The sequence below is a fragment of the Populus nigra genome, chromosome 3 (genome assembly GCF_951802175.1).
Source record: "Populus nigra chromosome 3, ddPopNigr1.1, whole genome shotgun sequence".
NCBI classification, from domain to species: domain Eukaryota; kingdom Viridiplantae; phylum Streptophyta; class Magnoliopsida; order Malpighiales; family Salicaceae; genus Populus; species Populus nigra.
This window is the reverse complement of record NC_084854.1, coordinates 18,444,351-18,509,264: the sequence shown is the minus strand read 5'-3', so window position 1 is coordinate 18,509,264 and position 64,914 is coordinate 18,444,351. Positions and strand designations below refer to the sequence as shown.

The window sequence follows — 64,914 nt, the reverse complement described above, 5'->3', positions numbered from 1 at the left end:
AGTTAATAAAGAGAGCAAATATCTTATAATGACATTTTACTTATTTTTTAGATTTAATAATAAATATTTTAGAATCAATTTCTACTTATAAAAATTAAGTTAATTCAGTGAATTATCATGCTGAATTAATGTAGTCATAAAAAAAATTTATATATATTTTTGCGTCATAATATTATAAATAATATAGTTTTAGGATTTAAATAAATCTCTAAATCATAATAATATATAGCCTTGTTTTTAATGTTAGATTAACTTTTTAATTAATTACAATGTGTTAGTGGAAGAAGAGGGCATTTGAGGAAATTAGGCTATCTAATAATACGACAACAACTTATTCGTTATGTCTCCTTGGTCTTTGGTTCATGGTGATATAATAGTGCTAAAGTCACTATTATTTTAAGGTATGGATAAGAATGGGTGGGCGGCGATAAAATGCAGTGGATCAGCATCATTTTCGATGAAGGGTACAACATTGTAACCCCACAGAGTAGGAGTTCTTTTTTACCGTTTCTTTTTTTGAGAAATTATTTTTAAAATTTTTTTGTGTTTGTTTACCATTAAAAAAAATAGTCAATAAAAAATACTTTTCAGTTAATGAAAAACACTTTTCAGTTAAAGAAAAATTTGGCTTGGTTTTCAGGAAAGTATTTTTCTTTTTGGCTGTGTTTGTTTTTCGAAAAATAGTTTTCGGGAAATCACTTTCCAAACTTTCCAGTGTTTGTTTGCCATTAGGAAAGTTGGTCAACAGAAAACACTTTACAGTCAAAGAAAAATTTAACTTGGTTTTCAGGAAAGTGTTTTCCTGGAAAATTTGGGCGGAAAACACTTTCCGAAAATTGTGAAAAATTTAGAAATGTCATTATTAACTGATCATATCAAATTTGATCCTTAAACTTTTAATTGTTATATGTATTTTGTTTTGAATACTTATTTTTCAATTTCATCTCTTAAAATTTAATTTTTATATTAACTTTGGTCTTTATTTTTATAATTGTTATTCACTATTTTCTTATCATTTTTTTATTGAAATTTTTTATTTATCAAATTTGGTCCTCATTTTTTTTATTGTTACTTATTTTATTTGAAATAATTTATTAAATGTTGATTATTATTATTTTAATTTCTTCATCTTTCATTTTTTTTAATTTTCTTAGATTTGATCTCTATTATTTTGATTATTATTTATTTTATTTGAGATAATTTATGAAATTATATTTTTTTTAATTTCATTCTCATTCAACTATTTAATTTGTAAGATTTGTTTCTTATTATTTTAATAAACTTGAGAAAAATAAAATATTAATAAGTTATTTTCCATCTCATTTTTCATGATATAACCAAACACTGGAAACTGTTTTTCAACTTATTTTTCATTACACTACCAAACATCAGAAAGTAATTCACTTTTCCAGAATTCACTTTTTAAAAAAAAAACTACTTTCCAGCAAACAAACGGGGCCTTAGATCGTCACAGCGGAAATTTTTTTAACAAACTAGCACAATTAAAAAAAACCAGTAATTAGAAAAATAGAAATCACAACCAAATAATTTATGCAAATAAAAAGTACCAAACAGAAAGAAGAAATGAGGAAAAAAAGAGGGAGAAGCTTTTTTTTTTTTAATAGATTGGTTGCATTACTCAGAATCGTAGAGTATTTAAGGGTGACGTGATTGTTTTTTTTAAGTATTTATTTGCTTGAAAATATATCAAATAATGTTTTTTATTTTTAATATCGGCATATTAAAACGATCTAAAAATATATTAAAAAAATAAAAAAATAAATTCAACTTTTTTAAAAATATTGTTTCAAACGTGTTTCCAAACAGCTACTTCATAACTTAATCTATTAAACAAAATAATAAATATGGGAGTAGCGTAACCAATTCAACAAAATTTTCATAGTATACTTTACTTCTAGTAGTGCAATTACTTATAGTTGTGCAACTTTTTCAGAAAAAATAATTATTTAGATTATGTTACTTTGAAACTTCTCAAAGTATATTATTTTCCTAATTATTTTTATAGTATATAAATATCCTAGTTAAAAAAAACTTTTTTTTAACATTAGCATAGTAAAAATAATTAGAAAAATAACATAATCAATAAAATATTTAGAAAAATAATACAGTTTAACAAGTTATAAACCTCATATGCGATTCACGAGTCACAGGCTTATGAGACATGAGACTCACCAAAATAAATGATTAGGGCAATTTTTTCTAGCCTCCTAACTCCCTGCCACAAAAAACAACCTAAGAATAACCACAATTCAGAAACACAATTTACAATTCATCTCTCCAACAAAATTAAAAAAATCAACACACTTCATAATTCATCAAATTTAACAATTCATAATTAAACACAATAAAACTTCACATAAGATTTTATTAAATTTAATCTGAAATCATAATTCTTAAAATACCAAAACATATAATCTAACTACATTTAAAAATCACCTAACTTGTGGACGGGCCTCCACCACCCCAACTTGTTCAACTCGAGGACAGATCTGTAGCGCTCGTATAGGAATCAACACCAAATTCACCCCAACTCGTAGATAGGCTTAGAATGCGCTTATGGATAAACCTACCTCCCTAACTATATGTCCTATAATTTTTCTAGAACCTTCAAATGGACTTAGTTTGTCAATAATTCTATTGGTATATTATATTTTGTTGATAATATCGTTAGTATAAAACATTTTATCTATTTCCTTGTATTTTTGTGTTTCCTATCCATCCAAACTGCAAATATAGTAAATTCATAACACAGTAACACCATTTTTGTTCAATAACATAATAATAAAATCACAACAATAAATGTTTCATTAGTGCTCATAATAGTTCATTATAAGAAAGAACTATAAAGATTATATTAAATTCAATTTCATTACATGTACAATTTGAAATCTTTTTAATCAGAATTGCCTTCTATTTCATCATCGTTATATTCATCATAATCTTCTTTATTAAATTGAAACTCATTGATATCATCATCTTCACCAACTTCTGTATATCTATTGCTTCTAATATATCAATTAATTTATCAATGTTAACATAAACAAAAATATTCTCAGCAACTTAATATGTATTAACTAACTCATCAAGTTTAAAGACATTGTCTCTAATAGCTACTTCATCTTTACCATCCTAGACAACTTGAACACTACCTCTAGGTTTGGTTTTCACTATAAATAATCAATTAACCTTAAAACAATCCTTCTTAAAGGAAAACGTATATATGTAATAAAGCTATTTTCAACGTTGCAAGGTCTAGCCTTCGTATTAATTTAGATCAAATCATGGTGGGGATCTTTTATGATTTATCTATCGGTGATATAATATCAATAGTATTTGAATAAAAAAGACTATATTATACTCGTTATGATATAATAGTTCAATCATCTCTTCTAACTTCTTGTAATAATCAACTTCAAACTCATTAAAAATTAATCCATTAACACAAACTCTATTATTATAGGTCTTTCTACCCTGACCATACTTTGATAATTTTTTTAATTATTTTTTTCCGATTTCATTCTTCAACATTAATTTGGTTGGGATGAGTTGTGAGTTTTAAGGATTTAGCCAGGTTTAGGAGGTTCACTAGGGTTTGTTTGGCTTTTTTTTTAAAGATCATTTTTTTTTCAGTTTCAGACTTCAACATTTATTCAATTAGAGATTGATCTTTGTTTTATTTATTTATTTTCTATAGAATTTTTTACTAATTTTAAAAATGACCGAGTTATCTCAGTTCTTTTTATTTGTTATTTTTTGTTGAATTTACTTTGGTAAATTTTAAAATTGATACCTTTTATTTTATTCTTTATTGTCAGATTGGTTGGGGATTAATTTTTTTTAGTTTTATCCTTCAAGGTTGGAGTTTTTTATATTGGGCTTCGTGATTTTCTTCAATTTTTTTTATTTATCTTGGTCTCATCGCTTAGACCGTGGGTTTCAAAGATTAGCCTGAGTTGATTCGAGTTTTTTTCATGATCGTTTTTATTTATTTATTTAATTTTTGTTATGTTTTGTTTTTCAACATTATGTTATTTTATAATTAAACTTCATAATTGTTCACCTCGTTAGGATTTAAAAAATATTAAAGAGCCCGTGTATGAGCCCTTTTCAAATGGGTTATACTGTCACATCAGGCTTGTCAAGTCTAGCCATGTTTGGTTTTTTTTTTTTTTTTTAATTATTATTTTCTCTTTATAAATGTAAATGGTAGCTTGGAAACCAAGAAAAGAGGTAAAAGGTAAAACACCATAAGCTCTGATTCACCAAACACATTTTCCTCGAGCAGCAGGGACATGAGAACTGCCAGCATAAATGCATATATTCGATTTTAGACGGAGAGTCTCCAGGTAATTGACAATGGCTCTGGATTATGTAAAACTCCATTAACAGAAATAATATACCAGCATCGTGTTAGCAAAGGTTAAAGCCCTTTGTGGCACATGGTCTAATGATTCAATTGATATTTAGCTACTTGAGTTTTAATTGGAAATATAAATTAATGAAGTTTTTGACATTGTTTCCCGTCTGTCAATGGATGAACTTTAATTCTGAATTTACATCATTTCACTGCATGCGAAAATAAAGTATTTTTAAATTTTAGAATATGATCTCTTTTTATGCACAAGAAATTATCTAACTATCTATACATTAGAGTTATGTACAAGAAATTATAATTTTTTTACTTATTAAGCTTTTTAATGTGACTATTTGCATTCTAAGAAGTCAAAAGTTGTGTTATTTATTATTTATCTATTTTTTATGGAAGTTATTTTGATTGATCCCTAGACTTCTTAAAGGGTCTTTGGGTTAAAATTTTAAATTAAAAAAGTCTTTGATGTGCCCTTTTAACCACCCTACTCAATTTTGGATCTACTTGTGAGAAGTGAGCTTCTATTCTTTTTAACTATATCTCTAAAATAATGAATAAATCTATATCTTTAAAGTGGTGTGTTATTTGCGTTCACAAACTATCATTTGCGAGTAAATTATTGGCACTCTATATCTCTACCATCCCTTTATCACTTTAGGGAAGAGCAAAAGATAGTCTTGTCTTGGCCTCAATGTAAAAAAGGATTGGTCATAATTTTTCAACTGTAAAAGAAATGGATAGAGCAGCAAGGAGAGTTGAAGGAAAACATGGTATCAATTACCTTTTCTCATTCCATTAGGTCAAATGTGCTGAAGAAAATGCCAAGCCTGCCCTTTACATGGAAGATGGAACTGTTATATACATCATTTCTTTCCCTCCCTGCTCTTGTATTGGTCTATATCTCCCTTCTCTTCTTTCGGCCATAGACCCTCATCATTGTGATATCATTTCCAAATTCTGACTCACTCTCGGCAATTTCACTTCTGCTGACACCATTGCTATGAAAATCAACTTAGTTGCCTCAGCTCCATCCTCTAAAGGCCGTTTTCCAACTATTTTCCATCTATCAAATCATGGAAATGTTACTGTTTGTGCCAGCCGATCATAGCAAACCATCCTGCCTTCCCTTTCTATCCATAACATAGTTTTGCTGCTTTGTTGTCCAATGCATGATCAGTTTCCAATGTTGGTGAAAAGAACTTGTGCAACTCATCTGAGGACACAAGAACAGAAGAACATCAAGAAGACAACAAAAACCAACTTACAGAACAAATAAAAAAACATAGGTCAATTACAAAAAAAAAAAAAGCATATTCATTACATGTCTGTTGTAGCATCTCTTATGGATCCCATAATATACAACCTCAACAAAAATCATGACTCACAACAACAGTTTACATCATTTATAACCATAGCAATAACTTGACATAAAAGCATTGCTGTTCTCTTTGGAAAAGAATTAGGGTTTCGATTGGCAAATGGTGAATCGAAGAAGCTAGGGTTTGGCTTATCGATCTATACAGAAACGGATGATTGAGTGAAGAAAAACGTCTGAGTTTTGGGATGCTCTTGAAAGGAGAGTGGTATTTGCAACTGGTTGATCTAGACCTTAAAATCTGTCCTTCCAATAACATTTATAAAGCCTTACAATAACTTCCAAAATTAATAAGTTTTTCAAAGCTCAAAACAACGTGGATTGTGCACTTCTCCCCAAGATTTAGGCCACCAGCACGACACTGATGCCCATGCCATCACCATTTAAAGGGTTATAAAGGGTCGGTGGAACCCGACTTGGAAAGTTCACATCATGTTTTTTCTTCAAAACATTAGAAAACAAACTCCTAATAGTTGTCAGCTTCTTATGCAGGTTACTTGATGGTAAAGCCACTCCAATTCAAACCAGAAATCAACCTAACAACACTTCAAGGCTGGCAAATGTCATAGGGAACCTATCAGATTAATGTCCCTTCAACTTTGATTTGGACATTACCTTTACAAGTAAATGTTTTTGAATGAACACACACCTCATAAGGCGAAGCATGAGATTACTACAACACTCGTTTCCATATCTTCCAAATTTACAAGGCAGCAAGAACTCAACTCCATTCCCACTACATCAACAAGGATGATTTCTGATGTTCCCCAAAGAATTTGTTTTAAGGAAAATCAAAATTAAATTAATGTACCATGAGATCATTTATACCATTTTTACCGCGACTAATTAAATCAAACATACGCTTACCATTGAACTTTACAACTTCCAGCTACGGGAAAGCCAGACAAGGGATAACTTGATGAAAGCTATCTTCAAGTGTGCGTTTCTATGAAGTAATTTACATCTCAGCTGGAACTTCCAACAGGTTTTGATCCCCAATAATCAGGCCCTCTTCCCAGTATCTCAGCTTCTCTTGCTATCTGAATGTCTGAAGGCCAAAAATGATGATGTACAAGCTTCAATAGAAAACGAGGGAGCAATGCACTAACTATTATGAGAAAAATGGTGAGCCAATAGGTAGGCAACTTTGTCAGATGGTAAATGGTCCTGGCAAAGGAAAATGGCATGCATTAGCTTATCTGAATAAAGCCCATATTAAAACACACTAAATATTGTCATGGACACCAATAATACTAACCCATAATTAGGGAAGATAGGTATAGAATCCAATACTACCACACAAGCAAATGCAACGATCACTGATCCCCAAACAGCAAGATGAGTAATAGAAACCCAACGTTGAACATCCATTGCCAAGTGTATATTGACAAGGATAACAACTGCTACTGTCCATAAATTGCCTATGCTCCATATATCAATTGTGCTTTCCTTATAAATGAAGATGGGTATGCCAAAGAGAACAAGACTCTGCCATAGTGTATCAGCCATCATGACCCAGAATAGACGTATATTGTAAGCCTCGTGTCTATACCCCACACCATAAAGTTTTGGATACTGTAACAGTGTCCGATGGCTTAAGTCCTTGTCCAGAATACCAACAACAATGGTAGGCACAGAAGTATAGATAACAGAATAAAGAACACTGCTCCAATCTGTCAATGCTGACGTTGTTGAAAAAGCTGTGAACAATATATACCTACAGATGCCGAAAACAGACAGCGCATAGTGACTCGGGACCAAAACTTCAAGTAAATGTGCATAGTATACAAATCAAAGAAAACAAGAGATGATACTTAGAATTTTAAAGAGAAAGAAAGTTTGTAGTTTAGAATTTAATCCATAACATACATCTTTTCAAAGTAAATTCTACACAAGGACCTGAAAAATAAATGGACATAGCCCAGACAGTAAGTGACTTTCAACATAAACTTTAGAAGTGGTAATGAAAAGCAAAGAAAGCTACACTCCACCCTCACCAAAAATGGAGTTCTAAATTGAACATGGCCCAGCCAATGAACTTAAAGTTGGAGCGAGTGCAGGGAGAAAGTTTTGGATAAACAAAGAATAGAACCCCAACTCAAATTTTTTTCAGACCATGCAAAGTGAACTCAAAAAAATGGCAAGGAAATAACAAACGGCCATGTAAAGTGTCTCGTTGCTCGTAGATTGTAAGTATTTTAGGATTAATTGTTTAATGCATGTCTGACTCTAAGCCATTTCATGATTTAAATCCAGGAACAGAAACCTATCTCATCAACAAACATCAAACCGAAAGAAATCAAAGATATAAAGTGCCAAGGACTCAGGTGTACCAGAATAACATCAATACAAAAACAGCATTGCGGTAGAAGTTGTAGAGAATCAAATAACCAATGCGTTGATAATTCCAGTGTCCATGTACCAAAAGTAGTCTTTTCAGGAACCGAAACTGTCCCATAGCAAAATCTGATGCCATAACTGCTTGACGCCCTTCCTGACCACATATTCCAACACCAACATCCGCCATTTGGATCATTGAAACATCATTAGCTCCTACAAAATGCCAATATTCAGAAAGGGTATAAGGATATTGATTTGCTTTTGCATCCACATTAAAGAGCACAAATAGCTCAGTGACATAAAAACTCAACCATTGATACCAGCTGAAGTAGGAGTGAGTTTTTCGATTTAGCTCTGAATAATTTCATCTTAATTTTTTTTTCAAAAAACAGAATTTTCTAAAATACCAAACAAAACCGAACAGGGACAATCACTAACTGCATTGACAACAAAAATATTAAACTATCTGAGTTCATAGTCAGTTATTTCTGTTTTACATACCTTGTTATCCTATAAAATACACTAAATGTTTTTTAGGCGAAGGCATTTTAACCTAAATATGGCCTCCAACCATACCTGGATGAGAATGGGGAAGAGTGGTGCCCTTAATAGACTCCTTTCATCTCTCTCAATTGTACATTTTCTGTATGAGACAAACAATTGTCTCATGCATATATTAATTGCCATCAAAACTGGAGTTGCATCACAAAGAGGTAGTTTGCCCTAACATGGAAACCTAACTAAGATGACACAAACATTATAACCTAAAGTCACAATATTTTCCTACAAAAATTAATGATGAATATTGTAGATGCAGGCAATGTAGTGACCAAGAGAGGGCCTAAGATCTAACTCAATAAAGGATGGGATTAAGAAACGACCAACATGTGCAGGTAGTCTATTGTTACCATACAAGATATTAAGTGTAGTCATAGCATTCAGGCAAGTGGATTTGACATCAAATATTTGCATGTCTACTTCCTTGGCCTCGTAGTCTAGGGGTTTTTGGTCCAAAAGATCACAGCTAATTAGAACCATCACAAGTACATTTAATACCTCAGAATCTCTTGACTACCTCGAACGACCATTTGGTGATCAAAGCATTAAAATAGTTATGATGAGTAAGGGAAGGCAGTTTTTTTTTAAAAAAAAAAAACCTTACAAAGGCTATGTACTTTATAGTCTGAGTATAATTACATTTATGTCCTTCAGAGCTGATGCCTTTTCTGTTGTTTAATATCAAATACCTAAAAAGTGATTAAATGAGTCTTAGTATATGAAACTAGCAACCAAGCATAGTAGCTTTTGTGACTTTCCAGTCATGCATCCAATTACCCTTTATATTTCCTTATTCCCTCATCAGGCATTAGACTAACTGAAAATTAAGAAGAAAGTTGACTAAAGCACTATTCTTTATGCTTGTCAATAGAAGAATCTACTACTGTCTATCAAAGGGATATAAAAATCTATACAACAATACTTACTATAACACAAGTGTATATACTATTAATCATGTACTATATCAAGTGAAAAAAATGAGACAAACCATATACATATGATATTTCACAATATGGCACAAAAACTGACTAAGGAGTGAGCTTGGTTGCAGTGCAAGGTGACAGGATGTATATAACATTTAATTTAAGCACCACACACTGAATAGGGGAGACAAACCAAGCCAAAGCCAGATGTTAAATGATGGAGCATTACCCTTGGTTGTTATTTTAAAGTTTTGGGCTGCAAATAAAATGGACACTCACTAGATGTAGGTGTTTTTATTTTACTTTATATGACAAGTGTTTGTAGTTAAATAATTGGGGAAAAAAAGAGCTTAAAAAAAAAAACTGATCCAGATCTTAAATGATGGGGCATTTCTCCCATCTGTTATTCTAAGAATTTGGGCTGCACAAAACATGCAGAGCTTCTAGATGTATGTATTTTTTATTTTATTTCAAACAATACATGTTTGTAGATGAAAATAGAAATGCATAAAATAAACCGATCCAAACCATTATAAGAAAAAAATTATATTTCAAAACTAAAAGCTAACAAATAATCTAGTTGACAAAACCAAATAGAGCTTACCCTATAATAGGAGAAGGACAGAAACTACTAAATATTGTTCCTTCCGTGACAAAGGACACCATGCTCAACTTTCCAAGCAAGCCCAAACAATTTTCTTACAAAATAAAAATTCTTGGAAATAACTCACCATCACCAATAGCCAATGTCATATCATCAGATCGGCTCTTGATTAGATCAACAATCCCTGCCTTCTGTAATGGCGCAACACGACAGCAAAGCACAACCTTACAATAAGTTGCGATGTCAAAAAGCTGTAGAGAGATCATAAAAGAACTGATTATTGATAATATATCAAATTTGAACCAACAAGGCTATGTGTGCTCCAAATAAGATGGAACTCAAAGTATCAAATGCCAGAAATTAGAAAGTGCAGTATAAAATCAAATCCATACATTGTGTAAAACATAGGAAAATGATTCTCACCTCTGACTCGAGTTCTTTTTCCAAAATGTATACCAAACTGTTCCCATCAATTATGAGAGCTAGTGGCACTTCCTCCTTCCTTTCTGGCCTCTGAAGGTAGTCCATTTCAGCATTGCATTTCAAATATTGGCTTCCTTTGTTTGATAAATTTAAACCACACTTCGCCTTAGCATCAGACAAAAGTTTTCTGCAGTCATTCTCTGAATTGCCGTTTATAATAATTTGCTCCATATCTGGTGTCAGGAGTTTGCAAGAGAGGCCAATAGACATTGCCGTCTCTTGCTTATCACCAGTCAGAACCCAGACCTTGATCCCTGCTTGCCCTAGGGACTCAATGGTTTCCGGCACACCTTCTTGTAGCTTGTCTTCAATTGCAGTTGCACCAAGTAAATTCAAGTCGCACTCTATGAGAGCTGCTGTTTGGCGTAGCCTTGCTGCTCTATCAGTCAAAGAAGTGCTTGCATCATCAAACCTGCATTGCCACAGCTCAAGTTCTTCCTCTGTAAGATCCCTGGCAGCAATCACAAGTGTGCGTAAACCTTGTGATGAATATTCCATCAAATGACTGTATGTTGCTGAACGTCTTGCATGATCATCCTTCCCTGAGACTTTTGCTAAAATACTCAACACTGAAGAATCAGCACCTTTGACCAGCACTTTTACAGCATCATTAGGATATCTGATTACAACAGACATTCGTTTCCGCACACTATCGAATTCATGCATGCCCATAACACCCAACCTGAATTTCACATAAGATCTATTTATTACCACTTCTTCCATTGATAAGAAATAAAAAGTATCTTCAAATGACATCAAAGAGATGGTTTAAATTTTGAACTTCAGAAAAGCAAATAAAGCATGATAGCTAGAGAATGAAGTGTGGACTGGAGAGATTTGTACCTTAGTTTCTCACCATTAACATCAATTACTATATGTCCAGATGTTCGCTCGAAGAGAGTATAACCATAAGCAGAGGCAGCAGCAACTAAAGCTTGCTCATCAGGAGATTCACCCTGATAATCAATAGTTTCTACATCCTCAAAAATTTGACTGTCTGTGCAACTAGAAAATCCATCATGAGTACAGACTGGGATCACGGTGTTGCATGCAGCTAGTGCAAGGAAAAATTCATGTGCAACAATCCTTTCATCTCCAACTAAGTCTTTGTGCAGCAATTTCAAGAGCTCAGAATCAACAGTAATTGTAGATTTAAGTTTCCATCTCTTTAGTGTAGTTGCAGCTGTAAACAGTCAAGGAAAATGGAATGTCATATATAATGAAATCCTAGCATGCTTTACAATGATGAAATCTATAGTAATCACTCACGAACTGAACAGTACACATTATTTACACAATCATCTTTGACAAGCATGATAAATGCAAATAATGCATAGATCAAAATAAGCAGTAAAAGCTTCAGACTAAGCAGTACATTTACCAACATGTATGTTCTTGTAAATAGTGGAAAAAAGAGGTGAATTTGAAAGACATGACAATAATCCATAAAATAAAACAGAAATATAATACACTGTGAGTGCAATATGTCAATGTTGCAACTGCTGATGAGTGCAATATGTCAATGTTGCAACTGCTGATGAGTGCAACATATCCCAAGGCTTAATACATGATTTAAGAAGCAAGACTACAACAAAATCTATCCTGAATTGAAGCTGATAACCAAGTAGAGCAGGGTTTACTACCTGAAATGTTCTCTTCCAGCAATTGCTCAGCAGTTAGCGAGGAGCCTCCATAATTTTTCCCATTTACACTTGCTCTTCGAAATTCCATTTTGTTCTCAGTAAGTGTCCCTGTCTTGTCTGAAAAAACATAGCGTATCTGACCCAGATCCTCATTTATGTTCAAGGATCTGCACTGAAACCTTGAGCCAGAACTACTATCAAACATGTGCCTGTCTCCAATCATGAAATAGGACTGCCCCAAACGAACCAGCTCCATAGTAATATAAAGAGAAATGGGAATCATTATCTGAAACACTATGATAGAGCTCAAAAATGAGAAAAAAATCTCCATAGGAATCCCATAAAATTTGTATCTTTTCCCATAATCCTTCCCGGGCGTGAAGTATCTCTTTCTGTAATAAGGTAAATAATCAAGCTGGTCCTCATATCGTGCAAGCCAGAGACCCATTCCCCCCGCAACAACCAGACACATTATGAACAGAAAAATAGACAACCATAGTGTCTCCCGATTCATGTAAATTTCCAGTTTGCTTCTTTTGGAAGGAGAAGCTGCACTATTCAACATTGCTTTTGTTTCCTGGCCAGCATACACCACAACACCTATTATCCAACCAGTGTTCTTCAGCTGACATCCACGCAAAACAATGCTAGATTGGCTAAGGGAAAACTTTTGCCCATTGAACTCCATGTTGGCTGTGAACTCGTAAATATTCCTATTGGGTTGCTCGCATCTTATAAGCCCTGAAATTTCACCACCTTCCAATACTGCTAAGGACGTTTCCTGCCTCGCATACCTAGTCTTCAAGTTCGACTCGCCATCTAAATTCATTGTTTGTATGTAAGCAACGCCACTAGGATCACTTGTCCCTAACAAAACCATGTCACAAGGAATTGTCTCATCAGTGCAGATCTTCACAACTTCACCAGCTCGTATCTTTTTCCATTTCTTCGATCTAAACTGACCACATTGCAGAACTAGAGCCTCTCGGTTATTCTCATTGCGATCTGATCTGTGCCTTCTCCAATCCTCGTATCCATCTTTGATCGCCGTGACACAAAGAACAAACAAGAGAGGGAATAGGGACACTGTTCTCCCAAAAACTGCAAGAGGAGGAAGTTGATTGAGAGCAGCAATAGCCAGGAAATACAAATAAGCAACCCGATGGAACTGAATGAAAATATTCTTCGGCAAGAAGGTGATCAAGGTATACTTGCTGGTTCGGATCTCATTGCCTGTGAATTCATACTGGTCATTGGTTCTCCTCGGATCATTAATGTAGATGAACCGAGCATCTTCTTCGCGCAACACATCATCAAATTGCACACTTCTCCTGCGGCTCCTCCCCTTAGGCTTGCCCAAGTTACCACAGTCCCTAGAAATCTCAAAGCCAGTTGAAAAGGTTGTGTTATTGTTGTTATGTAGCATTTCACTAGCAGTTGCACCCCACCATACAAGGTGTTTGCTCCGTTGTTTGGGGCATTCCAATGGAACTTCCTCAAAGAACTCAGACTTGAGAGAATAGAGCCTCTTTGTATTCACAACCAAATCAAAACTTTCTCCAACTGGATTCACACTACGGAATCTAGTATCACCAAAAAAGTGTGCCCTGCCTTCGTCCTTCTCTGAACAATCTACCTCAAATGGCTCTCCTTGAGCAAGATGGAGGATAGAAGTATTGAAAGAACAATCCTGGCGTGACACCCCCAAAGCACTAAAACTACCAGAATGATGAGGCAATGGCTGCTCCGATACAGGAGAATTATCCAAAGATAAAAGCAGTGGCCAGCCAGAAGTCATAAATAATCCTCCAATGACCGCATTGGAGAATCAAATAAAAACTTTGCCCACTTTACCATTAACAACACAAATCCCTTATCGAAACCAATCAAAACAGCCATTTATTTCCAAAATTGGCAAACCCCATTAACACACAAAACAAACAAATTATTCATCTACCTCGAACATCTAAAACCTATTCAAAAGTTTCAATCTTTGTTTACAGCAACAAGCCCTTGTTTCTTTTGTTGTCTCTCTCACCAAGAAATTGAGTTTCAGAGTTGATAAATAGCTCCGAACTGCAAATGGTGTTTTCAAAAAAGAACAATAAAAAAAACAAAAACAAAAACAAAACCTGTGATTTAATTCAATGACGACAAATCCCTGAACGATCCAGATAGTACCAACAAATCTCCAGAGATTTATTTCCCTCTTACATAAGCCAAAACTGAGAACACAAAAGACAAACAAAGGAAACCCCAGTTGTTATCGAAAAAAGAAACTCAATTGTTACAACTAACAAACAACAAAATTTGATTAATAAAAAAAAAAGAGGAAAAAGAGATACCAGAGCGACAGAGCGAGGAAGAGAAAGAGTGGCTTTATCGTCTCGGGATTAGAGAAACGAAGGTGATGAACGCACTGAAAACGAAATGATAGTGAAAATGGACAATCAACAGAGAAGCAGGAACAGGAGGAATACAGAGGTTGTCTTTTATGGAACCGGATCGGATCTATCTTTCTTTTATTACACAATAAACGATTTGTTGTTTGATTTTAAAGAGAGAGAAAGGAAGAAAGAGGAAATTCAAAAAGAAAGAGGAAATTCAAAAGGACAGGGGACAGGGGTGCTCGATGATGATGAAAGGAGGAAAAATGCGAGGGAGAGAAGGGTTTTTTAAAAATAAATTAACACTATAATCTAAAAGTTTTGATAGAATAACTTTATTTAAATAAAAATTAAAATAATATATTTTTATTTTATCATCATAACATTTATTAAATATTTTTATTTTTAAACATAATAATATAATTATTGCATTATAAAATAGTAACAATTAAACATATCACTCTTTTTTAAAAAAAAAATGATAACTTAACATGTTATATTAGAATGTTATGAAGTATAACATGTCATAAAATTTAAACTCAATTTAATTTGGAATTTTTTTTTGTTGTTGGATATCTAAGTTTGGGTTAAGAGGGTGATGGTTATGTTTTTTTTTAATTTAATAGAAAAATTATAATATTTAATATAGATGCTTTTTAGTTATTAATGAGAATATAAAAACAATCTTGTAAATAATTCGATTTTTTTTTACTTTTTTGGCATATGTTAATATGTAATGTGTTATTAATTTATAAATTTTAATTTATAAAAAATTAAAATTTAAAAAATATCATCCACTAACTAAAATAAAAACTCAGAGCATAGGCAATGAAACTTGTTTTATACTAAATATTCAATATTTCCTTATTATAAGTTTAATTACTTTTAATTTCTTTGCAATAATATATCATTCTAATGTATGTTAGCATTTCAACTAATATAAATGCTTTCATATGGCATGTCTATATCCAATATTATTGATTGAAAAAATATAATTTTTTCATATTTATTTATTTAAAACTAAATTATGTTGTATCTAATTTTATTGTGAGGAGTTTTTTGTTAGTTTGTATAGAAATAAATGACAAAGTGATACATTGAAAAATGATTATTTATCATATATTTAGGGATAAATCACAAGCAGTTAAACTCATAGAAACAAATTGGAAAATGAGCCTAAAATTTAAAATTTTAAAACAAGTAGAGCTAATTTTTCTACTTAACTTGCCAATTACTTAATTGACTTAATATATTTTTCTAAAACATTGTTATTCTTGAGATCCAATAACTTTTTAAATACTAATACTAATCCATTTATAAGAAATTTATTTCATGCAGTCTTCTATTAAAAAATAACTAAAAGGCATCAAATAATCATTAAGGACTATGAGGAAAAACATTTTGAATTAGCATAGTGTTGTGCTTTTTTTAGTCTTTTTTTTTTAAATTTTATTTTTTTTAGTAATTTATTTTGATGTGCTTCTTATATACTAAGTGCGGTGTTAAAAAAATATTATAACATCAGGTTGATGCTCAATTTTAAAAACAAAATTTTAATTTTATTGTCGGCAAGAGATTGAAGAAATGGGACCAAAGTCAAAACAAACAAAAAATGGTGGGCTTTTTTTTTAAAAAAAAATTGATGTCAACTTTGATCCTCTTTCTTTTCTTTCTTTTTTTCCTTTGGTCATCAAATTTTTTATTTTTTTAATTTGATCCTTCAATGTTATGTTTATTAGGATTCGAGGTTGATAATTTGTTTCAATCTTTTTTTTTTTGTGATTATCTCAATCTAAAAAAATATCATGTCATTAAGTTGTTGCTTGATTTCATGAAAAAGGATGTGATTTTATTGTTTGATAAAAATTAAAAATTAGGGGATCAAAATTAAAAAACAAAAAGGAAAAAAAACAGGAGGCCTTTTAAAAAAATTATGTCGGTGCCTTTGTTCCTTGGGATTTTGTCAAATTTATTTTTTGATCATTTTAGTTTCGCAATTAAATGATTTGGTCCCAAACTTTATTTTTCTTGGATTTTAGTATCCAAGTATGAGATAGGAGAGAGAGTCGTTAGAAGACAACAAATAAAAGAGAAAGTTGGAGAATTGCTATTTTTCAACAACAAAATAAGTCGTTCTTGGTGTTAATGAGTTTTATTTCATAAAAAGTGTTTCATTTAGATCTTTTTTTCTCTTTATCTTACTGGAAAAAAAATTATAAATAAAGAATTTTTTTGTAGGTTCAGATTGATTTTTCATTTTTTAACCTATTAAATGTTAGTTAAAGATCAAAAATGAATTTATTAAGCTTCTTATAGTGTTTATTAGATATTTTAGTTGAAAAAAATGAATTTGTTTGGACCTAAAAGGTGGAAGATCGATTTTTGATAAACAGAAACTTGAACAATAGAAGACGCATCTTTTATTATAGTGAAAAATATGTCATTAGACCTTAAAAAAACAAAAATGAATAAAGGCCTAGGCAGGTCAGCCTTTCATACGCCCACATTTATGGGTTTTTTTTTTAAGACGTATACATGTTGGGTTTGTGCACTTGATTTGTTTTTTTTTTATTTGATTTTTTTTTCAACTTCATCCTTCAATATTGAGTTTTTATTGATTTTTTTTACTCTTGTTTTTTTCAATTTTATTCTTTAATATTTTGTTAATTTTGTATTAGCCTTTTATAATTTATTTCAGTTTGTTTTGTAGGTTTATCACGATCTCAACACAAATGTCCTAACATTTGATTGGTGTTTAATTTTGTGAGCATTTATTTTTTTTATAAAATTAAATATAAAAATAGTTTCAAAAAAAATAAAATTATTAAATCTAATGGAGTTCATAACCTAGATATATAATAGTTTGGCAACTCAATTTGGGTTGATTGAAAACTGAACTTCATAATTTGTTTATGCTTGTTTTCTATGGGGTTATGATGATCTCAAACAAATATCTCGACATTGGGTTAGTGCTTGATTTTATGAATATTTATTTTTGTTAACATAAAATTAATTAAATAAAAATTATTTTAAAAAATTATTAAACTTAATGAAGTCCACGACTTAAGTTGCAAGCTTGGCAAGTTAAGTTGTGAAACTCAAGTCTATCTAATATGTTGTCGTTTTAATATTTAAAATAAAAAATGTCATCTTGAAATTTTTTAAAGTTCAACCATATTTTTACTGATTTGTTCAGGTTTATTTTTGGACATGTCAAGTCAACGTGTTCATACTAGACAACTCTCACATAGTTTAATTTGAAACTTTCAAAACTTAGCTTAGACAAAGAGTTGAGTGCGGAGATTTCAAGATTGACTCAATAAATCAGATTTAATAACATTATATAAAAAAAATTCTCCACAACATGAATATTTTTTTATATTCATTTTATTTTTTTGTGGGATAACTATCTATTTTCAACTAAATGTAAAATGATAACGAGAAAAGGTTTGATAAACCCTTTTTATAAGTCTATATTAAATAATGAAATTAGATGCGAGAAGTTAATTAAGAAAAACAACCCGACTCAATCGAGTTAACCAATCAACATTTAAAGTACGTCATAAGAATTAGACAACTCAGCCTAACCCAATAAAAAATAAATTTAATCTCGAATGATGAATCTAAAAAAACAAAGCATTGATTGAAAAAAAACATTCAAAAGATAAAAAATTATTATTTTAATAAATAAAGTTTTACGAGGAGGGGTACATTAAACCCCTTCCCTTCCTTTAGTTTTTTTGGTTAATTTATGTTAGTCATTCCTCACATTATTAGCATAATATAATAAATAAATAAGAATTTAAATTTGATTTGTTTATAAATTTATTAAAATTTTTGAATGAGTCACGCTTAAAACAAGTTAGTGGTGGCTTAGCATAGGAGTTTCTATTTTTCAAAAGTAATTAAATTTTTTTTTAATTACTATTATTAAAAAAACTATAAAACATTATTTTAAATTTAAAAACACTTTTAAAAAATACCTTTTAAATATTACCAAATTATAAATTCTCAAACGCAATGCACTTAGGTATCGTTTGGTTACTGTCTTGGGATGGAATGGATAAAGATAATGAAAACAAAAATATATTTAGTTAAAAAGACAAAGATAAAAACATGAAAATAGATATTTTTCTAGGATAATTTTGGAGTGGTGTTTATGCTTTTAAAATAGGAGGTATAAAAGAGACATATCTCTAAAAACAATATTTTTTATTTTTTATTCCTAAAATATCTTTATAAAAATCTCTAAATTTCAAAATCATCTAATTAAGATATGTAAGGATAAAAATGATTATTGTCATACTTTTAAAACTTAATTCAGGAGTCGATTGAAGGCAAAACTCAACTCACTAATTGAGGCCTGGGTAGGGGGTCGAGTTGATCCAGGTTAGCGTAAAAATAAAATGGTTATTATCATAATTTAAAATCCAATTTAGGGGTTTATCTAGGGCAAGACCTAAGTCATGGATGAGGTTGACTGTTGTATCGGGTCAACGTAAGAAAAAAATAATAATTATTATAGTTTTATAACCTAACTCAGGAGTCGGCCCGAGACAAGGTCCCAATCACATGTTAGGAGGGTCAATATAAAAATAAAAATGGTTATTATCATAATTTTAAAACTCGATTCAGAAATCAATTCGAGGCATGACCCGAGTCATGAATCAAGAGGGTCAACCCTGATTAATGCAAGGATAATGTTTTTTATTATCATAATTTTAAAATTCAATTTGAGGGTTGACCAAGGCAAGATGCAAGTCACGAGTTAGAAGGGTCAATACGGATTGACCCAAGTCAACATATGAATAAAAATGATTATTATCATAGTTTTGAAGCCTGATTCGGGAGTTGACCTGAGGCGGTTCAAGTCATAGGGTGGGAGGATCAACTTGGTTGACCTATTTTTTTTTAAATAATCAAAGTAACCTTGTTCTAACCATTTTTTTTATAATAAGTTAATGGATTTTTAACTTGTGTTTCATCTCAGGTTGACCTAAGTTTTTTATCGGGTCTAGTCAAATTAATTCTTTCTCTATTTTTTCTTAAACTAGAACTAGTCTAGGTCCCAGGTCAATCCGGTTCTGGATCAACCCGTCAAGTCAGTCATAATTTTATAACTAGAGTTATTATAATATTATTAATTTCAATACTTAATATAAATTAAATGAAAATAAAAAAATTTAATTATTTTTTAAAATATATAAATTTGACAATAGTATATATTAAAAGAATAATAAACTTTTTATATTATATTTTATTTTATATACCATAATCAATAACAATTCTATTCCTATTTTTTTTCCATTCTGTCTCTATCATCTCTATTTTTCTATCGCCCGTATTTGAAATTGAAGTACGATGAGGTAAAGTTTAATATAATTTTTTTTTTTGGTAATTACAATAACCTTAAACCACAAACCACACACCACTGTAAACTGAAAATACATACTCTTTTTTTTTTCTTTTTTTTTTCCACAAAAAAAAACGTAACAACAGCTCACATTGCCCCAAAACACACACTTGGCAAAATAACCTTAGCAAAGGAACACGGAAATCTTCAAACCCCAAAACCAAGGCTTCCGGAGACAGGCAAGGGAGGGCTTCTCTAAACTACACCTGCCGGCAATACTATCAAAAACCTACCTTTCTAGATCCGTTTATTCTGTTATTGTGCAAAGATCTATTTTTTTCCTCTTCAGATCTCTCCAATTTTTTTTTCTTGGGTTGCAATCTCACCTACCTGTCAATTTTATACAATATAAAAGAAATCGTAAAGCTCGAGTCTTTTTTTAATTATTTTTTTGTGTGTTTTTAGGGAATCAATCAATAATGGAGATGGAGTTTGTGGAGTTATTTGATGAAGCAAAGAAAGCTGCAGATGCTTCTCTCAATGATGACGCATCGTCTAGTGGACCGGAGGTGACTCGGTGTGTTGATTCGCTGAAACAGCTCAGGAAGTTTAAAGTTACTAGCGAACTTCTTGTTTCTACTCAGGTAATTTTATTAAGGGTTTCTTCTATTTTTCATTTGTTTGTTTTTAAATTTTAGTTTTTTGTGTTTATTTTGTTAAATTTTTGTTTTTGTGGGCTCCAAATGATGTTAAATTGTGATTGCTTCATTAAGTAATTAAGCATTGAGTTGATTGAATTGGATAGAGTTTGATTATAGTTGCAAAATTGTTCTGGAGGTGTTTTATATTTTGTGATAAGATTAGTGAAAGAGAAGAAAGTTGTAAGCTTTTATTTCAAGCAAGGAATTAGTTCTTTCAATTTTTTTTCCTTTCTGCTTATTGTTATAAATTGGATTACAATGAATAGGTTGAAATATGAAAAGTCTTACAAGGGTCATTGATTGAAATCCGATGGTTTAACATAACTTTTTAATAGGTTGATAGTTGTTGATTCAATAATATGAAAAAAAGCTTAGCTATGTTGTGCTTGATGTTCTCTCTGGAATCATAAATTTCATGAATTGCTGAATTATTTTGACTTGCATAATACTTGTTTTCATTACCCTTGATTTTCAGTTCATTGGTTCGTGGTTGGTAGCCAAGAGTTGAGCTGCTTTTGCTAGATAGAGATTATGTGGTTGTTTTGATGGACAAAAAATTGTGTTGTATTATGAAGTCTAATATCACTTGTTATAAGGATTTTATATGAAGTATGTTTATGTCTTGTGTGAATATCAAGTTTGCTGCAATGTTATCTTTTGCTTGCCTTGTTGTGGTGTTCCAATGATTTTACTTTGGCAAAGTAGGCATCTGCGTTGGTGTCGAATGGTTGTGGATCTTTGTTGTAGATAATCCATGAGAAATCTTCCCTAGAAGCAATAGCAATAGAAACTAGATGTCATTTTATTTGGCTTCTTAATATAGTTTGATTTTTTTTTCTCTACAATCATGATTGTTAAAGTTCAGTCAGTTTTTGGTTCTTTCCCAATTCAATCATTCTTGCAACCTTCATGGACTGTAATTGCTTAACTTTCAAGTTTTGTTAGACTCTACTCGGATGATTTTTTTTTTCTCTCCCCTGTTTTTGTTTATTTGTGGCTTTACATTTTAAATGCTTTTTTTTTTTCATTTTGTAAAAAGGAGTTCAGTTTCTGTACCTTTTGGGTCCAATTGATATTAGTCTGCCATGCTAATTGCCAAGTTGTTAATTAAGTATGAGAAGAAGTGAGCTGGGTCCTGTGGGTTTCATCTAGAACTTTTTCGGTGGAGATGCTTAGTCAGATGTTTTAGCTAGTTGTCCTTTAACCATACATACTCAACTCAAGCAATATTGTTTGAAACTTGTATTTGTTGTTGCAATGCAAGAAAAGAGTGCAGGTGCCCATTAATGGTCTATCTATAGCAATCAATTTCAGGAATTGCCAAAGTATCCCCCAACCTGAATTATGCATTCTTTCTCAACTCTGTCCCCTACCCCACGTTAAATTGAAGCAGTTCCTGCAGTTATTACATGGCTGTTTTGATGGATGGAGAAGTTTTTGTGGTATCTCAAGTGTAATATGATTGTTCAGGGATTGGATATTGAAATTGTTGCATAGCTTGTTTGATGCGTTCCCTTCACATCAAATCATGTTGAAATGTCATCTCTTTTGGGCCTACTTGGGTTGTTCGCTAATTTTATTTTGGCAAAGTAGACATCAGGTTCGGAGTTTATTAGAAGTGGATCTTGTTTGTATAACAGTCCATGTAGATCTACCCCAGAAAACAATGGCAATGAATACCAGATGCCACTGTATTTAAACTCGTAATATAGGTTGGATTTTTTGTGTATTGTTATGATTGCCAAAGTTCATTCTGTTTTTAGTTCTTTTCCAACTCACTTATACTTGCTACTTTCTTGCACTTTAATTGGTTAAATTTTCAAGTTTTGTTATTCTTAACCTTGAACTTATGATTGAAATGGTTATGTTGGGAACTTATGATTGAAATGGTTATGTTGGTATGCTTGGTGGATTGCCTTTGACATTTTGCTTCTCCGTGCATCTCAGGTTGGGAAAAAACTTCGTCCTCTTGCAAAGCATCCTAAGGAGAAAATCCGAGCTGTGGCCTCTGACTTGCTTGAGATGTGGAAAAGGATGGTCATTGATGAGACGAGAAAAAAAAATGGCAGCATTGACAGTAAAAGTTCAGTAAAAGCTGAGGTATCAAAATCAGAGACTGTCAAAGTTGAGAAGCTTCGAAAGACTAGTGTGGTAAAGGTTGAAAAGGCTTCAACCTCAGAAACTGTTAAAGTTGAGAAAATGGATCAGGATAAGACTGTCAAGGTTGAGAAGACGAGCAAGCAGGAAATCCAGACTTCCAGTGTGAAGCAACCATCACAATCATCTATTGGTCCACCAAAGCTGAAGACACTGGTTAAATGTAATGATGCTTTACGCGACAAAATCCGTGAACTTCTTGCAGAGGCCTTGTCCAAAGTTGCCAGCGAGGCTGATGAGGACATCAGGGATGAAGTAGAAGCATGCGACCCTATTCGAGTTGCTGTATCTGTAGAATCCATGATGTTTGAAAAACTCGGTCGATCAAATGGAGCACAAAAATTGAAGTACAGATCTATAATGTTTAATATCAAGGACCAAAACAACCCAGATTTTAGGAGAAAAGTTCTTCTTGGAGAGGTCCAACCTGAGAGGCTTGTTACCATGGGCCCTGAAGAAATGGCAAGTGAACAAAGGAAGCGAGAGAATAACCAAATTAAAGAGAAAGTGTTGTTTGATTGTGAGCGTAGTGGTCAAGCACAAGCCACAACTGATCAGTTTAAGTGTGGTCGTTGTAGACAGCGCAAATGCACTTACTATCAGATGCAGACCAGGAGTGCAGATGAACCTATGACAACATATGTAACATGTGTAAACTGCAACAACCATTGGAAATTCTGCTAATCTGGTCTTTAGGTAGGACTGCACTTCTGTAGAACTGGTATGGAGCTGGTTATCTGTGAAGCTTCATCTGTATTTTTAACTGAACCACCATTTCAGTTTGTTGTCTTAGGTATTTGGGAGAAAATATTTCATTCATTTCCATTTTCTGTAGCCTGTAGGGATATTTTGTTCACGGGGTCTATCCAGGCTTCTGGTCTTGTCATTTGATGACTTTAGCCAGACCTGAGATCGGAACATTCTGGTTGCCTCAACTTCTTGTGTTTTTTTTTCCTCTTTTTTTACGCTTGAAGCTTTCCTTTTTGTTTTTTGTACTGCTACTACTATTGAAAAAGAAAGGTCTAAACTAGATTACTCTTCAATTATCATCATCATCATTATTTTTTTTGTTGTTGTACAAGTGTCTACATGATGGGAGGCTGCTACATTGTCACAGCTTGATCATCCATTCTCAATTACCACATGAGCCGCCCCTTGTGCTCCTGTTTCTCACCGTTGCCTCTTTATAACGCTGGCTTGCAGAAGCTTTTGAGGAATCTGCTATGGGGTTTCTTATTTCTTCAGGTCTTGCTTTTTTCCAGTAGAAGGAAATCTTCATTCGGCCATTTGGCCATCACCATAATGGGGGTTTTCCGTGCAATGATTACAGGTACGATACCTTTCCAAATGATTTTGCAAAGCGGACTGAATAACCAGAAGCAGAAGCCACACAATCGCAACAATAAAACTTACTATCATTGTTAGCAAGGTGAGTCGACAAATGAATGAATCCATAGCAGAACCAAATCATCGTTCTCCTGTTCCTGAGGTGAATTCCCTGGACAAGGTTTCATAGCAGCAACAGGGGGTGATTGAGTATTAAAAAAAAAAAAAAGGAAATCGACGAATGCAAACAATGCGCAAAGTGCTGTACTTGTTACAATAGCAATAGGCAGAAATTTGAGGAGCGAGGAAGAAGATCAATGTTATAACAAATAGCACCAAACATAACGAGCAAAGTGAACAGATGAGCCAAATCATTAGGATCTGAACAAGAAATATATTTTTCTGATAAAAACAAGAAAATTCAAGACCATGTATGATTTGCATACCGAACGTGAGATACCTTGAAAATTTCATTCTAATTTATATCCAAGTTGTTGAAAGATTAAAATAAATGTATAATACAAATGTTACATCTTGCAAGCACGAAAATCTCTCTTCCGCTTCCCTGTCTCTCCATTCTAATCTGATTGCATTTTCCAACTGAGTTGCAAATTCAGTGTCCTAATCGAATTTATGTCCGTAATCCGTATGATTGCTGTAGAATTAGGCAGGCAACACCCCTTACTAGGCTGTGCGTTTTTTTCAAAATAGCACTTTCCTAAAGCCCAAATTCTAAGTCTTAAATTAAGCATAGGATGAAACAGATTGCTGACAAAAGAACTACGAAGGAGTTTGATGCTGGAGATTATGTATATTTGAAAATTGTAATCATATAAGGAGGCAAGTACGCAAGTGTGGCTCCATGGAAGAATTTGAAACTCAACCCTAGGTTCTATAGACCTTACAGCAAAGAATTGATTTAGTGCCTATAAGCTTAGAACTAGTTGGATCTATGGTTACATATTATTTAAAAATATAAAAATAATTGTTTTTCAAAGTATTTTTTATTTGAAGATATATCAAAATAATATTTTTTTTAATTATTTTTTAAAAATATTTTTTACATCAAAACAATTTAAAAATATATATATAAAAAATAAAAGCAATGCAATGTCACATCAGCTATACCTCTAGATTATGATTCTGGTAAGTTCAAAGTATTTTCAGTAATTGTTCTTGTGAAGAAACTAATGAAGGACAATGCATCAAATGTGTCGTTTTAATAAATAATCATATGTAAAGGTACATTGAGTTAGACTGTCCGTTTGATGATGTATAGCAACTTCTTTTAAAATATTTTTTGTTTAAAAATATATTAAAATAATATTTTATTTATTTTTTAAAATATATTTTTAATATTAACTTGAAAATCGTAATAAAAAAAATAGTGTTGACCCTCACATATTTAAAACTGGTTGCGAAGGGAAGAAACAATGATTCGCCGGGGAAACAGCAGAAAGGAATTCTACCTGTAAATCATGTTCAGAGGCTAACTCACTTGATAGTTGGATACGAGTTCTCTAATACTTTACGGCAAAAAGAGTTGACACTCGTTGCAGGATCAATCAATCAGCCTTATCGATGGATTTTCATTTCTTTTGAAGCTTGCCATTATTTTTTTTATCCTAATAACAACGTGTTCGGGAGCTGATGATGTGTAGCATTCTTGTCACGGTTTGCTTCGATGAGTTTGATGGGATGTGGCATTGCTGCAAAGCATCTTCTTGGGAGTGATAGTAGTAATTGTTCACATTGCCTGGCTGCTGCTACTTCCATTGTTCCCTTGACTTGTGACACACTTATGTACTGTTGAAGTGAATGCGATTATACAAATCCTCAATGCCTTCTTGCATGGATTTGGTGCGAATTGCAAAATCCGGTGTCCTGGTACCGAGTTTTGTGTCTGTGTTCATGATTGGTTCGACAACACCACCTCCTTCTAGGCGGCCTGTATAGTTTTATGTTTTCGAAAGAAAAAGAAGGAAAGAAAAGATGGCATGTCTCAATCCAGAAGAAAAGGAAAATAATGAAGCTCTAGCTCGACATTTTGGAAAGTTGTAGTAAAAGTCAAGATACAGCAGCTAATCATCATTTCAGAAATCAGATTCAATCTATTTTTCGCTCTTCAAAAACCATCTTTCAGATTCTACAATGAAGCAGTGTAGAAGTGAAAGAACAAGTTGATGATCCATAAAACCCAAATCACAAATCAAAACACATTTGCAGCAGAGGAAATTCCTCACTTCACAGCAACAAGTTGGGATGAAATCGAATTTTCTGAACCCCAACTTGAACTTGGACTCTGCATTACATCTTCTCCCACTGATTCCTCCGAATCCTCGGCTCTCGTTTCCTCTGGTTGCACTCTACTTGTCTTCTTTTCATGCTCCTTCTCTCTTAGTGTTCGAATCGGAGAAATTATCTGCTTCAAAATATAAACAAAAATTATCAGACAAGTACAAATTTAATCTTCGCGTTCCATACTCAACAACTTACCATAGAGTAGGATTGGAGTTCGTTCAATCTATAAAGTATATCAACTTGAATCTCCAACCTCCTTTGAACTTCTCCTCTCTGTTCAAGCTCCTTCATTTGCAAATCCATCACCATCTCCCTTTCTTTGAGCATCTTCTCAGTTCTCTCTCTGTCTAGTCTCAGCCTCTCTAGCTTCTTCTTGATAGCACTCAATTCTTCTGCTAGTGAAGAATCCAATGGCTCAATGATGGATTTTGTTGGGGTTGTGGTGTAGATCGGATGGTTCTCCTTGTTGGAATCTTTAACCACTGAGAACTCAATCCACTCTTGCTTTGGTTTCAAAATTTGAACCTGGGTCATTGGAGTTCCTGGTGAGTTCTTTGGCTGGAGTGGTTTCCGACAAGATTTTGGCCGGAGGTTCTCGTCTCCGGTGAGTGGAGATTGGAGCTTAAGCATGGTTCTATTGCTTTTATGTCAGATGAGAAAAATGCGTGTGTGAGAGAGAGGATTTTAGCAGGTAGGAGAGAGCAAGGTTAGGTTTGAATTTGAATGAAAACAGGCGATAACGGCTACTAACACATGCACATATATATATATATATATATATATATATATATATATATATATATATATATATATATATATATATATATATATATATGGATGAGGGGAGACAAGAGGCTCCTCGATCCGAGGTTGCTGATTATATAGTATTTTGATGTTGAGATTAAATAGACAAGCCTTTATTATAAACTGATTTTAATTATGTTCATGAGATAAATAAATTAACATCGTATAGGGTTGCAAGTCTCGAGAGAGGGGAAAGAAAGTATTTTCCATTCCTAAATCTCCAACCATCTTATCTAATGTTATTTTTAACCTTTGAAACCATCTTTTGAGGTTCATGGATGCCTTTTTATGATTTTTTTTTATTGTTTTAATATGTTGATGTTAAAAATAAAATTTAAAAAATAATAAAAATATTATTTTAATATATTTTTAAACAAAAAAAACATTTTAAAAAACAATTTTACTACTATCTAAACACTCTTAATTGCTTTTTTTTTTAATTATTCATGACAAAAATTTTCATTTGTAATAATAATTTACCAAAAACCTTTTGCTATATTTTTCTCAATCCAAATTACTTTCCTCTGTTTCCACCAAAAAAGAAAAAAGAAATTAAGAAAACATCCCCTTGCTATGCCAGTTGTAACTGCTAATTCCAGTCATTGATGACTACACAGATCATGGAGGGACACACCAATGGGAAGTGAGCCCATCATCATCCACTAGATGATTTGGCTTTGGATTCCCTTCCATGCGAGTAATTATTCTCACCGGAGCCAGTGTCGGAGCAGACTAGCAGGTCCAAGATCTTGATGGGTTTTATTTATTTCTTTCTTTCTTTTTATTGACAATATTGCTGACATGAAAGCATGCATAGTTCCAACTTTTCCTGCACATGAAACTGTTGGAAATATATCAATAGTATAATGTTTTTTTTATTACCATTGATAACATATATACAGTAATACAACGTAGCTCAATTTTCAGAGACAAGTCCTCGAACAGGGTAGGTGGGTGGTCAAAGACCTCAATCAAAAAGCCTTCATCCAAAGTTGATGATTCTTAACTACCCTGCTTGTCTTGATAGTTCATCTAACTTTGGGAAAAGAGGCAACATAAAAAGACATGAGAACTCGAGGAAATGTAATGTGCTGCCCTACAATGGAGTATATACACATTCCGAGCAGCATCAAAATACTAAAATATCACAAGTAATCCATTGGAAGTTCCCAATCATCCTCACTTTCTCTAATTTTTGAACGAAATTTCTGGCTCCTAGAACTTCTCCGAGTGCTCCGACCTCGATGAGATGTAACAGAACTTTCATAATCAGAATACTCTTCAACTTCATCTATTTTTGTCCCCACGTTCTGAGCATCCCAGAAGCCCTAGTATGAAAACATGCTACGTTAACCTACAGATCGTCATATCAAGCAAAATGATGGAAAGCTTTCAAATTCCTACAATGAAACAAAGGGTGTGTGGGTGGATATTAGCTTCTCTAGAGATGGAGTCGGCAAAAACAAAATTTAAGTTAACTCGGGAGTTGGGATATCTGCTCTGGTTCAAATCACAAAGGAGAGTAGTTTCAAACCAGTACTAAGTTTTGACTAAAAACAAGATAGCATCAAACATGCGGTGCAGGATTGGTTGTTAATGTGTTTTCAACTGTTCTCAAGAACAATGATTGCTTAGAACAAACACCAGCAAGCCTCAGTCTATTGCATCAAATAGTCTGCTTTCAAGCAGGCATCTATATTGTGTGCAAACACGCGTGTGCACATAAATATTCAAACATATAATATTTTATACAAGAGCAAGAGCAGCCTTCAAGCATTGCTACACTACTGAAGAGAACGGGAAAATATTCAGCATACAAAAGTTACTGCAAGGCAACTTAATTGAAATTTAGAAATTTCTTGGCATCCAAATAAATCTATAATGCCAAACCCAAAGCAAGATTAAGAGTTAAATAATTATGCATCAGGGGATACCTTTGTTAGCCTCTGTATGTGTGAGGCAGCAGATTCATGCACAACAACTGTGTCTGACAAAACTTCAAGCACATCATCAACAGGTAAAGCATAGGTACTCACCTGAAGGTATAAAAAATGATTAGCATTTGCGCTCCTGTCCTTTTTCATGAAGGAAATTTTCGAGTAAATCTTTACATGCAATTGCTACATAGCAAGAAATTGTGGCATGTGCTCTTTTGAGAGAAAAAAGGACCAGTCAACCAACCAAACTAGATGGAATGATAGAAATCCCAAATGAGTCAAGCTCGAGCAATTCCACTGCCCCAGAATTAACGTTGAAAGAGTACCCTCGCACCTAAAAAATTGCAAATGAGAGCAAGGAAATTGAATAACGAGACAAATTACAGGACTTGATGAATATATAGCACTGACCTTTCCAATATCTCGCTGACCTGGTGTCACAACTCTATATCCTACCTAACAAGCATCAAAAGTTAATCTCTCAAAAAGTGATATGCCAATATGAAATCAACTGTAGGAATACCAGATGCACTTCAAGAAAAACTGAAAACAGAAAACAGCTGAAAGGCATTTGGATGTTGGACAAAAACGTTCACCTTTAAGAATGAAAATTCTTCTTTAATGAACTACTCAAACCAGAAATCAGAAAATGGTACAAAGTGATAAAATATTGTTGACACGAGAAACATTTTTCAGTTACAATTCATCAAATTATGAAAACAAACATGCATGTGACACGGAAATATGAGCACACCAGTGAACAGTGACACATACCAACGTTTCCAGGCCAATCATTTTTAATTCAGTATCCATCACATTCTCGTCCTCAACAAGTACTACATCCCCAACCTGCTAAGATCAACATTGTAATCCATAAAAACCATTATTATGAAGGTGGGGTCAGTGATGATACATAAAATTAAATAAATATAAACAATTTTTCAAGAGTGATTAAATATCATGTAGTGGCTAACATCCTAGGTGCCAAATTGCTAAGAAAGTCTTAGAGATGGAAAAAGTTTACCTGGCTAACATCCTCTAGAAGAAACCTCTCTGATTCTCCAGAAAGCAAGTTTGGCCTTACTTCAACTACTAACACCACCCACTGAACAAAGAAAAAGTCAAAATTTTAACAAACTGGGAACAAATTCCACAGTTATTTACAAAACCACCCAGATGCTATAACATCAAAGTGATTAAATCAATTATCAATCAAATGAGATAATACTGATGAAGAGAACGTGAAAAAAGCTTCAGCTCAAGTACAAGACTTATAGATGGAGAATAACATCATCTAAGGAAAGAAAGAGGAGAAAAAAAGGAACATAAGAGGAGAAAAGCAATCTGGACAACCAGCTATGAAAATGGGCAGTAGAGAAGGCGGAGAAACAGCCAAAGCACCACAACCACAACAGCAGAAATCGCAGCATCACTAAGACAGAAAAAGCAGAATGGGGATGAGGGAGAAGAGCAGGAAAATGAACAATACATCAGAACAACACAGCAGCATCACAAGTCACAGAACAACATCAAATAAATAACAGAAGGGAAAAATGCTGCAGCAGATAATCTTGGAAAACCATTCCTCAAAAGCAAAACAATATGAAAAGGCCTTTAAGATGTATGAACTCAAAAGCAAAACTATGATCTAAGGCAAGAACAGATGCATCAACAGAGGAAGGGGACAAAAACTAGTAAAATCCAGGAGGACTAAGCACCAGCAAGAGAGCCTGAACTAATCAAATAGCAAATTCACAGAACCACAGAACCAGACAGCAAATCCTGCAGATGTAAAACACGTCAAAGGATGGGTTAAATGAAATAGTGAGCCAGATTGCGCAGCATGAAAACCCGACCACATTTCTTGTCAGCCATTCTATGTCTTCTTCTTTCACATCAAAATTAAGACAGTTCATAAGATTTCAACTTGGGAAAGACACACGGAACTCAAACCTCATTCAAACAAACTATTAAAAAAAGCTAGGGTGCGGTGCCAGTTTAATTCTCTTGCTAATTACAAGCTATTATCTTCTAAGCAGAAAGTAGTGATTGATGTTTGTTTTAACCAGGATAGCAGGTATGGCTTTTGCTTGATTAGTGTCATCCTTTTTCAGCCTTATACAAGTAACAGCATTAATTTGAATTTTAAAAAAAATATAACAGTAAGTGAAAGACTAATGAACTTACAGATTTAGAATCGACCCAAATTTGAGAGACAAAACCCAAACTAAGCGCAGATTGAATGCTAATCACTTGCTTTGCCAAAATACTCGATCTTCTAATTACTTGCTTCCCTCTCCTTCCGTTTCTTATCTTATTTCGCTCCTTCTCAACTGCAACCAAATCTTGCTCTTCTTTTCCATCCTTTTCACCATCCTTCAATTCGAGAATATCAAAACCAAGAGAACCCACTTTTGTTTCTTTATCTTTCTGAATCCTTGATGATTCTAATTCAAAGTTCTTCTCTTCTTCCTCTTGACCTTTTTCTTTAAACCCCACTTCACCAGTATTCTTGCTGGCTTTGATGCTTGTAAGCTTTAACCTTCCACTTCTGTTAACACTTGAAAAGTTAACAGTTGAGTAAGATTGTTGCCTTAATTTTTGAGGTTTGATGATGGAAAAGGGAAGTGGGGAGGAAGGAAGGCAATCACACATGTTGTTGGCAGTGGCTTAGGATTATAATTTAGAGAGCTAATGTTGCTGTCAAGATCAACACTGCTAATATAGCTTTTGGATAACACGGCCACCCACTTGCCCAGCATTCGTAATCAAAGGAAAACCATTTTTTTCTTTAAAAAAGAAAAAGAAAAACTGAGCTTCAATTAATTTTTTAAATGAAATTAAAATTAATTATTGACCGTACTAATTACAACAAGAAGATTCATTTTAGTAGGAAGACTTTAGGGTTAAATCAATTTTTTTAATATAAAAACTATTCAAATATTTTTAATTTCTTTTCTAATAAAAATTAATTATAAAGTCAAAATATAAATATATTAGATGATATCTTTTTTAAATATTGATATAACAATATATTATATGTTACTTATTAAAATATTAAGCCAATGATATATTAATTTGCCTGGATTAACTTGTAAAATTTATAATTTATATCGTAAAATTATAATAATCATATATAAAGCAAAATAAAGTTATAAAAACTAACTTATTAAATTTACAATTCATGTCAAATTTATTAAATTTACAGCTCATGTCAAATTTATTCTCAATAAATATCCATAAGGAATTTTACAAAAACAAAATAATGCATATTAGTCTTATATTCATAGAGTAATTGCCAACATTACTATTAAAAACCTTTAATTTTATTTGAAAAGTGTGATATCATTTTAATATTTTTAAAATGTCACTGTAATTATTTTAATTGAAAATAATTTTATTTTAAAATGTAAAATATGAGGTAGGGTCCAATCTAAAGGTGTAGGGGCTTAGAAGTCCACTAAAAAAAAAAAACCCCAAGCCTATGCACCTATTGTTTTTCAAAAATACATGGATGGCACTTCATTTGTCTAGACATACAAAGTGTCGTCCACCACAATAAATTTTGGCCACCTTTAATGATTAGAAATTGGTGTTTAGATAATTTAGATTTCAAAACCCAAGATTCAACCTATTTTTCATCTAAAAACACCAAAACAACATCATATGACATTCAATAACTTCATTTTCAAATCATGAAACACCCTCTAATCATTTTTAAAATCAAATTGAATATAAAAAGAATTTGTAAGTGCCTATTTTCAAACCCAACATGAAAACACAACCTTTGAAAATTAAAAAGAAATATAAAAAAATAGATTTGCTATCTATTTGTTAAAGAAACTATAAATTCTAAAATATACATTGGTTTCTAAAACTCAAGCAAGCGGTTGATTATACTTAAGGGAAGATAAACATCACTCTTACCGCATTCTTTTTAAGGAAATGTTACCCTGATTGTGTTTTCTTTTAAAAATTTTTTATGCCATTAACTGTCAAAATTATTTTATGAGTTTATTCATAATTTATTTATTATTGATTGATTTTTGTCTGAGATAGTATCGAGTCATGAGTCAAAAGTCTCGCAACTATATATATATATAAAATAAAAATTTTTATAAAAAATCTTGCTTGGCTTATATTGGTCCCTAATATTAGGAGACTCGCTAAACTAGCCGTTAAAAATCAAGTTTAAACCAAAACATTGTCAATTTAACAAAAACTTGATGAAAATTCATCGATGCATTTTTAAACTTATTTTAAGGTCAAAACATCATGTTAAGTCTGCATAGGACCCAAAAACCAAGAGACTTGTCGTTCTAACCATTCAAAAAGTTTAAACAAGACTTAACGATACTTGACAAAAACTCATCGACACATTTTTAAACTTATTTTAGGGTTAAAAACCATGTGTCAGGTCTATTTTTCTCCTTGAAACTAGGAGATTCATCGATCTAAATATTAAAAACGAGTTTAATCAAAACATCGCCAACTCGATGAAAACTTGTGGGAAATTCGTTGACATATTTTTTTTACTCATTTTAGGATTAAAAACCATGTGTTAGGTTTACATTGGTTCTCAAAGCTATGAAACTCGTCAACCTGACCATTTAAAAAGTTTGAACAAAGTATATTAAAGGAAAAAACCAAAACAAACTCAAAGGAAAAGTATATTAAATTTCAACAAAACTCATGTTATTTAAAATCATGGTATTTTGATGCATATTAAAATCTAGGAACAACATAATGCAAAAGCAACTTAAAAGGACTTAAATGAAAGATTAAACACGAACCAAAACATTTATTCAAAAGACAGCATGATTTTATACCTTGATGAAAGCTGCTGCATTGGTTTGACAAGACAAAGAAAGTTTGAAATCGAGGTATGTAGCTCCATTTAGAACCCAAATTGAATAATATTCTTGTTTGACCGGATCGGATTGCCTCTTCTAAATCAAATCTTTCTTTGCATATATTATTTCTCTCTTTCTTTCTCTTTTGTTTCAACCTTATTATTTTTGTTCCCCGTTTTGTATCTAAAATAAAATTGGTGCCCTGCCCTTTTATAAGTACTAAAGAAGGACCTAAAACCTTTTCTTCAACATTCAATTCTGCCCTTTAACTTTGTAAAATTGATCTACACCATCCAGTTCTCTTTACTAGCTGTTTTTGTACCATGTTTATAGCTAAAAAAAGTGTCTTTTGAGGTGATGGCACAACTAGTTTTAAAGGATAAATGGGGGTGTTTTTAGCTTGGTTTGGTTGCAAAGAATGAGGTTGTAAAAGGATGGTCATATGATGTTGGTGCAACCGGTATAAGAGATGAAATAATATGGTTTTTGACATCTTTTTATAGCAATAACAAAGGGAACATGAGCTATCTTTTATGTCAGATTGTTCAATATTTGTAGCTAACTGGAAAAATTGGATGAAAAAGGTGTGTTCTTGGCTATTTTATATGTATAAACTTGGATGACAAGATGAGTTTTTATGGCTTGATTTTGAATTAAATAACAAAGAGATGAAAATGGTGTGTTTTGGCTTGACTTGCAATAGGTTGTGTGAATTTTAGGGTTAGGTTTCCGACTATAATTAGTCGTGTAGTGGCATAGAGAGAGACACTGAGCTTTGGCTTGTTTTGACGAGAAAAGAAAACAAACAAGTATGAGGGAGCAAAAAGTAGGGTTTCTTATTTTTGGCTGTTGACATGAGAGTAAGAAGAATATCGTCGTTTGTTTTTGGTTCTTTTAATTTTTTTTTTATATCCCAACCTTTGAAAATTCACTAACACAAAAAATAATAAACAAAAATGTTAAAAATAGCAAAATGTCTAAATTGCATTAACAATATTTTTTTCTATTTTAAAACAAAGTAGAAAAAATTATCGAAATGAGGGGTAAAAAATAAGTTACGACACCAATCTACTTTTTTGACATTATTAAAGGTCTAAACAACTTCTATCAAGTCTTTTTATGTAAGACAACTAAATGATACAAAAATTAACTATTTAAGTGGTCAAAATGTTGCTGGACAAAAAATTTCTCTTTATCTTTTTTTTTATGACTTTCTTTTTTCTCCTTTAAAATTCAAAGACTGAAACATAAAAGAAATAAAGTTTTAGAATCAAAATATCAAAAAACTTGTAAAAAATGCAGGGATATTTTTCCATACCTCTTGAATAGTAAAAAAAATGTGTATTTAATGTAGCAATCCACGCCGAAAAAGGGAGGAAAGCTACAATAAATGCAGCAATGTTGTTCTTCCCTCTTTTTAATTTATTTTGTAATTGTATCTATGGATAAATATCTTCTTTTTTTTTTTTACAATATTGCATTAATGTGTAACCCACGTCCTAACCTTACCATTTTAAACTGAAACTGCAATAATTTGAAGAATTATTTTATTAAAAAAAATTGTTCTTTCAAAACACAATGCTTGTCAAAAAAATTTCATGATTGATTTAGAATAGAAACCTTGACAAGTTATATATAGTGCGCTTCCCATTCTAGAAAAGAAAACTCCTTATTGAGAGGAGAGGTCCAAATTTAAATATTTCTTGATAAAAATGAATAATTTGTTTGTTTAATAATAATGTTGTTTTTCTAATTACTCAAATTAATTTTTTAATGATTTTAGGATTATTAAAATCAAATCTCTAATGATTTTAAAGCTCCACCCCACATCCTGCAATTGGAAGATAAGAAATCAGAAAAAAATTATTATATAATTTTAAAATCAAACTTGGAGTATAAAGAATAAAAATTAGGTTATGATGCTTAGGATAATAATTGTTTGTTTTTATTGAGATTGGATAGAGAACGCAGGCAGTCATCCAACACGAAGCGATCCGCAAAGGCATATTCCAAGATCCAATAGTTCAGGCAAACTCAGTTACGTAACCTCAACTAAAAGAACGCCACGTAATTGCTGCCATTCACGTAAACATTGGACACGCATAAAAGTAGTGTTAAGAAGAAATAGAAGTGGCAGCCTCCCGCTTTCTCCTCGAGAGCTCTCTCTCTTTCCTTTTAAATTCTCCCATTATTTCTCTCCCTCGGCATCCTCCCCAGGTAATCCAAATTCCCTCTCTTTATTTTTTCTGTCTTTTAATTCGGAGTTTTAAGATTTTCTTATTAATTTTATATATTTTTTGAGGATTGCATTTCTGCTGCTGCTGTTTTATTTCCCAAGCTAGTCTCTTTTTTTGGGACTGAGTATGGGTTTTGGCATTTGTTTGCTTTGTTTTATTGAAATTAATATTTGAGTTATGTATGAAAACATGCAGGTTCTTATCTCAAAGTGTCCGTAAATTTTGTTGTTTTGGATCTGAGTTGGGTTGCTCACTTGATTTAATTTAGTTTTGTTTATAAAACCCAGAATTTAAATCCTTTTCCTTCCCTGATTTGGTATGAAAGTTACAGTCTTTGTTTGTTTTGGATTTAATGTCTTGATCTGTTTTGGAAAAGATTTGAAGTAATAATTGTAGAGGAATTTACCTTTGGTTTCAATTCATTAATTTGTTATTAGTTTCTCGTTATTCCGTTTTTGGATTCTTGTTTTATAAATACTAAGTGTAGATTTTTGGGTTTCAAGTTGGTTTTTTGATTTCTTTTTATTAAGAGAAATTAGTATTTGAATAATGGTTGGATATAATTGAAGTTTTCTTTAAGCTTCTCATCTTTGCTTATTAATTTTGTCTATTTGAAGTTTTAACTATCTGTTAACAAACCCTCGATTTAAATTTTGTGTTTTTTGTGTGTAGAAATGATGGTGAATTGTGGGTATTTTGGCATTGATGGGTAATTTTTCCTGTGCTCTTTTTTGTGTTGAATTTTGCAGATTTGACGGACTGATCTTCATGAATTCAAGTACCACTGGAGCATCAACCGTTTCCTGCAAATCAGGAAACAAGAACAACTTTTTCTTCTGGATCCTATTTTGCCTATTGCCAAAGTTTCTTGGGACTCCTATTGCGTACGTCAACTTCCTTTTGATTAAGGCCATTGACAGGCGTCCCTCAGTAGTTCGTGTTTTGGATACTTGTGGAGAAATCACACTTTAGCTGTTATAGATTTGGCCTTCTGCAGTTAACATCTGTAGCAGTGATAGATTTGAGTCAGCTGCAGTTGGTGTCATAGTGATATTTGGCTTTTTTGCGAAATGGTTTCCTCTCAATTACCTGGTTCGACCAAGAACCGGTTGTTGTTTCCTGTGAATTCCTTAGATACTGAAGTATCAGATCACGTTGAACTTGATTTCACTGATGTGTTTGGTCCTTTGCCATCCATAGATGTGAATTGTGGTGATCCTCTGTCTGTGGGAGATGGCAGTGAGCTTATTTATGACAACCCTGTTGTCATTCACAACCGTTCACATTCATTGGTTGGCCCCTCTTCTTATGTTTGCCAATCATTGAAGCTCAGCAAGCTTAATTTAAATGAGACGGAAGATTCAATGGAACTAGTGAAGTCTGTCCTGGATGAGACTATTAAAGAACTAGAGGAATGTTCCATAGATGATGATGCCATTGAGAAAGATGTGGAGGGTGTCAGTGGAGATACTTTGGAGGTCCAAACTGTGGGCATTGAAGATTTTGAGGTTTTAAAGGTTGTCGGGCAGGGTGCATTTGGGAAAGTTTATCAGGTGAGGAAAAAGGGTACACCAGAAATATATGCAATGAAGGTCATGCGGAAGGACAGAATAGTGGAGAAAAATCATGTTGATTACATGAGAGGTGAAAGGGATATTCTAACAAAAATAGCTCATCCCTTCATTGTCCAGCTCAAATACTCCTTCCAAGTAATTATCCATCTGACAGTCTAGTTACTGCATTGATTTTATTTGTTTCTAACATGAATTCAGCCACCTGGGGAGAAAAAGAATCTTTTTGAGGAATTACATTTTTTTGTGAAAATCTTTCTAGACAACAGGATCTTAACATAGAAAGTATCTATTTTTGAATTTCTTCCTTTTCCCATTGAGACTGAACATTAAATTTTGGCTGTTGCTGGCATGCAGACCAAATATAGACTGTACCTGGTGTTGGATTTCATAAATGGGGGCCACCTTTTCTTCCAGCTCTATAACCATGGCCTTTTCAGGTATCTATAATTTCATTGGTTTGGATACTTTTTGCTGAAGGCTTGAAGTAGATTGATACTTATTAAGATGTGGCTATTCTATTTTAGGGAGGATCTGGCACGTATATATGCTGCTGAGATTGTTTCTGCAGTTTGTCACCTTCATGCAAATGGCATAATGCATAGAGATCTTAAACCGGAAAATATCCTGCTGGATTCAGATGGCCATGTAATTCCTTTCCCTCCCTCCCTCCCCACTTCCCTCCATGCACATGCACTAACATATTCTTTTCTGAACAAAAAAAGTTATGTTTTATACAATCTTTTGTCTAGGTGATGTTGACTGATTTTGGCCTGGCAAAGCAATTCGACGAAAATACAAGATCAAACTCAATGTGTGGAACAGTTGAATATATGGCACCTGAAATTGTTCAGGGAAGAGGCCATGATAAGGCGGCTGATTGGTGGAGTGTAGGAATTCTATTGTATGAGATGCTCACTGGCAAGGTTGGCTTTCTTCACTTAACTCAATGTAATTTCTCTGTGTTATCCTCCTTTTTCTAATTCATACAATCGCTTGTCACTTAGATGCTTTCATAATTTGTTGAAATTATTATCCTGGTTTCTCTGTGTACACTTCTTCTCGCAAAGCATTTTCTTAATTTGTCTGTGACCCAAGGGAATTAAAGGAAATTTGGTAAAAGCTCATATGCCAAGTTTTGGATGTTGTTTGAAAACATAAGATATTGAAATAATGCATGCATAGGTATATACTATCTTGTGCTATCTTGTGTATTTTTATGCTTACTTTGGGTACTGGGGAGAATCACCGTTTTCCTCTCATCTTGCAGCTCATTTCTTGTTGATATGAAGTATGAACATACGTGTCTATGAGGGCTGCTAAGCCTTTCTATATCAATAATGTTGCCTAATTATTATGTTTGCTTTGTCTTTTGGTCTTGCGCAGCCTCCTTTTGTTGGTGGGAACAGAGACAAAATTCAACAGAAGATAGTCAAGGATAAGATCAAGCTGCCATCATTTTTGACAAGTGAAGCGCACACTCTATTGAAAGGGGTAAATTTTAAACCCATCTTCTATATATGTCTTAAACAGTGTTTTAGCATAGGGCTTGAATTTTTGTTTTGGTTTGCACCAAAATAAAAGAAATGAATGAAATAAAATAAAAGGATAAGGTAAGAAGAAAATGTTGGTTCTGGCATATTGTTCTTTAATTGTCCAGATTAAGATTTACAAACACCCAATTCTTTATTTGTTGATCTTGCGGTGATATCAGCCTTGAATTGGTGCTGAGTTTTGGGTTGGGGGAGGGGGTGGTGTGTGAGGTACTAATTTTGATGCTCATCACTAACTAAAAGAGCTAAGTGAACTTGTTTGGTTTTGTTTTAGCTCCTCAACAAGGATGCCAGCAAACGCCTCGGAAGTGGACCTTTGGGAAGTGAAGAGATTAAGCGACACAAGTGGTTCAAGGCAATCAACTGGAAGAAATTGGATGCAAGGGAGATCCAACCCAGTTTCCGTCCAGACGTAGCTGGGAAGCACTGCATTGCTAACTTTGACAAATGTTGGACTGACATGACATTGTCAGATTCCCCAGCTGCTAGCCCTAAGATGAATACGAATCCCTTTGTGAACTTCACATATGTAAGGCCTGCGGCCTCTTTCCTTCAACAAAGCAGCCCCTTGTACTAGCATAGCATACATCGGATCACTCTTCATCTCCCACGATATGTGGTCTTGAGTTTGAAGTGGTTTATTTAGGAAGCCTCTACGTATCATTTTGTAGCTGCAAAGAAAGCTCTGCCTATGGACAGAAGCCATTTCTTCTGCAGAAGCCAAAAGGCATCTCCGTGGATAATATTCTCTGGTATCTTTAGTCTTTTTGAAATTTTAACTCAAACTACGTTGAATGTGAAACTGGAAGAACTACTGCCAGAGTTCCTTGTATGCTCTGATTTTTTTTTTCAAGAGTAAATTAAAGGTCTTGTTTTCTTTTCGTATATTTAGCTATGCGGACTTAAAAACAAAATTGATTGGAATTTTATACGATGAAAAGGTATGCATTTGCCCCTCGAAGCTATGAGTTTATCCCGTCATGGGTAAGCCCAAAATCGTCTTATTCAACGAAGAGAAGAACAAAACCTTAGGCCCGTTATCAGCTTGTGAATATACTTGGCAGGGAAATGGGGCTGTATCTTTGTCCACGAATTTCCTTCTCAGTGGATAAATTTGTGTATGGCATGTGGCAAAAGATCAGCCTTTGCTGACATGAGCTGGATTTCTTGAGGGCAGAGCTGAGCTCATTTCATTAGAGCTCACTCCCCGCTGAAGAAGCAGTATGGCTTCTCTGATATCACCTATGACACCTGCACTTCAGCAGAATCCTAAAATTATTTGCTTTTCTGCTTTCAAGCCTACTTTGCATCATGATACACCTTCTTTCACTGACCGTTTGAGAAGTAACCCAGGCAGGTGTAAAGCATTTTTCGGCAACATTCCAGATGATTTATTGGAGAACACTCTTCAACTGGACCAATTCCCAGCTTTTCAATCTGGGTTGGTGCAATTTCAGAGTGTTACTGAGGAACTGTCAGATACGCAGAAATGGGGTATTCTGGTTTTTGCTGGGGTGGCATGGATTTATTTAACTGCAAGGCCTGGTATTCTCATAGGTGCCATCGATGCATACCTTCTTGCTCCTCTGCAACTTGGTTTGGACAGTTTGACTGGAAGGAGGAACTTGAAGAGGAGTGATTTTCTGGTTGGGGATAAATTGGGAGAAGGTTCTTTTGGTGTTGTCTATTCTGGGGTGGTTGTTCCAAGGAATGCAACTGTAGAGGAGAAGGTGCCGAAGAGGGGAACTGGAAGAGCATTACAGTTGGATGAGAGGTTCAAAGAAAAGGTCATACTAAAAAAGGTAAGTTCTTTTATTCTTTATATAAAAGAATACAAGTAAAATGTAATCTAAAGATAATCATTCTTAAAACATTCAATGAATTTTAATTCTTAAAGAGGAAAATGTAATCAAAAGATGAGTTCTCACTCTTATAGCAGCCCTCCTTCTTGCGTATGAATTATCAACTTTGTAATTCAATCTGGAATGTGTGGAAGTGATGGTGATCTTAATGGGAATGTGCAGGTGAAGGTAGGAATCACAGGGGCAGAACAATTCGGCGAAGTTGAGGAGTGGTTTAATTACAGGCTGTCAAGAGCAGCTCCTGAAACATGTGCTAAGTTCCTTGGAAGTTTTGTTGCTGATCAAACGAGTTCCCAATTTACAAAGGGTGGAAAATGGCTTGTTTGGAAATTTGAGGTATTCACCTAGCTGGAAATCTTCCAAGAACTTTGAAAAACTAAATAAAAAGTATTTTATATATTTAACTTCCCTAATATGTTGCGAGTTCCTTACATATGAGTTTGGATGGAATGGACTTTTGCAGTTTCATTTGTTTATTTTGAAACTTTGGTTCAAATCAATCTTGATGCACGCAGATTTGTTTACAGTACTAAATTCATTTAATGATACAACTATTGTCCCATGCACCAATTGTAGGGAGATCGAACCCTTGGTGATTACATGAAAGATCGTAACTTCCCTTTTAACTTAGAGTCTGTCATGTTTGGGCGTGTCTTGCAAGGAGTTGATTCTGTTAAACGAAGTGCATTGATCATCAAGCAAGTAATGCGCCAGATTATTACTTCACTTAAGAAAATCCATGATACTGGGATTGTTCACAGGGACGTAAAGCCAGCTAATTTAGTGGTGACAAAGAAGGGACAGATTAAGCTCATAGATTTTGGGGCGGCCACTGACCTCCGGATTGGCAAGAACTACATACCTGACCAAAGTCTGCTTGATCCGGACTATTGTCCACCAGAACTATTTGTGCTCCCAGAGGAGACACCAAGTCCTCCACCTGAGCCGGTTGCTGCCCTTCTTTCGCCAGTTATATGGCAGGTACTGTACCATCTAATCTCTTTTCCAAATATGAAACCAAATGTATCAAATTTTCACTTTCCTTCGCTAATTCTTATCTAATCTGTTGACAGGCTCTATAAGTTTGCTTTTTCCATGTGCACATCTATTTATCGAATGCTGATTGGGTTCTAATCTGATTTGTTAGCCAGTCTTTATATGATCACTTCACCCTGCTCACAGACTTGGTCTTTTAACTGAAGTTTTCTAGTATGCTGAAATGAAATTTGCAACTATTGCTGCAGTTAAACAGTCCTGATCTATTTGATACGTACTCTGCTGGGATTGTTCTCCTGCAAATGGCAATACCAAGCTTAAGGCCTGTATCAGGCTTAAAGAATTTCAATACAGAAATAAAGAAAGCTAGATATGACTTGAATAAATGGAGGGAGAGCACACGATTGAGGCCTGACTTGACAATTCTTGAACTTGACTCGGGTAGAGGGTGGGATCTAGCTACAAAATTGATTTCAGAGAGAGGTTATCTTGGAAGGGGACGTTTATCAGCTGCTGCTGCTCTAAGGCATCCTTATTTCTTGTTGGGTGGTGATCAGGCAGCTGCAGTTCTTTCAAAGTTTAGCTTAATCAAATAGATACCTTCCTGGTGATGTGAGTCCATATTCTGCTCCCTTAAATTTCCATTTTCTTTTCTTTGTTTTTATTTTTCTTGGCATAACATGTCAAAAATCAGGCCTATCATATACAGCACTGGAGCCTGTCTGATGGGTGGAACGTAGTGAATCATCCAACACTAAAAATTCAACAAATTAATGAAATAAAATCGTAGATGTGCTGTTCACCATCCATTTGTCTTCTTGTTGATTGAAGGGTTGAGGCCTCCTAAAACTGAGAAACAATTTATTTCATGGTTCCTCCTATTCAGACCTTGTGCCTCATCTGTCTCGATCATTATATTGCTCTCATTGCATGATAAAAGTTTCAAGTGAGGACTCTTCTAAACAATCCAAGTTATGATATCAAACTGTTGCATCCTGTTTCCTTTTGATTTGATGATGAGAATACGGAAGAGGCTCGCCACTGTGAACTGCTTGTTAACTATTTCGTGAGCGTTGCTGTTTCTGCAGGCAATGGCCAAGGTAATTGATTTGTTATTCTATGCACATAGCTCTCTCATTTTTGTGTGGCACTTGTGCTATAAGAACAGCCAAAAGGCCAAAGTTCCATTCATTGATTTTTCATATTATGGTAGAGGTTTCTTTTTCAAAAATCAAAATATTTCTTCTCTCTGCAATAAAATTTGCTAATTCCAGTTGCTGCTAATCTTGTTAGTTTGATCTATAAATTTCACGGCAACCATAAGTGCCAAAGTGAAAATCAATTTATGCATGAGGCCTACGTACCATGCTCTTTTAGTGGTCTACCATACCATGCTTGGGTGAGAAATTTAAATACCAATGGGCATTAAATCAATCATATGAATGTTTACTACGTGAATTAGAAGCCTGCTTGCCATTCCTCTGGTCATGGAGAAGTGCATGAACAAGGTTCAACAGATAATATGACTTCTGCTTTACAGCAATTATAATCGGCGGAGGGAAAAAGATTCATAACAAAAAGCACAATGTCTAGATAAAGTAGATCTCTTATGCGTAATGGCCAAGGCGTTTGATGTCTCATTTACTCCAAAATCTGATTTATGCAAAAATTGTGGTTTTTTATTTAGGCAAAACTTAACTAGCCTGTGCTCGCATCGTGTTCACTGGACATGACAGATGCAATTAAACAGCTAGAGACATATTGGAGACAATTTGCAAACAGAGAAGAGCACAAGTATTAAGCTATTTTTCTGACAAATTGAGTGGAAATTAATTTATAATGGTTTCTATGCAACTTTTGTAAGGCTGGAAACAATCATCAATCCAAGCTACTTAACGATCCCTGTGTCCATTTGCCTCAACCAATACAATTGATAGAAGACAAGGAGGATAGACATCATTAATCTGTCAGATTAAAGAACATCTTAGAAACAGTGGTGACTATAACGACTGGGCATAAAGTGCCATTAGCCCTGGAATCGCACAACTGGTGGGTGAAAAGCTTGTTGCTGTTAAGGTTGCGGGAAGAGGGTAGCCATATCCAGTACCGAAACCAAGCCAGAACCTGACGAACATCATCCAAACCATTATGCAGTCCCATGCATGCCTATATGATGAGTTCACTGCCAACGTGGCACATGGTAGATACAGAATCCTCCTTCCAAGTCTCTCTTTTAACCAGCCAAAGAAGACAGAGATGATCTTCACGAGCGATGCTACCATGGGTAATAGTTTTCATGTTTTAGACGCCGAAGAGATTAACGAATGTTAACTTGTGGAATGGTTTGTTGGTTCTTGATCATTTTTAAGCTTTAGATGTTGCAGAATGAAAGCCAGAATATGTTTTTGATACTAGTTACTAGAATCGGAGGAAGTGGATACCTAATACAAAGAGTGGCAAGGAAGAACTTTGTAACAGACAATTTGAACTGAAAAAACAAGGGTGGAAGACGTAAAATTGCTTGGCAGATAATACAACAACAGCTTGTGAAATAAAAATTTCTTTCTTTAAGCCATTCACTTTATTTAACAACACCAACATTAATGTTTTTGGAGGTACTATAAAACAAAGGGTGTTATCATGACTACTGTACTTCTTCCCTTTTCTGTTGTGATTGGTGAGGTACTTTTACAAATCATCATGGTAGAAGAAGGCCTCTAAGGGATTCTTCTTCTTGCAGCCCCATTTGCATTTCCAGGAACACATGGAATTGAAGATTGCAACTCGTGTTGAATGGAGGGAAATGATGTTTGACGTGGAAGGAGATTTTGATAGAACAATCGCATATCCATCATCCATGTAGTCAGTCCCATCAGGGAAAATCTGCCACAGAAGGCTCCCAGCTCCACTCCCACCTCTCTTGGTTGAGTTCAAGAGGGTCTTGTACACTGTGTTAATCATCGTGTCACGGAATGATGTGTTGTAACCAGGGTCTTTTGAAGAAACACCAAACTCCCCGAACACAACTGGCATTCCCAGATATCTCTCAGCATCCTCTATGTGAGCTTCCATCCATGACTTGATGAATTGGATATGAGAATCCGAGATTGTTAGCGAAATCCTTCATCAATAGATTTAATTATTTGTTTAGATCCTAAATGAGAAAAGGTAATTTGCATCTAAAGTTAAATAGGCCACAATGCAATCAATGATGCACTCAGAAATAGTGCACAATTTAATCTGTCAGTTTTTTTTGTCCTTGTTGATGCAGTGAGTACTTACCAGGAGTCTGCATAAATGTGAACAGAAGCAAAATCAACACCAAGAACCTGATGGTTCCTGATAAAGTCAGTTCCAACTTGTGTAGCATATGAATTCGGATTGAACTGGGCCCTATCAGGAGCCGATGGACCGTAAAATCCCTCCAATCCAATCTCTACCAAGTGCTTTGCATCCATGCTCTTCACATATACTGCCATGTCTGTTATCCATGACTATAAAAAAACAATAACATTCAATTGCTTTAGAAAATGATGGCACAAAGCACTACCAGCTATCTGAATATCTTGTATAGGATTAATGTAAAATCAAGTGTTGATGAACAACGAACCTGCAGTTTATCACCAGAGGGATCTGAGGTGCACCGAGGTTCATTCATCAACTCCCAAGCAAATATTGTAGGGTCATCCTTGTAGGTTATGTTCGTGAGTGTATTGACTCTATTCAGTACCGCCTGCATTCAATGAATAAAGAAACTGTAAGACCAACTGTCAATGGATTATTTTCCGAGTTCGATGTCAGAGTGCACAAAAAAAAAAGTTTTTTTTGGGACAGCAGTATGAAAGTTGCCTTGACATGAGCCTTATAGTAGCTTCTGAGTGTTGGATGTGAGAAGAAATCATCATCAGATGTCAAATTAAGGCCAGTAGCTTTTCCCCATTTAACATACTGTGCTTTTCCACCATATGCATCCCAGTTGTTAGTCAACGATAATATGAGCCTGATCTTGTACTTCTTTGCTTCACTCACCACAAAATCCAAGGCCAGCTCAAAAAAGAACAAAAAAAGAACAAAAAATCATGAGATGTGAAGAACGCAAAGTAAAATAGCTTTGGCAGCCTAGCTATCAGTGGCCTAGCGAGGTTGCTTCTGTTATAAGCCCAAAAACTAGGCAACAGTACCTTGAAAACATCTTCATCATAAACACCAGGGGATTTCTGAAGAGCTCTCCACTGGCCATCATTAAAAGCCCAAGTCCTACAAACTGTTAGACCAACTGAGGATGCTTGTTGGAAAACCTCAGTGACTTTTCCTCTTGTAGATTGATCAGCAGCAAACACCATCAACCAGTATGTGTTAAATCCATTGACATAGAAAGGTTGGTCATTGATCACAAACTGGTTTCCTTTTCTGGCCACCATTTGCCATTCCTCTTCTCCCACATCATTCAACTCATAGGCCCTGAACATTTGAGTAATCAGAGTAATAAACGTAACAATCTCATTTTACAGAAAATTAAATGAAATATAGTCCTTGCTTATGGTTACCCTTGACTTGAGCTAGAAGATGGCAAATGATTGTCTACTTCCTCCGCTGTTGTATCCCATTGGTCACCATCCATAACACCAAAGCTGCTGCATTTTAAACATCCATTAAGAAGAATAAAAATGGATACAAAAAATATGATCTTGAACCCAAATATCCTCTTGTGGGTATCCATTGTATTGAGTCAGCAAGCCAAGTGTTGCACACTCCTCTTCCTTGGACCACATATTTATATGCATATTGATCATCTAATTCTGTCTTTTACTGGGTAACAGAAACTGTGATATGCAAGAAGAGTGTTGAAGAGGGGATCAACACTCTAGCTTTAAAGCCAAGAAAATTTCAATTCTTGCACTTTCTCAGCCAATTTCTTCTCTTCCAAACACAGATACATAAGTCTATGTGCATACTTGGATAAGGCTCAAGGTATGACTCCTAAGGTAAGTCTGAAGGGTCCTACAAGAAAATGAGACCCTTAAAAACCACATAACTTTTTAGTTCAGATGTCACTAACCTTACTTCAAGGTCACTGCATCTCCTGGAGACTATGGCGCTGGTAAGCAGTAAGCATATATATAGACAAACACAGGAAAGAATAAATCTATAGATAGAAAGACAATGTACAGAGATTGATAAACACCATTTCTCTGCTGAAAGCAATCGGGGGAAGTAGAGGGGAGCTGATAAGAAGGTAAGCAATACTAAACTGATCTGTTGCAAACTTGACTTGAATGTTTTGTGACGCATCAGGGAGCAGCTATGCTCTCTGTGGCAAACCCTAGATTAATCCCCATTTTAACTTGCCTGGCAATGGCATTCTTTGACTTGATTGTCCTCTCACAAAACCTGCCTGATTCATCCACTATCACATGATTTATTATTTCTGTTCTCCTTTTGGGTCTTATCTGTACCTTTTGAACAAACAATTTTTAATATTTTCATCATTTGATGCCCTAAATATATTTCTAATACAATCAATTAATTTTCCTATTACGCTAACTTTTAAATTGAATTACATTGTTTCATTTTTATATGATTACAACCCACAAACATGTAAATAAATATTATTGCCTGTGAAATAATATCGATGAGCAGCACAACAATGGCTACCAGCATGAAAGAAACGAATAAGATACAAGATTTCACAATCAATATTTTTCATAGAGACTAAGGAGTGGAAATTTCGGCTATGATATATCTCAAAGTCTTCGAATCGAGCTTGAATTTAAAGAGTTTGTCGATGTAGAATTGTTCATTAATTAATAGTGCTTCAATGTTTATAATTCAATTTCGCTATGAAGGAAAAACAATAAATCATTATGAACACTTTTGACTTGATAAAAATTCATAATATTAGTAGCTTACATATATACTATGAAAGTTAAATAAAACGTAATGTATAATATTAATGGATATTAGAGATAAGAAATCTAATTAATAAAATAAACTGAACTTTACTAAATATTAAATATATTATTCTTCGAGAAATATCAGATTGAGAATAACAAAATTAAACATTGAATTTTTTTATAAGATAGAATTGAAGACAGGTTATTTAAATAGAAATTATAATAATGAGACTACAACTCACTCAAAATATGATATATATTGGATAATAATTTTTTTAAAAAATATTGATATGGTGACATATTGGATCATTATTTAAAAAAAAAATATTGAAACCGCAGTATATTGGATCAACTCGGTTTAATCTATTAAATCTACGACCCATGTTATGAGACCGTGACAACCTTAGACCGTGACAACTTTAATGATCAAAATAAATTATGAAGGCCAATTTCTAATTAATTCAATATTGAAAGATGAAATTAAAAAAATAAAAAAGAACAAAAAAACTACTAGAGTCAACTCGGGTTAAACTGTCAAACCAGTAACTCAGGTTATGAGATCAAGATAACCTCATAAAAAAAATCATGAAGTCTAATTTTCCACTAATCCAATGTTGAAGGATAAAATCAAAAAAAAAATCAATAAAAAAAATAACTCAAGTTAACACAGGCTGACCTGTTAAACTACCTGGGTAATGAGACCGTGATAACTTCATAAAACAAAAATAAAAAGCTTCATTTCCAATAGATCCGATGTTGAAAAGTTGAAATCAAGATAAAATAAAATAAATCCATTAGACTAAGATAACTTCACATAAATCAAATTAAAAAACAATTACAAAGCTCAATTTCCAAAAAATATAATATTGAAAGATGAAATTGAAAAAAAAAAGATTGAGTTGTTGGAGGGTGAAATAAAAAAAAATATTCAATTAAAAAATGACTAAAAAAATAAAAAAAATCAACTCAAGTCGATTTATCAAACCCACAATCTGAATCATGAGATCAAAATAATTTCAAGGAAATCAAATAAAAAAATTATGAAACCCAATTAAAAAATATTTAATTAAAAAATTCTAGGATAATCTCATAGAAAAAAATTCAAAAAAATTACAAAAAACCTATTTTCAACCAACCTGATATTGTAGGATGGAATCAGAAAAAAAACATCAATTAGAAAAAGAGGCCCATAAAAAAATAATCCGAGTCAACCCGAGTTAATATGTTAAACCTGTTACCTGGATTATGAGATTAAAATAAATTCATATAAAAATATAAAAAAAATTATGAAGCCTTACTTCTAACATATCTAGTATTGAAGGCTTAAATCAATAAAACAAAAAAAACTAAATCCATGAAATTAATATATAACTCAACATAAATTTTTTAGAAAAATAACTACAAAGCACAATTCTTAAAATAATATAATATTGAAAGATGAAATTGAAAATAAAACTTAAATAAAAAATATTGGGTTGTTGAAGGGTTAAATTGAAAAATAACCAAAACAAAACACTATTATAGTAAAAAGTGTTTTGTGAGAGTGATTACATTAATTTAGCCACATACCCTTTAGTGTTTTATTAACTAGTCATGGTGTTCATGCGATGTGGCAGACTATTTCAACAATCACGTATCATGATGGGACAAGTTCAAACACAATTGGGAAGAAGAAAAATACAATTTAAGGATTTGAAAAAAACAAAGTGAGAAAGAGAGGAAGAAATTTGAGAAGACTAATGGTAAAAATGGTTCTTAAGGTTAACAAATCATTGGTTATCATTTATCAACAGTAGAAACATAACAATGGTTTCCATTCAATTGTGGAAACAACCAACAATGACTTTCATTCAACAATAAAAGCAATAAATTATTGGCTACTATTCATCAATAGTAGCAACATAACAATGATTTTCATTCAACAATGAAAACAACAAATAATGGCTTCCATTTAACAATGAAAACAACAAATCATTGGTTACCGTTCATCAATGGCAACAACATAATCTTTGATTTCCTTCACATAATCAATTTTACAAACACAACCTTGTCATTTATACCTCATATCTTTATTTTCTTTTTCTTTTTCCCCACTTCATATATCATACTCAATTTTGTTTCAATAACAACTATCAAATCTAATGCAATTTCAAGAAATAAATTATATAATTAAAAAGATAAGATGCATAAGCACTTACCTGCACCTCTAGTTGAGCGTGCTCCTGTGAAAGATATCACTCTTGGTACCTCTCCTGAATCTAAAAAAGGTACCATAAATTAATACTTTTATCATTTCATAACATACTACTATTCCTTTAACTTACTTCCTAGCGTACAATTCATCTTCAAAGTTTTATTTATTAATTTCTCCAACTAGCCCCAAGTATACTAAATACTTCTCTCATATAACTTATCATTTAACCTTTCCTCATTTTATCAACTCTCAAATAATCAAATTCAATTACTACATTTTCAATTCTCTCCTTTATTTAATATACATATTCGGCCACAAGCCTTTCTTCTTTTCTTTTCCTTTGCAATGTTTTTCTTTAATTTTATCATAGTTTAAATTATAATTTCTACATTACAAAACTATTATTTAAATATAACACACCCACCTATATATTTTTATGAAAACTTCACTCCAATACTACAATGAACAAACATTTCAATATGTTAATCAAAATTGATAACATGATGTAATGTCCTTCCAATAATTTCTAACAAATACTTTACAATAATTCTTTACAATATCAACTCATAAACATCATCAAAACAATACTTCTCTTTGCTTTTCCACACATGGTTGGCCACCTCCACTCAAATCCTCACCATGTTTTCTTCTTAATAACACCAATTTCACATTTATAACACTTTTTTATTACATGTTTTAGCATTTCTAACACTAATTTACAAAGCTCTTAAATTCTCAATCATGAACCCTAATTCACATAATTAAGAATTTCATCAAAATCAATTAAATTTTCTTATGACTTATTCAAATGAGCTCAGACCACCTTGCCTCACAATATTTTGCTCTCCAAATGCTAGCCAAAAGCAACTTCCACAAGCTTTCCTCTTCTTTCTTCAACTTCTTCACTTTTTCTCTCTGAAACCTTAATTTCTCTATCTTAATCTCACTTAATCAATCCTAAAATATGGTTTTCCTAAGAGATGATGTAGATATTGGCATGATCTCACAAGGTTTCTATCTTTTTCTCACAAATTTCTTTTTCATTTTTCTTCCCCAAACAGTCGGGCACCATGTGTGTGTGTGTGTGTGTAATCAACAATTTTTTTATTCCGTAATATTTTCTAGATCCCAACACCTATTTATACCAAATTTATCCCGAGCAATATCAAAATTCATTAAAATTTGTCCCACAATATTTATTAGACATCCAACTATAATACTATCAAATCTCATTAGTCTTTGTCCAAACGATAGGCTATATTTGTCTATGTCTATAGTCTATATCTAAACATCCAACTATGATATCATTAAATCTCTTTAGTCTTCGTCCAAACAACATACTATATTTGTATTCACAGTATACATTCAAACATCCAATTATGATACCGTCAAATATCACTAATCTCCATCCAAACAACAAATTATATCTATATCCATGGTTTACATTCAAACTTTTGACTGTGATACCATCAAATTTCATTAGTCTCCGTTCAAACAATAGACTTTCTCACATGTTATAGTCTTTATCCAAATAGCAAGCTTTCTAACTTGTTATCATGTTCACTGTTATGGTCAATTAAGAATACATGACCATTAGTGCCGTTGTGGTTAATCACAATCATAATATTAATATTACCATTACGGTCATTCACTAACACAATATTTATCTTTGTTGTTGCGGTTTTTCATAAAGTCAATATTTATTTATGTTGTCGTGGTTAATTTCTATTATAAATTGATTTTCACCGTTGTAGTCTATTACAATTGTGTACTAGTTCCTGCTATTGTAGTGTTTTACAATTATTTACTAGTTACCATTGCAGTTTATCACAATTATCTACTGGTTATCACCATTATAGTTTTTCATAATTCACATGCAATATTATCACTTTTAAGGTCAATTACAAAACATAAATAACTTTTAAATTTTATACAACACAATTAAATCACTATACATTTAGATTTATTTTCTAAATATCTCAAAATCTACCACTAACTTTTCAATTAATCCAAATAACATCTACCAATTATCATTTCTTCCTAAACTTATTTTCAAGCATATTTATTCCAATCAATAAACACAACTCCCAAACCCAATTAACTAACTCACATTCAACATGTATACCACATTGAAATACCTTCCCAAACATAATTAACTCACACCTATAATTTTAATAGCTAAACAATACTACAATTTTACCCCAAATCTCACCATTTCCATACACATACTTTTCCAACACATACATCACAACAACATGCCAAACATCCATTACATCAAACATTCTACTTTATTTTCTCATTTCACACACAATTTGTACACTATTTCTTTCTACACATGGCTGGCCCACTAGGAGCACAAATTTTCATGTTTTTCCCTTCAATTAAATCATTATTTCTATCTCATTCATCCTCACACATCTATACCATAATTTTATACAGTTTTCTTCCCACAAATTCATAACTACACTTTTCCATTTCTTACAAGTAACATACAATTGAAATACCTTCCCATTTATTTCTTTATCTTATATGAAATTTAAATTAATTTATTAGGGATGTTCATCTCAAATCACAATAATTTTTTTTAATTTATCATTTCTCAATTAAAAATTACTTTATTTAAAATTGATTTAGACTGAACAACAATAACGTACAAAAATTAGAAAATAGGCCATCAATCAATCAGTGTTGTTTACACTAAAAATAAAAATATAATCATCAAAGGTGGAAAAAGACTTTGCAATAAATAAAACAAAACATTACATGGCTGCTGGTTCATATAAATTTCAATAGACGGTGGACAGCACGGAGTTGAGATAATTTTTTACAGGCGCTAAAACTAGGATAATTTTTTAGGATGGGGCTAAAACTAGGACAATGTTTTAGGATGGGGCTAAAAGTAGGATAATTTTTTAGGATGGGGCTACAACTTAATTTGTTTTTGTTTTTTTAGGCCCCTATCTCTACCCCCTAAAAATGGATTCTTCATAAATAATGACGACGACGACGGTTAGTGGTAGACAAGTCTAGCAAGTAATGTCATTTAATAAATTTAATATAAAAAATAGGAGTCCTAGATATTTTTAAAAAATACTTTTAAAATATAAAAAATAAGCGGTTATATTTTATATTTTAAAATATTTTTAAAAAATTAATTTTTATTTATTTCAAATTAAATTGTTTTTTATTAAATACATTCTAAAAAATAATTCCTCTATTTCCATAAATAATTAACCATTAACGATGAAGGTTTAAAGTGTCAACAGCGTATGAAAGCAATTCAATTTTTTTTTTTTTCCAAACAAATGCCCAACAACTAACCAATCATGTACGATGACAATTAAGAGGCAGCTAGACAATGCACCGAACGCGTTGAAACGGTCTCCTTTGAACCCGTCTTATTATCCTTCATCGCTGATCTGTCTTCCAACCAAACTTCCATGGCAAATACCGTAATTAACACCACCTCTAAGGACAGTCACGTCATTTTAGTACAAACAGTCTAGCTTCTTGTAGCACGGTTGAGATTGTGGTTGCGATTACTTTTCCAAATATTTTTCATATTGAAATATATCAAAATGATATTTTTTTTATTTTTAAAAATTATTTTTAAAATCAGCGCATCAAAACGATACAAGATATATAAAAAAATTAATTTTTAATAAAAAATATTTTTTGAATCTTTTGGAAACTCGGGTTGGCCTGCATTTTCAAATGGGCTTGGAACACGGAAACACCGTTCGGGAAAACTTCAAAATCAGTCCCCAAACTATCTTCTTTTTTTTTTTTTTTAATTTAGTTCTCAAACAAGATATTCTTACAGTCAAGTCCCCTTTTTTATGAATTCAAAATGAAAATCCCTCTCCCTCTCCCTCTCCCTCTCCCACATTGTTATTAAAACCATTTTGGACGGTGCCCTAATCAAGCTAATAGCGAATCATTAATTTAAATATAGAATTAATAGTATTATATGAGGCATAAAACATAAAATAGTGAAAAAGTAAGTGCACAATTTTTTTAAGGTGGAAGTACCGGAAAAGTTATTGTACTGAGTAGTTCTTCAAAAAATCCAAATCTACAGGTTTTTTTTTTTTTTATTTAAAATCGACTCAATAACTTACATAATTGGTCCAACAGATTGGATTTTATCAGGTTTCCTAAATTTAATTGGTTTCTTTTCAAAATTAGTAATTGGTTTTTCATGATAGTGTTTAATATTGTAATACAAGTTGATTTTTTAAATATATTTTATTTAAAAATATATTAAAATAATATATATTTTTTATTTTTTATTTTTTAAAATTTATTTTTAATATTAACATGAAAAAAAAATAAAAATAACTACAACAATAACGGTTTTACCGCGAAAATAAACACTACCGACGAAGCCAGCACAAGTTGGTTTAGTTTCCCTTTGCTTTCTAGTTTCGTAAACTTCTTACTCAAAATTTCAAGCCATCTGTCCGATTTGACCCAGCCAGTTCATTTCTCTTTCAGGTTGATTCCATCTAAAAAGGTAAACCCTCACCCTCACCTTCACTTAATATAATCTCCATTGTTTTGTTCCCCTAGAGCTCCAGAAAAATGGCCTTGCATTCTCTGTTTTTCTCTCTATACAAACGCATTGTTATCAGCAGTGCTTCCTTCCCTTCATTGTCTTTGGGTTTCTAGTGCTGGATTCCTTGCTTTCTTTTATCAAGTTCTTGGCTAGTTTTTCTTGTTTTCAAACTGGGTTTTTGGTGTTTGTTTAGCTATTCCTTGATCCGGTCACCTAAAGGTGTGAGCTTGATTTGAGTGCTTAAGCATCCCAGATCTCTACTTTATCCTTGTCAAGCTTCAGTTTTGAGCTTGCTTTGTTTCTGTTTTGGGTGTTTAACTTCGTGGAGGGACTTCCTAGCTTGTTTTGTTGAGGTTTTGAGGCCCTGAGAAGCATGTATAAGTGTTTCTGTGTTTCCGTTTATGTTTCTCTTTGCTTGTTATCTTCTATTCAAGTTATTTTTGCTGCAAATTATGTTCCCACCGAGAAAATCCTCCTAGATTGTGGGGCGAATTCCGATCAGTCCGATTCAGATGGTCGGGATTGGACCTCAGATAGGGGTTCTTCATTTTTGTCTTCGTCTACAAATTCATCCACAGCCACTGCTTCCACTCAAGACCCTTCTGTTCCCCAAGTTCCGTATCTAACAGCACGTATTTTTCGGTCCAGTTTTACCTATAGTTTTCCAGTGGTTTCTGGTCGTAAATTCATTCGTTTGTATTTCTATCCTTCTTCATATAGTGGGCTTAATGCTTCCAATGCTCTCTTTTCTGTTACTGCTGGGTCTTATACACTTCTTAGCAATTTTAGTGTTGCTCAAACCGCAGAAGCTTTGAATTATGTTTCGATTATGAAGGAGTATTTGGTCAATGTGGATGGTGATACATTGAAGATAACTTTCAGTCCGTCTTCAAATCCTTCGAGTGCTTATGCATTTGTAAATGGAATTGAAATCGTGTCAATGCCTGACATTTATAGCAATGTTGATGGGGTGATGATTGTCGGCCAAGATGCCCCGTTTACCATTGACAATACTACTGCCCTTGAGAATGTATATAGGTTAAATGTGGGAGGTAATGGCATTACACCCTCTGCCGATACAGGTCTATTTCGGTCGTGGTCTGATGATCAGATATATCTTTACGGGGCAGCGTATGGTCTTACACAGAGTGCTGATCCAAATATGACAATTAGATATCCTGCAGGGATGTCCTCTTATGTTGCCCCAAGTGACGTGTATGCTACCGCTAGATCCATGGGAACAGATCCTCGCATCAACATGAATTACAATTTGACTTGGGTTTTTAGCGTGGATTCCAGTTTCAATTACTTGGTTAGGCTACATTTCTGTGAGGTTTCGAATATAACCAAGGTTAACCAGCAAGTGTTTGACATCTTCCTCAATAATCAAACTGCTGAAGATGGAGCGGATGTGATTGCCTGGGCAGGGGGGAATGGGAACAATGGAGTTCCAGTCTACAAAGATTACGTGGTGCTAGTTCCTGGTGGACCTCCTCAGCAGGATATGTGGCTTGGTCTTCATCCTAATCCGAAGTCAAAGCCCCAGTATTATGATGCAATCTTAAATGGTGTAGAGATTTTCAAGTTAAGCAATCCAAATGATGGTAATCTTGCTGGACCAAATCCAATCCCTGCTCCTAAACAGGAGGAAATTGACCCCATAAAGGCCAGACCAGGATCTGGCCCTGGTCAATCAAAGAGCCAAACAGCAATTATAGCTGGAGTTGTGAGTGGTGGAGTTGTTCTAGCTATTGTCATTGGTTTCTGTGTTCTTGCTGCATCACGCCGCCGCCATAGACATGGAAAGGAGCCAAGTTCAAGTGATGGGCCATCTGGGTGGCTTCCTCTTTCTCTTTATGGAAATTCACATTCTGCTAGTTCGGCCAAGACAAATACTACAGGAAGTTATGTTTCCTCCCTGCCTTCAAACCTTTGCCGCCACTTCTCATTTGCTGAGATCAAGGCTGCCACCAAGAACTTTGATGAGGCTTTGATCCTTGGGGTGGGAGGTTTTGGTAAAGTTTACAAGGGAGAAATTGATGGTGGAACAACTAAAGTTGCGATCAAGCGTGGTAATCCACTCTCTGAGCAAGGAGTGCATGAGTTCCAGACTGAGATTGAAATGCTCTCAAAACTTCGACACCGCCACCTTGTTTCATTGATTGGGTACTGCGAAGAGAATACTGAGATGATCCTTGTTTATGACCACATGGCTTACGGAACATTGCGTGAACATCTATACAAAACCCAAAAGCCCCCTCTGCCATGGAAGCAAAGACTTGAGATATGCATTGGGGCTGCTCGTGGTTTGCACTATCTCCACACTGGTGCAAAGTACACTATCATCCACCGTGATGTCAAGACAACAAACATTCTTTTGGATGAGAAGTGGGTTGCTAAGGTCTCTGATTTTGGGTTGTCAAAAACAGGCCCTACTTTGGATCACACTCATGTCAGCACTGTTGTCAAAGGTAGTTTCGGCTATCTGGATCCAGAGTACTTCAGGAGGCAGCAACTAACTGAAAAATCCGATGTTTACTCTTTTGGAGTTGTGCTTTTTGAGATACTTTGTGCTCGACCAGCCTTGAACCCAACGCTGCCCAAGGAACAGGTGAGCCTGGCAGAATGGGCTGCTCATTGCCATAAGAAAGGCATTCTTGATCAGATTCTTGATCCCTATCTGAAGGGGAAGATTGCACCAGAATGCTTCAAAAAGTTTGCCGAGACTGCAATGAAGTGCGTCTCTGATGACAGCATTGACAGGCCATCAATGGGTGACGTACTCTGGAACCTAGAGTTTGCCTTGCAGCTACAAGAGAGTGCAGAGGACGGTGCCAGGGGTATTGTCGGAGTAGACGAGGAGGTGCCGTTCAATGTTGCCTATAAAGGGAAGAAAGATCCCGATGCATCCCCTGGTTATGGTGGTAATGTAACAGATTCAAGGAGCAGTGGAATCAGTATGAGCATAGGCGGTCGGAGCCTCGCCAGTGAAGACTCTGATGGCTTAACTCCAAGCGCTGTTTTCTCACAGATCATGAACCCGAAAGGAAGATGAGATCATAAACAGGACTGGATTTGTTATCAAGTTTTCGGAAACCCAGTAAGGCAGTTTGCAATCTGCTGCCAATCATCAGAGGACTTGAATTTGGCTTTTTTCTTTGATGTTTTTCTTATCCAATTCATTTAGTTACATGTTCACCCGGTTCTGATATGTTTTGATCAAATCAATTACTATAATTTGTATCTACAATTCACCTGAAGAGTGTGGTGTAACTTTTATTTGTATCTCTACAATCTATCTGCTTTCATGCTGTTCTTTCTGGCTTAGATTCTCAAGTGTCTGGATTTGGATAGAACAACCGTCCATGTCTGAAGATGCATGTTTTCATGCGGTAGTAGTTAGTATTTGAAGGTCTGAATTGCCATCAAATCTGGTCTCTTGCATGTGGTGGGGGCGAAGTTGATTGTTGTCATAACGAGGACAGGCCAGACTGTTCGGTTCAACGAATATTCGAGTCAGCTGGCAAAAACGCGGGGAAAGTCATTGGGAGAGCTGTCATAGGATTTGTTGATTAATTGACTTTCATGAGTGAAGAATTTTAATAAAATATTTTATTATTATTAGTTCTTACAGATGGTGAACGTGCAGGCTGCTGAACCAATAACCAGAAAGTATATCCAGGTAGGCTTTAGTTTTCTATTCGAGTCTGTCCCGGAGCGGCCACGGTCCAAAATTTTGTAGCATGACATCGATTTGAGTTTTTATATTACAAAATAACTTATTATAAAAAACTTAAAATTCATGGATGGTTTACTGTTCATATAGATACAAATTAGTATTCATGACAATAATATAATTATTATTTTGCCCTTAAAAAATCATCACCTTGGTGTTTGGGGCAGGGAGGTTTTTTTCTAAGGGTCCATATATGTCCATTAGACATTATAAAATTAATTGGGCAACTTCATCTTTTTACCTTTTAAAAATACAGCATTATCTTAAAAAGCAAATTATTATAAAAGGTTACACATTCGGGGTTTCTTTTTTTTTAAATATATATATATATATATATATATATATATATATATATTACCTTTACATGCAAAAATTGTTAAACTTATACAAAGAGTTTCATATTAGTTTTTTTTTATATAATAAATAAATTGATAAAGGGTGAATTGGTCTTTTGAATAATATAAATATTATTAAAAAAAATTATTGGCATGTGCGATATCATCCCACCACCAAACATCGCCTTATGGGGTGGTGTTGAAAGTGTCTCGCTGTCCTCTTTTATTGGTGCCGCGTGTGTGCGAGGCAACGCGATAGTTGAGCTCCAATTGACTTTTTTTTCTCCTCCCTGTTTCACTTGTTTCACCTTGTCAAAATATAAAGATGTTATTTTTTTTTTATTCTAATCTGGTCCCCATTTTTGTGATTGTTATTTATTTTGTTTTTTAATCTTTTTTTGATTAATTTTTTTCTTCAATTTCGCCCCTCATCATTTAATTTCATTTAATTTTTTAAAAAATTTGATCCCTATTCTTTTGAATGTTGTTTGATTATTTTAATCATTTTCCTAATTATTTTTTTCAATTTCATTCCTTAACATTTGATTTCAAATTATTTTTACATCAAATTTAGTCATCATTATTTTAATTGTTATTTTTAAAAAAACTTTTTTTTTTGAATTTTTCTTTCTCAATCTCATCATTTGGTATTTTGCGTCATTATTTTTTAAGGTTTTCCTACTATGGGGTTAGTCACAGGCTAATGACTAGAGTCACGAGTTTTATAGGTTAACACATGTTGACTTTGAATTTTTTTAGGTATTTTTTTTAAAATTGAGTTTTTTTTTCATCCTTCAATATTTGATTTATTGGGGGTTAGTCTTCGTGCTTTTTTTTTTAATCTCCTTTCTATAGGGTTATCACAATCATATATTCATGGTCGCGAGTTTAGCGGCTTAACTTAGGTTGACTTTGATTTTTGTTTTGTTTTTTTTTTGTCATTAATTTTGTTTCAGTTTCACCCTTCAACATTGAGCTTTTTGATAATTGAGTTTTATAGTTTTATTCAATTTATTTTCGGTGAGGTTACCTCGATATCACGACCATGTTGCAAATTTGGTATGCTAACCTGGATGGGCTCAAGTTGGGTTTTTTTTTTTTGCCCTTTTGCTTTGTAAATTTTTTTTCCAGATTGTTTATTGTCGTTGCATTTTTTGTTGCTGTTCATGTTATTTTAATTAATCGAGTTTATTAAACATAATCAAGTCAATAACCTGTTTTTTTAGGAACATTTGTGTCACCTTAGCATCTTTTTTTAGGTTGGAAAAACTTTAGGTCAGCTTGCAGCGTAGCGCGAGCCTCCTATCTAGTTATCAACTTAATGATACAAGAAGCATTTTGGACAAGCATCATTTTACACTAGTTTTTAGGTTTTATGTATAGAGAACAATCTTTTCCAAGTTAGATCTTAAATATGTTATTTGTATCCAGAATAATGTACATAAGGCAAAATGATAAAAAGTAAATTCATTTAACCAGCTCCTACTTGAATTTCAGTCTGAATTATAATCACTTAACCCGCAAGCCCTTCTAAATGCTAACCTAATTGTTAAAGGTTTCTAAATGACATCATGCATAAACTGAAAGTATGCTCAGGTGTTATGTTTGTAGGGCCTATTTAGGAACCATATGTGACATATGATATTAGAAGTTCCAAAATACCTAACGACATGATTTGATGATGCTAGAGAAACCGACACAGCCATATTATATGAGGGAAATTTATGGGTGCTCACGGATCCATAAGAGGTTATGAATGTGTTTGTGGAGCGATTGCCATAGCTTTTTATATAAGGCCCAATAGAAAATGCAGCAAAAGCATGAAAAACATGCTTTTGTTATATGTGTTTTATGCTATTAGGGATCATACCCAACAACAAACGCAATTGTATCTTCTCTACCAAGTGAGGTCTTCATCCATAATCTATTAGTTAGAAAACTTAAGAGTGTCAGAGAGATAAAGCTATAACAGAAAAGGAAATGTCATCCAACTCTTGACAACTCTTTTAATCTTTTATTTTATTTGCTTTTTTGCATACTTAAATTGGCCCAAAAAAACTATAATAAAACATGGTGATCAAAGGAGAATGAGTTAAGCTTTGTGGATGCTATTGCTTTCTAGGCATTCTAAATATTCTCAAAATAGTTAATAAGCAGAGCTTGAATTAGTAGGCACTAGGTGGTAAAATGTGAAAATTGCATCCACAATATCCCTTTTAAAGAAAAACCATCAACCAAATTATTGAGAATTTATGTCATAACATTATGTAAAACAATATTTTTTTTTAAAATAGCATTTTTTAAAATATTAGTGAAATAATATAATTTAAAAAAATTGATGAAATAACACAATTTATACATGTCGTGATTGGAAAACATGACATTCATAGCTTGTTATTCAGAATTATGACATTAAAAAAAAAGTGAAATGGGTGGGACATTATGAGGATGAGAGATGGGAGATTAGAGGAGAGAGAAGAAAAAAAAGAATAGACTAATGGATTATTGCTCAAAGGTGGCAGGACTTACCTTTGATAGCAAGTGTGGTCTACTCCGGTCATCATTAGTAACTAACTAACTATCCTTAGTGTCGTTGGATTTTTCTCATCGAGATTTTTCTAATGGTACAAGTGATGTTACAATTGGAGATTCAGTGTCTCCAAGGTTCTTTTCTCTCTCATCCCATTTCATAACATTTGTTTTTACATATCGTGATTTTGAATAGAACCAAGTTATAAATGTCATGTTCTATAATCATAATATATACAAACTGTGATATTTACCAATTCTTTTTTAAATTGTGTTATTTCGCTAATATTTATATATAAAAAAACATTTTAATAAGAAAAAATAGTTGTGTAACAACAAACTCTTTTAGAAATAATTATAGTGAATTTGCTCATTTTGCCTAAATATTTGGAGCAGAAACCATGTTTATTCAAGAATTTTTTTTTTTGAAATTAGTATGGTTAAAAAAAGGCAAATAACATAATTCAAAAAATATTTAGAGAAATAATATAGTTTGGTCACATATGACTTGTCAAAAAAATATGGGTTGGTTGTTTTTCCAATCTCTTTACTTCCTGCCATAAAAAAAACTATCCCAACAATTTACAATTCAACACTTTACACAATTCATAAATCAACACATTTCTGAATTTACAATTCATTAAAATTCACAATTCATAATTAAATACAATTAAAATTCACATAACATTTTATTAAATTTTAAACTAAATTCTTAATTTCTGTAACATTAAAGCATATAATATAACTACATCTAAAAATCATCTTAGCTCATGGATGAGCCTAAAACGCTTGTGATTGAGCCTGCACCACCCCAACTTATCGAACTTATAGACGGGCATGTAGAGCTTGTGGATAGGTTAGCACTAAGATTACCCTAGCTCGTAGACTAACTTGGAACACTTATGGACAGGCTTGAATCGCTCATAGATAGACATGCCTCCCGAACCACATATCTTTGTTCATAAAAAATGATCTCATCATCAGCTAATTCCAATTTGAGCGCTTGAAGATGGTTAACCTCCCCAACTTTCTAAAATCTACTATGGTATAAATTGAGGATATTGTTGGTCAGGGCACATCCCATCTCATCGACTCCTTCATGAAGCACAATTGATGCTCTTTGAGCCTCCCATGTTAAATAATACATCTAATATATGTGTAAAAAAAATTAGCACTCATCATCTATAATAATATGAGTATGTATTTAATAAATGTTATATAAAAAGTCATTATATACCAATTGATTCTATCTTGAATATCAAGGCTTGTAATGTATCGGATTATATGGATGCCTAGGAAAACATGACCATATAGGGTAATAAACCAATATGTTATGGGTAAATACCATCTAAAGTAGTTGTTTAGATCAATTATTGGATGTCGTTCCATAAATATCCAATCTTTCATGGCATGCCAAATATCTAGGTAAGTTGCATGGTTAACCAATTCCCTTCTCGCTTATCCTAACGACTGATACCATGCAACTCATCACTCGTATCAATATAATACGGGATGTGCTGAGAAAATCCTAATTATCGCATTAATCGATCAAAGCAATGTATCTCAATGATATCAAGAAGGACTTATACTACCCGCAATCATCTTCCTTTGGCATATCAATAAAGCCATTAATATCAAATCATTGGTGTAAGGTGTCCATCTAATATATCAAGTTATGAAAGACATATATTATAAAATAATTTGAAACTAAAAAATAATGGCACAAATAACATACAAAAATATTTTTGTAACCCATATTTGGTGAGATTGTAGTGCGTCCAACTCATCCCAATAAAACTCATAAATGTGATAGGATTTAAAGTGAAACGTCTAACCCTACACCACCTAACTTGACAAGTCACAAAGTTAGTACAATTTTGCATGTAATTTATATATGTAACATGTTATTTAGAATTCATTAAATTTTATTATTATTAAGCTCCTATAGAGAGTTACCTCTACATGTTAGTGTCAAACATATTGTTCCCCCAATTCTCTGGATGAATGATATAGAGATGTTCTTACGACTAGAGCTAGATAAATTTACATTGACAGTTTTAAGTTAGTATTTAAAAATGAACTAATACTAACAAAAGAAATTTTTCACTAAAAAGCATTTAAAAATAACTAAAGGAATAATAGATAATCGGTTATTTGTCTTTTTTTCTCATACATACTTTACATAGCTGTCAACATAGATATGCAAGTATGGTTGCTCCTCAACTATGGTTAGGAATAACCTAAAAATCCTCAATGAGTATAAAAAAACACTAAAATGGAATTTTTTTGCAGTACCTTTAATATGATACTCTTGAACATGTGCATTATGTATGCTTGAGCATACATAATCAATTGATCCTCTATATATCACATCCTCCTAGGGGTATTAAAATAAGTGTTCAATCATGTAAGCTTGATGTTGTCACCATTAAAAGTAGTGGTTGAAGACATGTGCCTTATTAGACAAACATATATGTCCTCTTGGTTAACCAACCCTCCAGATCATATTAAAAGGGCTTTGTCTATCGGGAGAGTAGTTACATGGTGATATCTTGTAGTATAGATATTATCTCCCTAACACGTAGGTAGAACATGTAATATGTTCTAATCAATTTGTGATTAAAATGAATAGCACAAAGTAAATTGTTCTTATAATCAACCTTGATACATAATTATTAAAACGTATTATCATTGCCTTAAAAATCAATCAATTTATACATAATTATTAAAATGATAATGAGTTTAAATATGAGTTTTATGTTTTTTTGTACAAGTCAACTCACTTTCAAGTTCCATATGTTTTCAAAGCGATGTTGTTCCTGCGAGTATATAATCATCCTGTCATTAGGACCTGGATGCACTTATCAGCAACATATCACACTGTTAAAGCTGCAAAGAGGAGCTGAGCCTCTCTGCCTGGGTAAAAATAAGAGGAGACTTTTGGATGTTCCTGCTTATCTCTTATCGAAGCTCTTTGAATCAGCTTAAAACATCTAGTTTATCATTGAAAAGCTAGGGTAGCAAGATATTGACAGAAATCAAACCTGCAATCTTTCCATCCCAACTTTCTCTTCTGACAGCTTCTGATCCCAACTCTAACTGGTGAAATCCCATGTAAAATCATCTGCATCGCGTCGATGCTGCAAATATCATGAACATTACAACTCTTATTCTTTTTAATCATAGCAATGCACACTACCGAGTGTGTAATGGTGATTAGCTGTGGACAAGGCACGATCTAATCCTTTGAAGGTAGCATGCTGTATTCTATTCATATATGCAGAGAAAGAAATTTCCGTTTTCCCGTTCGCAAA

At 33.4% G+C, this 64,914-nt stretch overlaps 8 protein-coding genes across 15 annotated transcripts; 4 read left to right on the top strand and 4 right to left on the bottom strand.

Annotated features, from left to right (window-relative positions):
- Positions 1–5,145: 5,145 nt before the first annotated feature.
- LOC133689999 (phospholipid-transporting ATPase 1-like) lies at positions 5,146–14,910 on the bottom strand. The gene is made up of 9 exons (XM_062110130.1): positions 14,662–14,910; positions 12,317–14,541; positions 11,517–11,856; positions 10,614–11,355; positions 10,318–10,441; positions 8,099–8,318; positions 7,024–7,482; positions 6,633–6,932; positions 5,146–5,603 (listed from the first exon to the last, which is right to left on the bottom strand). The coding sequence occupies exons 2-8, from the start codon at positions 14,112–14,114 to the stop codon at positions 6,731–6,733; spliced, it is 3,885 nt and encodes a 1,294-aa protein (XP_061966114.1). The 5' UTR covers positions 14,115–14,541; positions 14,662–14,910; the 3' UTR covers positions 5,146–5,603; positions 6,633–6,730.
- A 5,267-nt stretch (positions 14,911–20,177) lies between these two features.
- LOC133689823 (transcription elongation factor TFIIS) lies at positions 20,178–23,957 on the top strand. 2 transcript variants are annotated; one of them, XM_062109885.1, is made up of 3 exons: positions 20,178–20,429; positions 20,522–20,700; positions 22,705–23,957. In XM_062109885.1, exons 2-3 carry the CDS (start codon positions 20,536–20,538, stop codon positions 23,596–23,598), a joined length of 1,059 nt encoding a protein of 352 aa, XP_061965869.1. In that variant the 5' UTR covers positions 20,178–20,429; positions 20,522–20,535; the 3' UTR covers positions 23,599–23,957. The 2 variants fall into 2 exon arrangements, with proteins under 2 accessions (XP_061965869.1, XP_061965870.1); XM_062109886.1 differs by having other exon boundaries at positions 20,199–20,295.
- Positions 23,958–26,285: 2,328 nt separating this feature from the next.
- On the bottom strand, positions 26,286–27,281 carry LOC133687902 (high mobility group B protein 6-like). 2 transcript variants are annotated; one of them, XM_062107239.1, is made up of 2 exons: positions 26,737–27,281; positions 26,286–26,665 (listed from the first exon to the last, which is right to left on the bottom strand). In XM_062107239.1, exons 1-2 carry the CDS (start codon positions 27,169–27,171, stop codon positions 26,480–26,482), a joined length of 621 nt encoding a protein of 206 aa, XP_061963223.1. In that variant the 5' UTR covers positions 27,172–27,281; the 3' UTR covers positions 26,286–26,479. The 2 variants fall into 2 exon arrangements, with proteins under 2 accessions (XP_061963223.1, XP_061963224.1); XM_062107240.1 differs by having other exon boundaries at positions 26,286–26,662.
- A 539-nt stretch (positions 27,282–27,820) lies between these two features.
- Positions 27,821–32,026, bottom strand: LOC133688194 (uncharacterized). Of its 4 annotated transcripts, none has more exons than XM_062107596.1 (7): positions 31,470–32,026; positions 30,307–30,387; positions 30,057–30,134; positions 29,694–29,738; positions 29,527–29,616; positions 29,280–29,381; positions 27,821–28,186 (listed from the first exon to the last, which is right to left on the bottom strand). In XM_062107596.1, exons 1-7 carry the CDS (start codon positions 31,935–31,937, stop codon positions 28,127–28,129), a joined length of 924 nt encoding a protein of 307 aa, XP_061963580.1. In that variant the 5' UTR covers positions 31,938–32,026; the 3' UTR covers positions 27,821–28,126. The 4 variants fall into 4 exon arrangements, with proteins under 4 accessions (XP_061963580.1, XP_061963578.1, XP_061963579.1 ...); XM_062107594.1 differs by lacking the exon at positions 27,821–28,186 and adding an exon at positions 28,188–28,673 and having other exon boundaries at positions 31,470–32,022; XM_062107595.1 differs by lacking the exon at positions 27,821–28,186 and adding an exon at positions 28,188–28,673 and having other exon boundaries at positions 30,057–30,131; positions 31,470–32,019.
- A 4,094-nt stretch (positions 32,027–36,120) lies between these two features.
- Positions 36,121–40,381, top strand: LOC133689786 (serine/threonine-protein kinase AtPK2/AtPK19-like). Its single transcript, XM_062109826.1, has 7 exons — positions 36,121–36,352; positions 37,122–38,081; positions 38,301–38,383; positions 38,471–38,591; positions 38,696–38,869; positions 39,330–39,437; positions 39,771–40,381. The coding sequence occupies exons 2-7, from the start codon at positions 37,443–37,445 to the stop codon at positions 40,071–40,073; spliced, it is 1,428 nt and encodes a 475-aa protein (XP_061965810.1). The 5' UTR covers positions 36,121–36,352; positions 37,122–37,442; the 3' UTR covers positions 40,074–40,381.
- A 181-nt stretch (positions 40,382–40,562) lies between these two features.
- On the top strand, positions 40,563–43,239 carry LOC133689785 (serine/threonine-protein kinase STN8, chloroplastic-like). The gene is made up of 5 exons (XM_062109825.1): positions 40,563–41,298; positions 41,521–41,694; positions 41,935–42,339; positions 42,603–42,966; positions 43,049–43,239. The coding sequence occupies exons 1-4, from the start codon at positions 40,720–40,722 to the stop codon at positions 42,948–42,950; spliced, it is 1,506 nt and encodes a 501-aa protein (XP_061965809.1). The 5' UTR covers positions 40,563–40,719; the 3' UTR covers positions 42,951–42,966; positions 43,049–43,239.
- Positions 43,240–44,898: 1,659 nt separating this feature from the next.
- Positions 44,899–47,800, bottom strand: LOC133689784 (mannan endo-1,4-beta-mannosidase 6-like). 3 transcript variants are annotated; one of them, XM_062109824.1, is made up of 8 exons: positions 47,607–47,655; positions 47,414–47,452; positions 46,902–46,988; positions 46,536–46,815; positions 46,204–46,401; positions 45,965–46,087; positions 45,637–45,848; positions 44,899–45,475 (listed from the first exon to the last, which is right to left on the bottom strand). In XM_062109824.1, exons 3-8 carry the CDS (start codon positions 46,973–46,975, stop codon positions 45,043–45,045), a joined length of 1,320 nt encoding a protein of 439 aa, XP_061965808.1. In that variant the 5' UTR covers positions 46,976–46,988; positions 47,414–47,452; positions 47,607–47,655; the 3' UTR covers positions 44,899–45,042. The 3 variants fall into 3 exon arrangements, with proteins under 3 accessions (XP_061965808.1, XP_061965805.1, XP_061965806.1); XM_062109821.1 differs by having other exon boundaries at positions 47,414–47,800; XM_062109822.1 differs by having other exon boundaries at positions 46,902–46,985; positions 47,414–47,800.
- Positions 47,801–54,831: 7,031 nt separating this feature from the next.
- On the top strand, positions 54,832–58,327 carry LOC133689539 (receptor-like protein kinase FERONIA). The gene has a single exon (XM_062109408.1). It carries the CDS (start codon positions 55,374–55,376, stop codon positions 58,053–58,055), a length of 2,682 nt encoding a protein of 893 aa, XP_061965392.1. The 5' UTR covers positions 54,832–55,373; the 3' UTR covers positions 58,056–58,327.
- The last annotated feature ends 6,587 nt before the right edge of the window (positions 58,328–64,914 follow it).

Excerpts from the sequence above, each read along its gene's own strand:
- LOC133689999 (XM_062110130.1), bottom strand. The coding sequence starts at position 14,114 with ATGACTTCTGGCTGGCCACTGCTTTTATCTTTGGATAATTCTCCTGTA. Across the intron at positions 7,483-8,098 it reads TTTGTATTGATGTTATTCTG|GTATATATTGTTCACAGCTT; the intron begins GTACACCTGAGT and ends CGGCATCTGTAG. Across the intron at positions 6,933-7,023 it reads CCTATCTTCCCTAATTATGG|GACCATTTACCATCTGACAA; the intron begins GTTAGTATTATT and ends TTCCTTTGCCAG.
- LOC133689823 (XM_062109885.1), top strand. The coding sequence starts at position 20,536 with ATGGAGATGGAGTTTGTGGAGTTATTTGATGAAGCAAAGAAAGCTGCA. Across the intron at positions 20,701-22,704 it reads AACTTCTTGTTTCTACTCAG|GTTGGGAAAAAACTTCGTCC; the intron begins GTAATTTTATTA and ends CGTGCATCTCAG.
- LOC133687902 (XM_062107239.1), bottom strand. The coding sequence starts at position 27,171 with ATGCTTAAGCTCCAATCTCCACTCACCGGAGACGAGAACCTCCGGCCA. Across the intron at positions 26,666-26,736 it reads AACTCCAATCCTACTCTATG|CAGATAATTTCTCCGATTCG; the intron begins GTAAGTTGTTGA and ends TATATTTTGAAG.
- LOC133688194 (XM_062107594.1), bottom strand. The coding sequence starts at position 31,937 with ATGTGTGATTGCCTTCCTTCCTCCCCACTTCCCTTTTCCATCATCAAA. Across the intron at positions 30,388-31,469 it reads TTTGGGTCGATTCTAAATCT|TGGGTGGTGTTAGTAGTTGA; the intron begins GTAAGTTCATTA and ends TTCTTTGTTCAG. Across the intron at positions 30,135-30,306 it reads TTCTAGAGGATGTTAGCCAG|CAGGTTGGGGATGTAGTACT; the intron begins GTAAACTTTTTC and ends TGTTGATCTTAG.
- LOC133689786 (XM_062109826.1), top strand. The coding sequence starts at position 37,443 with ATGGTTTCCTCTCAATTACCTGGTTCGACCAAGAACCGGTTGTTGTTT. Across the intron at positions 38,592-38,695 it reads TGCTGGATTCAGATGGCCAT|GTGATGTTGACTGATTTTGG; the intron begins GTAATTCCTTTC and ends TCTTTTGTCTAG. Across the intron at positions 38,870-39,329 it reads ATGAGATGCTCACTGGCAAG|CCTCCTTTTGTTGGTGGGAA; the intron begins GTTGGCTTTCTT and ends GGTCTTGCGCAG.
- LOC133689785 (XM_062109825.1), top strand. The coding sequence starts at position 40,720 with ATGGCTTCTCTGATATCACCTATGACACCTGCACTTCAGCAGAATCCT. Across the intron at positions 41,299-41,520 it reads AAAAGGTCATACTAAAAAAG|GTGAAGGTAGGAATCACAGG; the intron begins GTAAGTTCTTTT and ends GGGAATGTGCAG. Across the intron at positions 41,695-41,934 it reads GGCTTGTTTGGAAATTTGAG|GGAGATCGAACCCTTGGTGA; the intron begins GTATTCACCTAG and ends CACCAATTGTAG.
- LOC133689784 (XM_062109821.1), bottom strand. The coding sequence starts at position 47,646 with ATGCGTCACAAAACATTCAAGTCAAGTTTGCAACAGATCAGTTTAGTA. Across the intron at positions 46,088-46,203 it reads ACTATAAGGCTCATGTCAAG|GCGGTACTGAATAGAGTCAA; the intron begins GCAACTTTCATA and ends CATTGAATGCAG. Across the intron at positions 45,849-45,964 it reads CCTCTGGTGATAAACTGCAG|TCATGGATAACAGACATGGC; the intron begins GTTCGTTGTTCA and ends GTTTTTTTATAG.
- LOC133689539 (XM_062109408.1), top strand. The coding sequence starts at position 55,374 with ATGTATAAGTGTTTCTGTGTTTCCGTTTATGTTTCTCTTTGCTTGTTA.